This window comes from Leptidea sinapis, chromosome 14 (genome assembly GCF_905404315.1).
Source record: "Leptidea sinapis chromosome 14, ilLepSina1.1, whole genome shotgun sequence".
NCBI lineage: Eukaryota > Metazoa > Arthropoda > Insecta > Lepidoptera > Pieridae > Leptidea > Leptidea sinapis.
The window spans coordinates 5,053,649-5,125,737 of NC_066278.1; the positions used below are offsets into that span (position 1 = coordinate 5,053,649).

Below are 72,089 nucleotides of genomic sequence, written 5' to 3' on the forward strand. Positions count from 1 at the left end.
ACCATATTAAGTACTTTTTGACTCCCCTGTTTGTTTACGGTAGCTGGTCACTGAATAAGCTAGGTTGCTTTTCTTCCAAAAAAAAAGGAGGTTCCACATATAAAAATTGATTGTAATCTTAAAGTTTACTGATGGGTTCTCGTAAGTAATAATTCAATACTTAAATAGGCTATATATGATATGATATGTTTGTAGCCTACATCTCACTTAATTAAAAGACGACGAGCGATTGTTTTTGTAATGTTTTCCGAATCAGTTTAAACTTTTATCATTTGTTTAAAGAAACGAGAAAAATTTTGCTGTCATTATTGTTGTAACTTTACAGTTACTTACGTACCTACATAATAAATTATGATTATTTTAATTAAGCATTATTCTGCTGAAATCCAAACCTATCCAAAAGATATCGTGTATCGCAGTTTCAGAATTGGGCGAGTCAACATCTCCTGTGGATGCCTCGTGTAGACAAATTTAGCCGAAATCATCATCATCAGCATTTGGGTTAAAATCGATAAATTATGCATTTGGTTTGAAGATTGTCAAAATTATTCGGTATAATAACTTGTCTTAAGAAAAATAAGGGAATACGTGTGAATCATATTCAAGGTAACAACAATCTGTTTATGTAATTGTAAGCACAAGCAGTAGCTCATAACAATTTATTACTTACGTTGGCGGACGCTGCATCTCGCTTTACCTAGAGACAGAGGTAAAAGTTTATTATTAGTGTTGTTCCTCTAGTTTATCGATATTAAGTGTTATAATTAATTTCAATGGAAGATTATTTTTACAAATTAAACAAAAAGGTAACCCATTTATTATAAAATTAAAGAAATTTATTGCATAATCATATAATATATTGTATGTATAATATTAGATTATACTATAAACGCTATCGATAATTTGAATAATAGGTAAAATTAATTGACGTTAAACTTTAAAGCAATTTAATGTATATGGTGAGAGTTTTTTATGTCATCTTTTTACGTTACATGACAGCTACGTCTTATTACGTCACTTTGTTTTAGTGTGCATACGCTGCTGAAAATATAGGTTAACAGTTAACTGCTATTTTTTTCGACGTGTTCACAGCTGCACACTACTGTTTGATAGCAGAAAAGAGCGCCACTCTGATATCGACCTATGTATATATATATATATATATATATATATAGGTATGTCAGCAATATCTCTCTACAATCTGCTTAAGGGCCATGATGACTTCGCTTGTCGTGTATACTGGTGTATTTGCTAGAGTAACACGATTCTACTAACTAGGCAGGGAGACCAATCCAAACTGTGAGGTTGAATACTGATGTACATAGTAAGGGGCCCATGAGCCTACACTCAAGGTACGACTTTCGCGACCCAGGACCCGTATGGAAAACATCATGGAGGGCAAAAAAGTCTGTCTCTTACCACGCTTTAAATTTTAGTGTCACTCAAATTTCGAAGTCCTTTCGATTTTTCTTTTAAAGAGACAAGATGAGGAAGTCTTTAGCAAGGCTTATGGTTAGTGATACGGCCAGCCAATTACAATGGATTGCCGCTTAGGATTATAGAAAAACAAAATACTGAGCGACACCCCGATTGTACTTTTAATCTTCAGACATAAAAAGTGTTTGCACTCTACGTCATTGTCGACAAAAGTGCAAAGAAGTTTTCCACTAGTCTATCAGAAGTATGCAAATATCCATCCACGGTGTTCCCAGGATTATTTAACCTTCGAAAAGCATGTGAATCATTCCGAAATATCATTTATTTATATTTCATCTGATGTTGCTAAGTGATCACCGCTCTTGCTGAGGTGATCCGCAAAACCCATTTCAATCCTTGTTATTTAAGATTAACATAAGGAACATTAGGAAGAAAAATTAGATTATACTTAAAAAAAATTCAACCGCTAATCGATTTGATTCACAGAGTTTTGTAACAAAAGATTTTGTGTCGGTAATAACAACGACTTAATTATTTGATACTGTGTTTGAACTCCATTTTACGTGTAATTATAGGTATTTTACGAGTCCCAATATTTATATCCACTCACGTACCGTAGTCCCTTAAAGTTATGACCGTTCTATATTTAGAATGCCGCGACCCACCCTAACATTGACTATTTCTGTCTTAACCGAAGTGACACAGTTAATGAAAAAAAACGGTCAAGAATGAGCGCATATACATAGGCTGCACTAAAAGTATCGGGAATGGAATATTTCCACTGTTCCTGTCATATTGAAATCTTTTTAATTGAAAACTCCTTGGTTTTAAAAATCGAATACCATTTATTTATTTAAAAAAAGATTCTCGCTCTTGTCAAACTTGTTTAGTCGTTAAGAAAATGGAATTGACTCGAGAAAATTCTAGAGCGATGATTTGTTATGACTTTCGAACTGGTTTAACACAAAAACAGCGTGTTAACCGGATGATTTCTGCATTTGGTGATGAAGCCCCATCCATAACCACAATTTATCGCTGGTTTGCTGAATTTCAACGTGGACGTCGGTCCATGTTGTCTACCAACACTGCGTCTTCCGGTACGTGGTCGCAATTAGAGGACTTTTCTGCCCCACAGGCCATCTGTCTGTCAAACTATGTGCCCTGCCCTCTGCATTATGTATACGAGACTGTAAATCTTTGAATCTATATAATTATTTTTAAAAGGCTTATACTGCTGTGCGCAAATGACAACCTGGAATGAAAGATTTATACGTCTAGATAGAGTATCTTGCTATTGGTAAAAACAGGCCAGGCTTTATACTTTAGTGTGCGCGACCGGCTACGTTTTACACACGAGATTTGTATGACACTTTGTTGTAGTGTGTTAATTGCTCAAATTAGAGGTTAACAATTTACTTAATTTTTTTCGACGTTTTCACAACTGTCATAATCTATCTAGTCGCATAAATGATCTAAATAGATTATTTTAATATTTATATTTTTATCTGATCAGAATGGAAGCCTATTATTATTATACTGCTGTCATTAAAATGTACTTAGGTAACTCTGAGATTTGAGGTTTTAAATTACTAACAAGCGATTGCCACATCATAACTAACATATAAAAATATCTGTCTAAATCTTGAACCTGTATTTCATATAAATGAGACGACAAAGTGAACTTGATACTTTCCCAAAGCAACGTCTCAACTTGAGCAATTTCTCTATATCCTGTCCCACATCTGTCGAACAGGGACACAAAAAAGTATCCGTTGAAATGTATAATTATAGACTGTTACTTACCAAATATTGAAACTATTTGAAACTTTGTCAAGCAATTTAATTAAAATCGTATTCCTTAACTATAATATTCTTTATTCAATAGTCTAGTCTTTAAGACCTCTTTTCAATTGCAATTTCAGAACTCTACCAAGAAGATAACTAATTAACAGAGAATACTAAAATAGCAATAAATTTATCATATTATTTAACTGTTATACTGGAAAATAAAATAAGAAATTTTCAATAACATGTTTTATAAACCATGCATTATTTAATCTCGACTCAGAAAAGTATAATAATATTCATTGGAAGACATATATGTATAGGCTTCTAAGTAGATAAGATCTACTTATTCCACAACAGTTTTCCGTAATAACGCCACATGTTAATAACGTTCTGATCGTTTCATTAAAATCGTCTCTTTTGAATCATCAAAGCTCCATATTCATCAATTGTCTGTGACAGCTATAAAATGAAAAGAAAAATATCATTTTTGAGATATGAAGAAATTCGATATGATCTAACAAAAATGTCAAAAACTATATAATAACACTGTACGGAAAACCCATAAAAAACTACTCTTAAATAATAACTTTTAATTGTAACATTAAAAATAACGTACTCAATACGTGTGACAGCTACAAAATGAAAAGAAAAATATCATTTTTGAGATATGAAGAAATTCGATATGATCTAACAAAAATGTCAAAAATCATATAATTACACTGTACGGAAAACCCATAAAAACTACTCTTAAATAATAACTTTTAATTGTAACATTAAAAATAACGTACTTAATACATGAATATGTCCACGTAAATTGAAACAAGACTTTTGATTATATTCATAACAATTTTACTAGCTTCGTTTTTAAAAGACGCTCGAACATTTCCACCCAACCAAGTACACAACCCTTTGTCGACCTTCGCGCAGCCTAGCGGTGAGTAGCGGATAAGCCCACATACGGCTTCCATCTATCCCTTTCAATTTTCTCCCACACACCTACACGTGAAGGAGATGAACATATATCGGTCACACATCACGTTGGAAAAGCGGGAAAACTAACAACCCTGTACTTGTAGAGACGTCTCTATTTTCTCCTTGCGATTGGACTGTTTAGAAAGAGACGCTGGTATTTGATTTCTAAAGTGGACATTCGTTGACCAAAACACCCTTTTATTTGGTCATAAAAATTATAAGAGTTGCAATCGACCACCTCTTGTGAATCGTCCAATTAAAAAGACAAAATTATAACTTGCAAACATCTTCTTAAATTAATAGATTTTAATCAAACTTAACTCTACTTATTACCATTAATAAGTTCGAATTTAATGTAAACATCTACAAAATATGTTTCTACATACTTTAGTAGATTACTAGTAATAATCTTAAGCGATTCTATTTGGCTCAAAAAATTAACAACAAGCCTGGGACTGCTAATTAAATATCTATAAAAATCTTAACTAAATATAAAAATAGTACATTTTTGGAGTTACCTACTATTTCAAATTTCGACCATTAACTCAATTTAGTTTCTATTGCAAGCGCACACAAGACCTAGTTGCTACAGTAAAAAAGTTAAAATTCAATTTTTAAATAAAGAATAGAAGTTGAAGATTTCAATAATCGAACACGCAAACTTCGTGAAGTCGGTTGAGAAACAATTATGAAAAAGTTATTCGCCGTTCGCGCGGCAGTTAAGTCTCGACTGACACTCATAAAACTTATTAAAGTCAAGGACCGAGCAAGATAAGTTCCGTGGCGTCTTAAGTAAAATAACGTTGGGAAAAAATGCAGAAAGTTGGAAAGAGTGAGAGTGAATGATGACGAGCTTCTAAACGACTTGTTTACGTGTTGCGCTTCGTAATGTTAACTTATTTATCAACTGCCAATATTTGAGTAGAATTCGATGGGTGTGAAGCTACGTTCATATGTTACAATACATTAAAATAAAATGGACAAGGAATCATACGTTGATTACTTTCGAGATTATTTTAATCAAATAATTTAACGCTAAGCTAAGTTAGGGAGAAATTTATTAAAACATCTTACAAATCAATGCATCGTATAAAAGTTTAATCGTTTCGACTCTACGTTTCGTAGCAACGTAGCGCGCTACGATGACATACCAAAAAAAAAGTTAGTTTTTAAAAGACACTACTTATACTGTGCCAGTCTTTTAAATTCACTTGACTCTAATCTTAACAACACGTCTTCATGTATTTCAGAATTGTTGAAAAAATTACAAATCAGCAGAGTATGATAACAATATTGAAATTTTAATTAAGTATAGAAAAAAAAATTAATAGCCTCAATCAAAATAAAAAGAACATATTTTTATTAAAAATAAGTTACGAAACTAAAGATTTAGTAAAGATTTATACAATTTAGCAGTGTAAATCAAAGATTAACTAATAAAATATTCTAAATGTTTTATTATTATGAATGCTAACAGGTGAAGTAGGTAGGCTGACCGCACGAGTAAAGTCCATTCAATTAAAAATTCCATTTCATAATCGAGTCATGAAATATGCAAGCAAATATTATCCCTTTTCTTTTGTCGCTGCATCTTGCCCCTCCCGTACGCACACCGACGCACGGCACTCATGAATTCAGCTCATCTCATTCACACCCACGCACTCACAAGTGTATGGCGAGCGGTCTCTCTCTGTTCTCCGACCGAGTGGCGACCGCGAGTAACCCCTGGCTACTACGGACTCGCACGCGCCACAGTCGGCCGCTAGAGCGAGATAGCGATACGTGGACACGAGTACTGGAGTTAAGGGACACAGGACAGACGAACTCGGACATCGGGCGAGAGCGGGCGACCGTGCACCTGTCCGCCCGGCTTCGCACGCGACTATATCGCGATACGAAATTCACAAACTCCAATCGTACAGTACAAATATTTATTTTCACATAAAAACTTTATAGACTATTAAATCATTGTGTTTTAATTTTTAGTGAGATTCGCGAAGTGTACAAAAATAATGTAAAATAATCAGCTGTAGATGATTAGATACGATAAAAAGACGTTCATCTGAGTGTTTGATAAGATCGTGTCCAGTTTAATGTATTAACACTGTCACCATGGAAAGGAAAAAGAAAATTTCCAAGTATCAAAATGATTAGAAATAAATTTTTGGTATACTTTCGGACTTAGAAGAGTTAAAGTGAGTTTATCTAAAAGGACTTGACCGACGGCGCGTTTGTTGTGCTCTGAATTATCGTTTGATAACAGAGTCTTAAGATATTTTTTTCTGGAGATCAAGAAGTTATTGAAAATCTAAAAATAGGTGACCAAATCAAGATGAGAATCAAAATGCCTGCTACTCGTATCGCGCAAGGTTTGTACTCTTAATTGAACTTTAAAAAAAAAACTTACCTTATCACTTCCATATTACGAGAAAATATTAACTTTTCGTTTCCTTATATTAAAAAAAAATGAATCGTCCTATTTCACTTCACCCATAACAGTTTTTGACAAAATTATAATGTACAACATTAAAATTTTAGTGAAATCATTCCAATTGTAATTTCGATTTTAATATTCTTTTCTTGAAGTATGTTGTTAAGGTATTTTGATAAAAAAACAGAACAGAGCAAAAGTAGCGCTCAAATTACCCGCTCTATTCATGACGAAGAAATCCTGAAAGCGGTTACAGTAAATATTTACTCCCTGGTCATCAGCAGCTGACCAAAGGGGTTTACCTTAAGGGTTCCAGTGAATAGCACCGTAATAAAAGAATATTTACGGAAAAATATTGAAAGATATTTTATCACTGAATCATGCTGTTCATGTGATATAAATTTCCATAATGAGGTTATAATAATAATATAAACCACATTTTATAAAATAATTTTAATAAAATTTGTTATTAAAAATGTAACTCGTACATACTTTAAATACCAGATGTTTATAAGAAGGCAGCTTGGTCACATTTTTATTGTAGTTTTAATGTTATCTTTAAGCAAGGCTTTTCTTTGCGTAAAAGCCTAGCTAACAGATATCTGTTATGCTACAGACTGCATCCTGATAATATTATCAGGATGTAAGTCGATAAAAGTTTATTTAGATGTAATCAGTTCAAATTGTTTTGCAAAAATATTATGAAAACTGTACTTTATGAAACCAATAATATTTTATCGAGAAAATATGTCATTGAGTTTCTTTTTAAGTAACAACAGAGGATTTTTTTTTTGAGTTTTTTAAATAAATTATATTAGCTAAATACAACGTCAATGTTTGTTTGTTTCCTGTAAAACATTACAGGAATATGTTACAGTCATTGTCCCTATCAATTCTTTATCTTACTTTTAATAAAATATATTCCGTGATTATATGTATATGCGTCAAGCACTATCATTAAAAGTTATAACGTCAACGCATTTTATTTTAATATATAATAATATCACGACTACTGACTAATGAAAATTTAATATAAATTTTATTATTGATTCTAATATGCTAATAATACATCTAAATATATAATTCATAATGATATCTAAATTTCAGCCCATTTGAATTATTACCATTGTAACAATATTTTTTTCGGTTCGCTTATGTAAAAGACTGTTGATATTATTTGTAAGTGGACGATTTTCTAATTCGAATCATTCAAATTTCAATTCAATTAGGATATATTATCACCTATTGAAACACAAAAACTACCACCCATTTCAAAAGGTACGCCTCAGATCTGAGAAGAACGGGCGCAACAAACACAGCGGGCTTCTTTTTTTTATAAAAATATGGTTACAATCTAAATTTTATTATTTAATAGTTTCATGTAGTTTAATAGGGCGGTCGCTCCATTTCCAATCTGTGGTATCATTAAGAAAGTCATTTATGTTATAGAAACCTTATAATTTTGTAATACATTTGTTTTGAACATTTTCTACGATCTTGCTGTAAAACCATAAAGACTTATAAACTCGACTTAGCCGAGTAGTAGGCATTATAAGTTTATGTTTGTTCCTAACTAACATTATGGTTATGACAGTTTCTACATCGCGACAGCGGGATGAATATCCTTAGATCTCAATATTTCCAGTAGGTACAGTAGATATTCAGAAAAGGTTTATTTAAAAACAGAGTGTACCTAAAAGATCCTGTGATCCCTTTGATGTCACAAGGTAGCTAGCTTGTTGAACATAATGTTTTACCCATTACCTCAACCTCAATCAAATTAAATTAACTTTCATAGGGTTCTTTACACATATGGATGGCAATAGGCTTAATATTACATGGCTTTAACAGGCCTTCCGTCCGCCTATACTGGAAATTTGTTATTTTATATTATTTATATGAAAATTATATACTTTGATTCACTATATAAAAATACGGAAATAATATCATTAGTTGCTATTGTTTAATTCCGTTCCCACTAGCCAACAGCTATTTGCAATTAGGCATACATAATTAAAATTCCTATGATCTTACAACAGACTACAATTCTTAACCTCCACATCTTGAGTCTTAAATTTAGTTGAGATTAAATTTACTATTTGCAATGGTTTTAAGATTGAAACAAATGTAAGAGGCATAGATTTTGGATTTTGGATGTCGGCTAGATTATGGGTAGGTACCACAACGGCACCTTGCCTGACGTGAAGCAGTAATGGATGTTCAGCTGATGGTAATTGATACGCCCTGCCCATTACAATGCAGTGCCGCTCAGGGTTCTTTAATAGCCCAAAAATTCTGAGCAGCACTACAATTGCGCTCGTCACCTTAAGACAGAAGATGTTAAGTCTCATTTGCCCAGTAATTTCAATAACTACGTCGCCCTTCACACTGAAACACAGTAGTTTTACACATTACTGCTTCACGGCAGAAATATCTAGCATAATCTAGCCTATCCTGTGGAAAGAAGCCTCCCACTGGTAAAAGAGTACATTAGGTATGAACTTGCCTTAGTCATGGTCCAGATATGCTCTCTTCGTCTAATTTCTTCAACCATTTTATGCAGCCTCTATCTGTGGGTCTTATTACCTGGCGCTGGAATACCTGCCTCAGTCGATCTATCTCAACACTTCCATCCAATATAAAAAAAACGACTTCATACACATCCAATCGGTGTTAGTACCGACTAATTTCAGAGGTCCTTTATCCGAGAAAGAGTTAAGTTCGCGGGCACGCTCTGTCTTGCACTGTTTGAAGTGTATAATACGAAATAGTGGACAATGTCTCACGAAAGTTTTAGTCAGTTTACTTCCATCCCAATTCGATCTAAATTACTTATTGCGACGCTTATTCGCCCATCCTTCTCCACTATTGTGCTACTAGTGGTTCTCAAAGAGATTTTACCCCAGATGGACCCCATCAACTCCAGAAGAATCGGAGAATTCCTACCCCAGCGTTCAGGCCACCCGTCGTTTTCTCTAGAAGGCACTGTTCGCAATAATTTATATTGGTCACATTTATTATCTAAACATCTATATGTTTCTTTTCGCTTATACTGCAAAAACTACTGAACCGATCGGAATAATACTTATACTATAAGATGCAGCGTGTTTCGGAGAAGGTCTTAATATGTTGTTGATTACTTATCTGGAACTAAAATACTTAATATGTTTGAAGTACAAATAATTCAGTCAAGTCAATGGCAAAACAACGTTTGCTTGGTTAGTATAAACTAAGACATTTTATAATCAACGACGACCTGTATAGCCGAGTGGTTAGCGATCCTACCTACTAAGCTAGAGGTCCCGGGTTCGAATCCCGGTAGGTGCAAGCATTTATATGATGAATGTGGATGTTTGTTTCCGAGTCATGGATGTTAAAATGTATTTATGTATATTTATATGAATTTATGTATGTTTAAGTAAGTATATTGTATTAAATATACCATTGTCTTGTAACCCATAACACAGGCTATATATGCTTAACTTGGGGCAAGATAATTTGTGTAAAAATTGTGTCAATATTATAAAAAAAAATATATTTAAAAAGCACCCCACGTCATAATCACATCTATGCAAAATGTGAAACCTCTTCGGAAAATAAAAAACTGCTAATGGTTTTTGTGATATAACATAGTATAGTATGTAAAAAGAACTAATTACACTTCAGTTGCCCGCAGGTGTGTTATAGTATATTTTATTGTAATTAATGTACAAACATCAGGCTCACTTTGTGGTAACTGCTCTTGTACACAAAAGTAATAATAATTAATTAATCATGTGTTACATAAAAATACTAGAAGTTATAAGTTATTGTTTAAGGTAAGTATGAATAGCGTAGATTTCGTGGTAACTTGCGCGTACGCATAAACTCACGAACGTTATCGCACACATGGGCAATTAGTCCAAGTTGACCGGAGGCGACAAGGCGGTCTGATTGGTCGACGGCTCCGTGACGTCACCGACGTCTGTGGCCTTCGCGCCCCATTGGTCGACATGCATCATTTCGTCGATGACACGTTCGTTCTTATTTTGAACGTAAGAGGTTTTGTGGTTCATACATTGTTGTAATTTCCCCCTTCATATGCTTGATTAACTGCAAAGACTTATGAGAACAAAGGAATAATAATACAATGATTCCTACAATAAATCTGAGTTGGCATTCGTATGTTTTTAAAAATTACTGCCGGTAGATATGCATAGGGATAGGATACCAGTGGGAGGCTCCTTTGCACAGGATGCCGGCTAGATTAAGGGTACCACAACCGCGCCTATTTCTGCCGTGAAGCACTAATGTGTAAGTATTACTATGTTTCGGTCTGAAGGGCGCTGTAGCTAGTGAAATTACTGGGCGAACGAGACTTAACATCTTATGCCTCAAGGTGACGAGCGCAGTGCCATTCAGAATTTTTGGGGTTTTTTCAAGAATCCTGAGCGGCACTGCATTGTAATGGGCAGGGCGTGTCAAATACCATCAGCTGAACGTCCTGCTCGTCTTGTCCCTTATTTTTATAAAGAAAGCGTTCACTTGATAATAGGTGGTCAACCACATCACTGATTCTTTGTCAACGGAATATTTTTTTAATTTATGCGTTGAAGATATTTACTAAATATTTAATCGATAATATATCTAATAAAATATATAAAACTATAGGAGATTTGTGAAAGTTTTTAAACAGAATTTTATAGATCTTTAGCAGTGAGAGAAACTACTTATAGATATATTGAATTACACACTAAGGTACGACATTTAGTGTAGACTGAGTGACATCTGTCCCGCACTCTTTTCGCACTTAATAGCAATAAGCACACAGCTCAAGGTTCCAATTCTTCATTGTGTGTCTTCTACCGCATCTATCACGGGGAGTGTTCCGAAGAGTTGTTTAACCTGATTCCTGCCACCGAATTCCACCTTCGCACGACACGCCACAAGTTAGGATATCATCCCCACCCTCTGGATGTGTGGCGGTCCTCCAAAGTGCGGTTTTTTCCTTTCCACAGGAGCTTTCTTCCTCGTACTACGAAGCTGTCGAATGAGCTTCCTTGTGCGGTGTTTCCGGGACGATACGACATGGGTACTTTCAAAAAAAGCGCGTACACGTTCCTTAATGGCCGGCAACGCTCGTGTGATTCCTCTGGTGTTGCGGCGAACAGAGGTGAGAACACCAGGTGACCCATACGCTCGTTTGTCCTCCTATTCCATAAAAAAATCATCATAACGTAATAACGATATTAAAAAAATATAGGAGATTGAACCCACGATAGCTTCTAAAAGTCACACAATGGACTCTCGGAGCAAGTAAGGTAAAAACAAAGCAATCTAATCCCACGGAAAGTTAAAAACATCTCTAAAAAGTATCCGTTCTATTAGATTTAAAAACCCTCTTCAAAGGTGTGAATTAGGGGATCATTAAATTACTTTATCAGGTGCCAACCTAGTCGGCCACTGAGGGTACACGTTGATTGAAGTTGCTAACTTTTAAAAATCTAAGTTAACTTTAGCACGACCGAGATAAAATATTAACACGACAAATTTGTTTTTGTTTGACAAGGGTTTCACTCATTGCTTAAGCATGTTTAAACTTTTTTTCTTTTTTTTTAAATGTTGCGTCCATATAATTTTTTTTATTTAGCTTCACAGTTTCCATATTATTGGTTCTTTTTAGATTATCATTACATTTCTTTTTGCTAGTGACAATGTCAGCTAGTATATCTTTAATTGTTTAGGAAGTAGGGCAGCATAAAATCGCTCATTCTGGCACAATATATTTAGGTATTTTATTAGAATTTACGTAGGTTTTTTGGTCATTTATAAAATTCTATATTTGAAGAAAATGATTTTAGAGTGTAAGATGTATTCATAATGACAACATTGGAGTTTGTTATGTTTCTAAAGTGACAACCTTCACTTCTAGGATTAATACCAACACAAATAAAATCTGAAAACAAAATTGTATGAACGATGCGGGACTCGAACCTTTGACGTCTGGCGTTAGAGCATTGGCACCGAACGCCAGAGGTTCGAGTCCCGCATCGGTCATAAGAAATTTTGTTTTCAAATTTTAGTTGAACCTTGTAGTTATCTGCGTACTAAGGTGCAGGTTTGGTAGCCGCGCGATACCTACATTTATAGATTTTCGATGTAGCACCATACATATTTTTTATATGGAAGAGAGGGTTAGATGAGTACCTATACATTATTGCGCTTATCAACATGAGATATAAGATCTTTATTCTCAATAGGCCAGTAACTTTCACTGGTGAGACTTCATAAAGATGGAATCCTGTCCAAAAAGAGTTTGCACTGTTTAACTTATATATTTTTTCCCCAATAACATTTATAATATAAAAAATAAAAACAATAAGCTTCTGTTCTTTCAATAAAATATTCCTTAACCAAGTAGTGATACTGTGTGTAGCAAACGGAACATAATGTATTAAAAATAACTTACCTAACCTTATTGGTGCTAACGTAAACATTTAACCTGTAATTTGCCATGTCTTGTGTAAGTTACAATAAAGTTTATTCAAACAGAAATCATCACAACATGGTATTCCTTACAGATACCAGAAACAGTTCACAAAATCATGTCTCAAAATGTATAATAGTAATAATAATATTGACACACTTTTTACACAAATAATAAATTTTTCAAAATTGATTTCTTTAGAATTCTTTTTGATACTATTTAGATACTACTACCGCTTCGGAAACAAATGGCGCTCTGAGAGAGAAGAAGCGGCGCAAGAAACTCTTGCCCGCCAAAAAATCTTGCCCCAAATTAGGCATATAGCCTGTGTTATGGGTTGCAAGACAATGATATATTTAATACAATATACCTACTTAAACATATATAAATACATATCATCCATGATTCGGAAACAAAAATACATATTCATCATATAAATGATTGCACCTACCGGGATTCGAACCCGTATGATGTATATTAGAGTATTGTTTAATTTTGTTTTACGTATCACATAATGGAACGCTTGTCAATTTAAAACGTAGCTAAAGTCGACGGTTAGCGATTCAATATGTCTTCATTAAAGGAATATCGGAACATCGTATTCAGAAGCGGAACTTTCAATCTTGATCCTTGTCCAAGAATAATAACTCTGAGATGGCACCGATTTCTTGTTGCTATAGATTATATGTTTTTAATTTGTTTCATATTTGGATTTTGATCCTTGAATACTAATATTTATTATTATTTAGTAATCGATATTTGTACAGTAAGGGATTGAACCGAGTTTAAAATAATTAATTTAAAAACCATCATGTAAGTTTTATTTCTATTTATTTTTAATACTAACGTAGTACTGTAGATAAAATTGCAATATAGCAAATAAATCGTATGGGTTTTAATAAGTTTACTTATTTATAAAATTGTAATATCATTATCTTTTTAGTAGCGATCAACTTCATTCCATAACTTTTGTTGTATTTCTTATAATATGAGTTGTATATAGAAATAAAAGGAAAACGTAAAACGAAACCAGATATGTGTATAGACAAATTAAATGTGTTACCGAAATTTATGGACGGTGCGGGACTCGAATCCGCGCCTCTCAGGTTCCGTTCGAGCGCTCTTACCAACTGAGCCAACCGTCTGAGTGACGAATGGACCGTAAATCGTTTAATCTTGGTATGTCTTATTCAACTCTCAGTAATTCTCAGTGTTCTCATTTCAAAAAAATATTCGTTAAATATCTAATATTACTGTCTGTAGCAAAGAAAACATAACATAATAAAACAGTTTGAACAAACTAGCGTCAATGAATTAATGCAAACGAAAAAAAAAAACTGTCTACAAAGCAAGTCGGACACAATTAGTCGCCGTACCTCTGACTGATTACTCGTAAAATAGAACCTTATTATGGTACAAACAAGTTTTTAAAACTACGCTATTTTAATGAGGGTGATCTCTCATTACTTTTTCTTTAATAAGCTTAGCGCTTTAACAATAAAACAGAAGTCTTATTATATTATTACACTATTAGCTGAGACATAAAATGATACGCATATAGATGTGATGCAATCTATATTCATTCTAAGACTGACAAGTGCAGAGTTTTAACATTGGGGCATCGACGTCCGATATATTCGCAATGCAAACATTTCAGTTAGCCAACTGACGTAAGCGGGTACAAGTTACTGAATGCTCATTGGCCAATTACAGCGTAACGTAATTGGTAAAAATCAGATCAATTTTAAAACAATCGCCTCTGGGATCGCAGACATAGTATTTGATAATGATATGCTAATATTTTCTCACATATTGACTCAAAACATATTATATTTGCTTTGTTATGAGCAGATTATGCTCCTCCTCATCAGGTTGATTATCAAATATTTGTTTATATAATCTACGCTCGTTGATATAGGGACAAGCCGCCATGTTAATGACGTCATAGTGACGTAAGATCTAAATTAATTAAGTCAATTATTTTACTGATGTAGCCCAGACGTTATTATTACAAAATTTCATCCCTATTGCAATTCACCTAATGATTTTCATTCGGTATATATATTTCGAAGTGTTTTACATTCATTTCCGCCAAATTTATAATAAATAAATAAATAACTGAGTACTTACGATTACATGACAAATATAAACTTCAACAAGGCCAGATTAAAATACGAAATACAAAAATTTTTTAGTCATAAAGTAGAAACATGGACAATATGTATAATGTATACTATTTTAAAAGTAATATTCAAATTTTAATAACATTAGTGAAGGATTTCTAATTGTTTATCAATACAATTGCACACAGTATTAGACGCGAAAATCACTTATCATTCACCTGTGCCATGTTTTTTAATCCACATAAAACAGTCACCATCATTCAAAGCAGGACATTAATATTTAAAGTATGGGAATACTCTTAATTTAGTATTTAGAATACGATTGCACTGGCGGCCACCCGTTTGAACAGTCGTCTGTTTTTTAGACGGCCGCTTTCAATCCTCTATTTTTTCTTGATTCTTAAGATAAACTTGTATGAATTTACATATGTTATATCAAGGAGGTCTCGAATTAAATTGGATTTATTAGACCTTCAAATATCCTATACTGAAGACAATTATTTCAACATCTTTTCACTGTGTCTTGTAGAAAGGATTATATTTTTAACAATACAAATACAACTGCATGGATACAGAAGCTAATCTATTGTGAAAGGTGTTTACAAGTACAGATTAGTTATACAAAGGGTTTGTACATATCTATTACTAGTAATCTATTTATTATTATGAGCGTAAGCCCTCAATACGATTTCATTCCAAAGACTTTTTTCTATCACGAATTCAACCCTACCAAATCACTACAATTAAAAAAAAACTAATCGAATAGCGATAGTACATTTCGAACATTTTGTCCGTTATATTTGAATTTAAAAAATTCATACCGGCCGTTTTATAATAAAAATTCAAACAAAAGCATCCTTTAAGGCTCTATTCATAAGTTCAACCCGGTTTCATTAAAATCCCTTTGACCAAAGTCCGATCATTAGGCCTAGTTTTAAGCACAATAGAATAAAAAACGATTATAACAAGAATTAATTTATTGTAACGTTTAGAGTGGGTGGACACTTTTGGAAGAGTCCATCTTTATCAAGCTTTGATACTAATTTGTAAATGTCGAGGTTTCAATGAATGGGCTTATTTCAACTTGATTTGAGCCCATCTCCGGTTAGTTTAAACGTGTAATTTATTAAAGCAATGGTTTATTTAGTATAAGAACCAAACAGCTATGATTTTCCTTACTTAAATATGATAACTTAGGAGACACAAGTCCTATAGTTTCTAATTAGTCATCTGTAGCACTTATAATCAATCTTACATAAGCTTTAAATAAAGTTAACTTAAAATATTTTCATAAAAAGATAAGGGACGAGCAGGGCGTTCAGCTGATGGTAATTGATACGCCCCGCCCAATGTAGTGCTGCTCAGGATGATTGAAATACCCAAAAGTTCTGAGCGGCAGTACTACAACTGCGCTCGTCACTTTGAGACATAAGATGTCAAGTCTCATTTGCCCAGTAATTACACTAGATACATGTATTGTATTTACGATTTAACTAACAAAAACATGGGAAATTATTGAGATATTTTTTTATAACCAGCACCATGTGAATAGTAGATTTTCTTGTTATTACTTTGGCTTAGATTTCCCTGAGAGTATAAAAAGGGTTTAATAAAAGCGTCATAAAGGTGCAGATAACAAATAGATAATCATCACAGGTTTGACAATAACCCGAAAGAGCCACATGGACCAATATTTTCCCATGGTCAAACATCTATAAACACCTGAACAAAACCAAAGCCAGCCTTCATCAAACAATGTGTTTGGTCAAAGAGATTTTTTTGCAAACACACTTAGGCTGCGCCTATATTGTGAAACATAATATGACAAAGCAAAGGAGCTCTATTGCCTGTGGGCAAAATATCTATTGTTGTTCATAATATCATCCTTTCGTCAATTTATAATGAAAGGGATTAAAATATTTCGTTAATACTTTTCATTTCACTATTTTAGCCTATCAATTCATGTCCAAATATCTTGCTTAACCTTTAAAATAAATCAACTAAAAGATAATTTTTAGCGCCTTTTTATTACGTAAGTGGTAATTTTCAAGCATGAATGTTTTTTGATTTGAAGGAAGAAGTTGAATGAAATTGTGAAAAGTGCCTTATGAGACTTATAAGATGTTTTTAAGTGATGTGATGTTTGAAGTGATTTTAGCTGATGATAATTGATACACCCTGCCCATTACAATGGAGTGCCGCTAATATATAAATTAAATATTAATAATTCTGAGTGTTGCACAATAATGTTTACGCATTATTGCTTCACGGCAGAAATAGGTGCAGTTGCGGTACCCATAATCTAGTCGGAATCCTGTGCAAAGGAGCCTCCCATTGTTTTTGTTTAAATTCTTTCAATCTCGTCTTAAAAATGCATAAAAAAATGTATATCGAAGGCAAAATACCCGGAGTATTGAAGCAATATAAGCATTTTAAACGCAATATGATTGATTTTTACTCTAGCAGAATATAAACCTCGCATTGTTATAGTACTTATTTGATTGACATAAAGATTGTGGTGTATCAAATTCTACCTGAACTTAAATCGGCCATTCTCCATACGGTTGAGTTCCCGTGACCATTGTCCAAAGCTTTTGATACGAGGTTTTTTTTTTAATCATCCGCTGTGGCTACACATCAAGTTGAACGAGCTTTCATAGAGCAAGAAGGTTGTAGTGTATTGAATTACAACCTGTTTTTAGGGTGTTTGCAGCGGTAGTTTACTTTTTTTTGCATAAACAGCCTAATTTTCGTGTATCATTTGCTAAAGTTAAAATGACAGAGTGAAATTATTAGACTATTTTGGTTTTGGTTGGTACCAAAAAGTCGAAAGCAGTAGATGTTTAAATGAGGCTATCTACTGCAAAAATGTTCTGTGCCTAAGATCGATTAGCAAAGCGTTATAATTAATTTCGTATATTTAAAAAAAAAATTATATTTTTTATCCAAATGATGTGATTTTTATTAAGCGTAAATTCAGCTAAGTTTTCACTTTAAATCGACATGTGTTTCGCCTCTACACGAGACGTCCTCACGAGATGTTGACTCACCAAATTCTGGCACGAGACTCGTAGGATTTACACTCGATAAATATTACAACATTTGTACTATTATGGATTACTGGAAAATAACGCTTAATTTAATAAATAGACCACTGGCCAATAATATAGAAACAGTGTAATATTTATATATATGATGTATATGCTTCTACAATATGATCCCAGAAAATGTACAAATCAAATGTGTTACGAAATTTAAAAGAATTGTTAAAAAACGTTTGTGTGGGAAAGGTTATTATAGCATAAACGATTTTCTTAATGACACCACGGACTGGGAATAAAGCGAACACCCTCAGGCTCTTTAATTATAAATGTTTATTGTACGATATCACATTGTAATCCATATTTTATATTAAAAAAAAAGCCCGCTGAGTTTTGTTGCGCCCATTCTTCTCAGGTCTGAGGCAGTCTCTTTTAAATGGGTGGTAGTTTTTGACGTTCAATATGTGATTTTAATTCCTATTTTGAATAAAAATATTTAAATTTGAATTTGAATATCTGAAACAGTTCATTTTAACATCCATTAAAACATTAACAAGGTAACTGCTTCGTTAATAATTACAAAACTTTAAATTACACCGCTAGAGGTTTGATTGATTTCATGTTTTGATTAAGTGGGTGTTAAAAATATAAGTCATAGAGTACGATAGTTCATGTTATGATTTATGCTGTGTTGTATCGTCTGTCTGTTCATTGTTCCAGTGATCGTGGGCGTTCGCGTGATTTATATAGCCTTAGCTCTGGCTAAGTACGATATTTAGACGTATTCACAAGATTCAATGGATAATTTAAATGCAAGACAACCATGTATGATCTAAAGTAAACTAATTTATATTTTATGTTTTATTCATACATTTATACATCGAAGAATCTAAGACTAAATGACACTCTATGCTTGAGTTTTAATATTAAATGCATGTTAAATGAAATTCGACCACATAAAAACCATATTTTGTTAAACCTACTATAACCTACTTTTAATTTTTTTTTTTTGAAAAATAGATTATATTTTTTATACACAACTAATAAAAAACTACAAAATATGATGTATATAGTATTAACTATTTTTAATTGTTCAATGACCATTCTATCTAGTACATCGTCTTTTTTTATAATAATATGGGACGAGACGAGCAGGACATTCAGCTGATAGTAATTGATACGCCCTATCCATAACAATGCAGTGCCCCTCAGATTCTTGCGCTCGTCACCTTGAGACATAAGATATTGTCTCATTTGCCCAGTAATTATACTAGCTACGGCGCCCTTCAGACCGAAACATAGTAATGCTTACACATTACTGCTTCACGGCAGAAATAGGCTTCCTTGTGGTACCCATAATCTAGCCGGCATTCTGTGCAAAGGAGCCTCCCACTGGTCGTCTCAATTCTCTCTTTCCACTAAGTAGGTAATCAGTAAGTCAGATGTTAACAACTATGAGAGTTTCTCACCGCGACCACCGCGTGACCGGCGAGCGTTCTTGTTATGACCCGACTACAGATTATGCACATGTATGACTACTTAATTGAGGTCATGTGAAATGTGTAAACAAAGCGCACTTTTTTCGCAATCTCCCGTAAACAGACTGCGGTGAAATGCGTTATGCGAACGCCGCAGTTCTTTTTTGTGCTTGAATGAGTTTCTTAGTATAGCTTCCTGACTGCCTTATTTTAGCACACACAAACACATACTTCCATACACACACACACGCGCGAATTTATTTTGTACTATTATAGGGGAAGATACTGGACCTCATGACACAGGGAATCCTAGTGTGAGGCCAGAATACGTGTAAAATCAAAGTTACATACTCTGTACCAATGTATACTTTGTAACAGATATTTTGTAACAACTATGTAACTAATATGGTACCCCAATAAATTATTCTTCATTATTCTTATTCTTATTTCTATTAATATATAGGTAGACTTTAATATGATTATTGTTATATTTTATAATGCGAAAAATAAATAAATCCAATATAAAACCTTATTGGTGTACATCTATATAAAAAGGCGTCGGTGGCGCAGTTGGTAGAACAGTTGACTCTCACCACGTTTTCGTTGAAAGCTCCCAGACGGCTTATTATTTTCCGACAAATAATCTCAAACAAATATCGTTAATTTATACAAAAGCGTAGAAAAAAAATTAACAAATTGTATGCTTAAGCCTTCCTCGAGAATCACATTATCCATAGGTGAAAAGAGGTGCAGTAGTTTTGAGTGTATCGCGAACAGACAGACAGACACAGCGGAGGACTTTGTTTTTTTAATATGTAGTGACATAAATCTATTGAACCTATTTTTTGAGAAATATTATTATTATGAATCCATCAATTTACCTCCTTGGACAAAGCTTTATTAAACAAAATATTATTCATTTTAGTTTAATTTGTATAACCATACTAACTATATTTAGTGAACTATTTGGTTGAGTATAATGCATTTTAATTATAAAACTATATAACTTCCGCATTCGGACTTAACAATCCATCGTTCAATTCCCGTAGCGCATTGAAATAAACTTAAATGCACTCATATCAGCAAACCGCAAGGTAACCAAATAACTGTATATATGAATAGTACAATAAATTTGATGGTGGACTCGGCAGTGAATCTCCGATCGACAGATAACTTGGAATGACCTGAACGTGCATTGTTCCCGCGGTGGCTGGTCTAGAAATTACTGATTTCAAGAAGCTAAGGTGTATCCCACATTAAGTCAGTTCCAACTCGTTTTATACAAATTCTAATCGCTTGCCTCGACTACCTTCAGAATGAATAATTACATAAATAATTGTTACACTTCTATACGAATTACATATAGCCATAGATAAATTATTATTCATATAGATAGTGATAGACTGTGACAGCTGTGAACACGTCGAAAATAATATATTCATAACTATATAATATAGATCTGATGTTTTAAATGTTTGAGAGAAACAATTTTAAGCCTAACTGTATTTTTGTGCGACTATGAGAACAAAAGAATATATACACAACGGTACCTTATTTATATATAAATAATTGTTTCATTTCATGAAAGAAAAAATAAAAAAAGAATTATCAACATCGGTTCACCCAGTCGAAAGTTCTGAAAGTTTTATTATGTATGTTACATACATAAAAAAAACATACCGACGAATTGAGAAACTCCTCCTTTTTTAAAGTTTTATATACTTTAGATGAATATTTAAAAAATATACTTAATTAACAATACCGAAGCCAAAATAGTACTATAGAACTTTTGTCTGTTTATCCATGAATGATTATAATAACAAGAGGTCGAGACTTTACTTTTATGAAGTAACAACTTAAGAATACAGTGAAAACTAAATGAGAATGGCTTAGCTCCGTTGTGTTCCTTCTTTTCCAAGGAAGACCAATAATGATACTTAAAACCAACTTATTTTTAAATAAGTTGATCAACCATTCATCCTGTATACAGACGGCAAGACCAATGATTATTCTAATCCAGAATAAGCTAACGTTCCATAATACTTAAAAAAAAAAACAAAAAAAAACTTAAAAATGTGATTAATAGGTCCAGCCCTATTACAATTTCCTATTTTTTTCGAGTACCACCAAAATTAATGTCTACTCCCACGCTGTCAATGTTTTTGTGCTACTAAAGGTGACATCCAACCCTTTGGAATTCGGAATGGAACACAATAGTGTCCACAAAGGATTCCTTGACCAGAATCGGTACATGTGTGGAGTTTTTGCAAAGGCCCTTCCGCCTGACTCAATGTGATTTGATTTTGAATCAAATATCAGGTGTGCGGTTGATGTTATTTGGACTCCGCGGAATCTGTAAGACCCTTCTGATTTCGGTGAACAAAAAATATATAATTTAAAAATAAATTTATTCTAAGTAAGAACCTTTCTAGGTATTTGTTCGATTGCTTCAATAGTTTTCAAATCAAACTTTACTCTGGGCGAAACCTACTCTATCCTAATAATATCCGAGCAAATTTTTGAATATCATTTTTGGAAACTTACCGTAAATTAAAATTAGCTGTACCATTAATCTAAAAATTCTGATGAAAAACAGTTTTCTAATAGTACCTTATTGAAGATTGTGTATTTTTTACTGTACAGTAAACTCTTGTGTCTTCGACTTAACAATGCATTTTGGAGACAATTACGGGCTTAGTATCCGAGCAACTAATGTTACCATAAGCAATAATAAAAACGACAGAAATGAACTTCCCGTTGAACTAAAAACACATTTTTTTTAAATTTCCTTGTAAAATGATTCTCTTAAATTATAAATGTTAATAGCCGTATAACTTCTTCATTAATAATTTCGCTATGATCTAGGTGAAAGCAAACAGAAAGCAAAATATGACTTATAGTTATTACTTTACGGCGTATAATAGGTTGCAAAATAGACGAAGAGATCGCGAATTCGTCTCAAATCACGCGTCCATTGTCCATCTATAATTATCAGGTTGCTGAGGCATCGCACCTGTTTTATTTTCACACGACCCGCGTCAGGTAAGTTCCGAATGGGTCTTCCGATTATAATATAACTGTTGCTCTTTGGTGCATTTTAAAGTATACTATATATATAGGTATTTTATACTTTTGTTTATTTTAATTTCTTCTAAAGTTTAAGTTAAGTTTTTTACCAGTATTGTAATGATTATAATTTTGTTGTTAACATTTACCATAGTTGTTGTTCAATGACTGCCAATATTACCTATTGCGAGATCTTGTTTTGAAAACTGAAAGGTAATAATTATAGGTGCACGTGAATATACTAGCTTTACTAGGAAATTCTAGAAATATTTTTTTTTTAAGAAAGGTAGGATTAAAGTTAAAATATAATAAGCTATTACAGATAACAAACAAGGTAAACTAACTAATTAGCAAACAAAATTAGCAACATTTTGATGTTTCTAAAAAAATTAAAATTGTGGTAACAAACAAAAAAGAACACATGATATGATAAGTTTCTCCATCCTTTGAAATTGGCTTTCTTTTGGAAATATCAATTAAATACAAAAGAACAAATTACTTGCCGCATAAGAAATCACAGGTCGCGGTAATAACAAAAATCAACATACACTTAGCAAACGCCATGCGCAATTTGTTGCGAGCGACCGCAAGAAAATTGAATTATGGTATTGTTTAACACATCCCCTATTATTTGCGCCAGGTCACCAGATGTACGTCTGTTTCAATCTTTCTGGTTTTATTTACGTAGAAATAGTAAACATTGCTTGCGATGGGGTCACTGCGGATAGCCCATTTGTTAGTCATAATTTTGTTATACCTCAACTGCCAGGATAAAATTTCGAAAAAAATAATATTGCTTATGGTATTTTCTTTGACTAACGCGAGTGTTACACATTTAAATAAAACACCTTTAAAGGATTAAAACGCGTGTAATTGTAACTGTGTTTTTACAGTACCCCTGAAACGATATCTGGAAAGGTCTTGAAACATCGGGTTAACTAAAATAAAAATAAAAAAGTATTCTTTCTTTTCCGCAAATATCTAATGTAAAAACACAGTTACAATTACACGTGTTTTAATTCTTTAAAAGTGTTTTATATAAATTATTTCTCATGTACATATTTTTGCTCTACTTCAAGAGTCAACACTCAAGGTCTGACTTCTTGTGGCATAGATGGAAAAATAGTATGCTACTTAGAGTATGGTAAATGAATTAGGACATACAATACATGAATAAGGTTTCGAATCATTTAACATATTTTATTCAAGTAGGTACCATTTCATATGAATAATAAACTTAAAATTTAACAAGTTATTAATCCTATTTTGCCAGTTGGATTTCTCAACTGAACTGCGATACAGTACTGTTATTATTTCGTAGTGGATTCATAAACGCCACATAAAACCAATAATTCATGCTAGATAACACGACACAATTACAAGGCAACCATCCATTTACGCAGATCCGTATTCACTAATGCCATATTCGGAGTGACGTGCACTTTTTGCTATTCAAATAGGTAGGGGACAGTTGTATTTTTTCTTTATGAACCATTTCGCCGCGCAAACCGTGGGTGACGTATAACGCATATTCGCTCACACATTTGGGGTTGTGTGAAAAAAATTATAAATAAAATGTGAACAATGAGATGCGAGTGATCGGGGTCACTAGGAAACGGGATTTTTTTACCTGGGGGTCTTTTTTATAACAATTCTGGGTCTCAAATTTGATCGCTCGCCAGTCAGTCTGTGTTGATCTCCCAAGATGATCACATGTTGACTTTAAGTAGATGAGATCTTATATGCGTGTGTCCAGTGTTTAGACTTTCTGTGTTTTGAAAAAATGGATTTGTCTTCTCGGAGTAAGTCAAGATTTTTTGACTCTGGCATCGACTTAAGACGAAAAGGTACTATTCAGTCTTTGAGTTTCAATATCTACAACTTGTTTTTAAATTTTTGCTTATTTATTTTTGTTCGCATATGCTTTCGAAACTTAAAGTTAAATATTGAGTATGTCAAGAAAATAGTAGTACTATTTAATACTATTTCTCAAGATCATTTAAAACAGTCTCCCTGAAGATATGATTCTATTATCTGGAAATAAATTTAGGATTTTTTTTTAAATATGTAAATATGATCTAAGAAATACAACATTAATCCTTGTACAAGATTTTGTTGGTAGAAAATAGCCTGATACTGATAAAATGTTTTTGTGATCGAACTTAATTCTATTTTTAAATTTCTAACATTCTATCTGCTTCGATTAAAGTATTGACTTTTATCATCATAAAACATATTGTTGTGATAGTTATGCAATTCAAGTAATCTTATCTTAATATATATAAATCCAGTGTCCCGATGTTTGTTTCCAGTCTCATAAACTAATGAACGGAATTTAATTTCATAGAGTGCAGTTTAGTCCAACTTGAGAGATAGGATAGTTTTTATTTCGATTTGGGACCCATAGTTATTTTTATTTCCAATATTTGCTTCTTATATTTTCGGTGAGAGAATTGATTGATGCACGCTTTGACAGTTCTGCTGCAAATCAATTTCAGTATAACAACAGGGAGCATATTTTGCGAAATAATTCTTGATGTTATGTAGTTCATATTAATGACAAATTCATATAAAACAGTATTTTTAATTATGTACAGAACAATCTGTCAGTAATATATAAAATCTTACATCAAAGACGTATATTAAGGAATCCATATTAGTTTCTTATTAGGTTCAGTTTTGATTGTTCTGATATTTATTTATATCTGTATTCATCGTTAATGTAGATTGAGGGTTGCCATAAACGAGACAATAACCAATGTAGAAGATAAATTGGAAAGTAATAAGGCTGTGAAAATGATATCTGGCCCCAAAGATATCTTTATATGAATCTACGAATCAGAAGCCATTTACATTAACATATAAATGAGTGAGTTAGTGGACTGTTCTACTGTTTATATGGTGAATTGAATTAACTACAATTGATGAGTTTATGAAGTCAAACTCTGCTTTTTTAAACATTTATAAATTCTGTTGCGCAATCGAATATTCCATATTTTCTTTTAATTTAGTTTTGTCTGATGATAAGGATAAAAGCAAATTGATTAGGAGTTCAAAAAGCACTCAAGCGTGTGTCGTGACCAAAATTATTTCTTGCTGAAATTAATTAACATCTCATACCATAATAAATAAATAAATTAATTAACACCTCATACCATATTAAACTGTCAATAAATTACAATATAATATTAAAAATAAGAATACAGAATAATATAAGACCCATTGCAGTTAAAATTAACAAAAAATATATTTGCCTAATTTAAAAACATTTTTGGTGATAATTTTAATTAGTGTGAATGAATTGATTTTATAATTTTTCGCAGATTAAAACTTTCTCATTTAAAAATAGACACACTTAAATAAAACACTTTCACAGGATTAAAACGCGTGTAATTGTAACTGTTTTTACATTACATTTTTGCGTAAAAGTTACATTTTTATTTTAGTTAACCCGACGTTTCAAGACTGCAGATGAAATGAGTCAAAGATAGTATTTGTCATAGTTGTCATTATGAAGTTTAACGCCATTTATTGCCTGGGTGGTATTTGCTGTAGACAGATGGTTTTTGGAAAAATTTACTGACAGTTTCCTTTTCTTTTTTGGTATGTGTATATGGGTTATGATTTAGAGACTATTGAATCCCGGGTGTTGGATTATTTTTTTCATCTGCAGTCCCCCTGAAAACTAGATCTGGAAAGGCCTTGAAACGTTGGGTTAACTCAAATAAAAATGTAACATTTACGCAAAAATCTAATGTAAAAACAGTTACAATTACACGCGTTTTAATCCTTTAAAAGTGTTTTATTTAAATGTGTAACACTCGCGTTAATAAAAGAACATACTAAATAGGCACACACCAAATATTTCTCCCTGATCAATAGACACGATAGAAATAATGCTAAATCAAATGTTTACTGGCCAAATAGCCAAAAGTTTCGCCAAGAAATTTTACTGAACGTTGTGGCAATAAAACTATATTTAAACAGTTATTTTATTTTATTTGTAAGTTGACCGCTTGAACGTACTTTAATACTCTATTGTCTACAAAGAATGTTATAATTTGCATAAAATATCAATAATAAAACTTGGTACACTTATGAAGATAACGCGAACGTGTTTTTAACTTATTTGTGTAACAATAATTACTAATGGTTTTTTTATAAATATAAAAATAACTATCCTAACAAATATAATTTTTAAGATAAATTGTTACTAACATACAATTACTAATACTACCACTAACATTACTAATCTTAGACTAATCTAAGAAAAATTGTTACTAACTTATACTACTAATACTTAGGGATGTAAAGTGTCCGAAATAAAAATGAAATGATTATTATTTATAGTCGTGGACATAAGTTGAAGACTAAAATTGTTTTAGGAGAATCTGTTGGTAATGCTTGATTGTATAGATTACTATGCTGTTAGTAATCGTGAGTACAGTTTTTACTTAGCTCTGGTATTTCCGAAAACTCTGTACTTATGAGTTTAATGTGAATTAAATACACAAATTATTATCAATAAGTAGCTTAAGTAAAAACCATAAAAAAATTATTCATCATAATATTATGCTATGGTACTAGGTATATTTTTTATGTCAAAATAAGTATTTATATTATGTGCTTATATTGATTTGAAAATAACTGTTTAAATAGCTTTTTGTATCCAGATAAGACCACCCAATGTGTACCTATACATTTGTGTAATAAGCTTAAAAATATATATAAAATAGTTATAAATTTTATTTTTATGTCGCTTTGTACGCTATAATGTATCTATCTATCATCTTTTTAGTTGATTGCATCTACCAGTGGGAGGCTCCTTTGCAAAGGATGCCGGAAAGATTATGAGTGGTAACTATTTCTGCCGTGAAGTATTATGTGTTTTGGTCTGAAGGGCGCCGTAGCTAGTGAATTACTGGGCAAATGAGACTTAACATCTCAAGGTGACGTGCGCAGTTGTAGTGCAGCTCAGAATTTTTGGGTCTTTTAAGAATCCTGAGCGGCACTGCATTGTAATGGGCAGGACGTATCAAATACCATCCACTGAACGTCTGGCTTGTCTCGTCCCTTATTTTTATAAAAATAATGGGCAGGGCTTATTAACTACCATCAGCTGAACGTCCTGCTCATCTCGTCCCTTACTGTCATAAAATAAATATTTTTAAAATTTTAATTCTAAGTTATTAAAATCGGATGTAACATCAAAAATGCATTGCAATGAGAAACCATATTCGAAAATTTCTTCATATTACCCTCATTTATTAAACGAACATGCGTCTGCTAATTATGTCAGTTTTATAGCAGCTTCATTCATCCAAATCTCATTATAATCGCTAGAATGATACGTTAAAACTTAAAAACGTGGACGAGCCAAGAAAATCTGCAACTCGTATATTATTTATGCCAGTTTTCAGTGTAAGGGTTGCCAGAACTCCGACCGGACGTAGTTTTATGACCCCAGTTTTATTGCACAGGGAACACTATATCTTGGGTGTAGGAAAATATAGACGCTTGTGGAAGAGGATCTGAATTATGTCATGCGTGGTCAGAACTGAATAGTTTTAAAAGATGTGCTAAAATTATTTGTAAATTAAGTCTTAACTCTTACTTCCTCTTACTTCCATAAGGAAAAACATTTAAATTTATTTAATAATTCTACACTTTGAAGTGAAATTAGAAATTTAAATAAATTATGAAATTAAGAAATGAAATTTATATTTAAATACTGACGTAATCAATGACGTTTTGTAGAACGTCATTGGACGTAATGCAGTGTCAGTAGAGCATTGTGGAATCCTAAATGAATCTTTTTTTAATTTATTTTATTTTAACTGAAACAGCAACATTTTATGTAAGATATGAGGAAAGTAAAAAATGTTATGAATCGAAAAAAAAAAAGAATTTTGAATGTATCCTCTTTTAATTTTTTTTCTAAGTATCTGATAAAGAGTGGTACTTAAGTTAAGCTTGTATTATCTTTAAATTGACATTAAATATATAAGATTTTTTCATATTGCAAAAAAATATTCAAAAAATTACCATAAATGTATAGCACCATAGATAAGTAATAATAAGACACTTCAACTGTATGAGTATCGCAATAAGTTAATATTAAATACTTAAAAAAATATGTCAGTAATTAATGTGTTTATAGATTATTACTCATATTTATCGCGACGACTAATACGGCCCTCGATGTAATAGAAACAATTGCTTCCAATAATTAGAGTCGGGCAGTTAACGGCAGCACCAGAATTAAGATTTTTGCCATAAACTTGGAGGAAAGTGCTGAGGATTAGGGGTTAAGTGTCCGCTCTAACGGGTATAGTGGTGTGACATGTTGGGTATCGATGTCGATATTCATGTAAGCCATTTGTTTCGGAAAACAAAACAACATAGTGTATAATATAAGTAAAATATATATATTTTGTATAAAAATCAACTACTATGGCGGCTGTGATTTTCTGATTGTTGTTTATTAACACTTTCTTAAGAATAAAGTAAGTAAGTAAGGGTAAAGGTAACTGCAATGTAACTGCTGACTTTCTGATACATGTGAAAAGAGTGACCACCCTCAGGCTATTTAATATTATTATTTTATATTATTTAATTATATTGTGACGAAATTTTATTGATAAAAGAAGAAACCCATTGTCTTCCTTGCGCTCGTTGGTCTCAGGGCTAAGACATTAATAATTTATTGACATCAAAAAGAATTCTAAAGGTATCAATTTTGAGAAAATAAATACATGCCCTTTTAAATGGGTAGTAGTTTTTGACGATCAATGAGTGATATTAATTTTTTTTTACATAAAATTTTAGAATTTTGGATTGAATCACTTATGCACATAAAATTCAAATTTGTATCACATTGATTGGCACCTAACCATTAACCCTTCCTTCCTTACTTGATATTTTTAGTTGGTAAATAGCAATAATATTTACGCATATAAGAATCATAAAAATAACATGGACTGTATGGCTTTAATGAGGTGTAAATAGATGGGAGTAATTGTTTCATCGACAAGGGCACACCACTACGTCTCACAGCGTTGTGCACACCGTCCGGTGTCGTTTTTATTGACACTCGTACCGTGACAAATACCCAACGAATAAAAGCCTATAGTTCTTTCCTACAGAATATTTTCTCACACAATATAACGTAGCATTTAGTAATCTGTATATTATGTAGTGCTGGAATAAGGTCGAGTGAGATTTGTTCTATGTTTGGAATCGACAAATGACAGTTGGAACTGAATTTTCTTGCTAAAAGCTAAATAATGCCATTAATATAATAATACATATATAATTTGTTTTTTACTAAAATAATTGGATCAGAAAAGCGCAAAGATTTCTTAATGCTGTATTAACTATTTTTAATTTCAAATAAAAATAGTATTTAACTATTACTGTCTCACAGTAACCTTAACCCAAAGTTATAATTATTATACAGAATAAACTAATCTACCGGGTTGAGCTTTGACCTATTCATTCAAACAAAGCCAAAAGTAACAAATTTTACACAGTCACTTAAAAACTAATATTAAGGACAGTTTCGAGTCAAAGTCAAAAATGTCTCACTGTCAAAAATTTTAATGCAAAAATTAAAACTGCTAAGGACAAAAATTCAAATTTTTGTTGCATTTTTAAGTCCACTCTCAAATTTCACCCTAAATACAATTCCGTGTCCCATAGAGTGACCAAAAACAATTTTCAATAAATATCATCTTACGTAAAAATTACGAGAGCCTAATCCACCTAAAAAAAGAAATTTACAATTTCATATCCAATTCTATTAAGGGTTGTCCATTTCCCCAGGCGCAGTATCAACTTACACCTAAAGCGAAAAAAGAGAAAAAATTCAAATCAGTCTAACGAAGAGGCCAATACTCTGGAGGGCACTGTTTTTCTTACGTTGTGGTCTAATGTATATCTCTGTAGTATTTGATCTTAAATTTTAGGTCTTAAATCTCAGAAAAGAAGATTTAAGCTTAAGCCACACGACATAAGCAATTACTTCATCAAGGCAAAGGTTATACGAAAAACAACTAAATTTTTTTATTGTTCATTCGTAAGGTAGCATTACTTTTTCTTCTTACAGTGCTACGTTGATAGGAATATCCAGATATTTGGATATCTGATCCGAACATCTCTTCGGACGGCCTCTCGGTATTTTCCCTTCTACCTTCGAGACTGTAATTAGTAGTAGACTAAAGTAACATTTACAATACATATTGAGTATAAACTAATCTATAAGATGTTGCTCTCACTGATCGGAACGAGAGTTACATAGGCGTGTGTGACAGCTCAGTGTTATTCAATACCCACATCAGTGCTCAGTGCGCTTAAAGATGTCTTCACACAAAAAACCGTTTTACTACAACTTTAAAAATCTTTTTCGATGCGATATTAAGGTGTGAGTTGTGCAACCCTGGCTTTTACATCAAGGTTTGATTCTAATTGTTTTAAGACGTCTTGTATTTAAACTTTTGATTAAAATTCAAATATTTTTATTAAAGATAGAATCGAACGTCAATAACTACCACTCATTTGAAAATATATGTGAAGAACAGGCGCAAATTATATATTTATATTTTTTATGCTCGATTTAGCAGTAGAAGATCATCGTAACACTTCAGTAGACTCCCCGTGTTTTCTTTGCCAATATCATAGATATCAATAACACGATTAGTGTGACCCGACCTTAATTTGATTTGCGGTCGCAAATTTTTTCTCTAGCAGGTAAAACGTGGCAAACTGGTAATTCGGTTATCGTGATCCAATCGTAATAAGCTTGTCCGTTAGCCTGTCTATTGTGTGGGCCCTCTAAATTAGGTTTGCTCCCGGTAATAGAATTACCTACACTTTTTATACGACATATCGCTACTATGCTTTGCAGTGAATATATTATTGTTGCTATATACCTAGCGGTAAGGTTAAAGCGATGGATGGTCTGCTCGATCAATAATTCCTCTCTTATTAGTAATAGTGCGACTCTTACTTAGTGTGTACTCTTGTGTGTCGTCTACCACATTTATCATGGGGAGTGTTCCGAAGAGCTGTTTAACCTGATTCCTAATTCCGCCGAATTCCACCTTCGCACGACACGCCACAAGTTAGGACATCATCCCCACCATCTGGATGTGTAGCGGTCCTCCACAGTTCGGTTTTCAAGGAGCTTTCTTCCACGTAGTACAAAGCTGTGGAGTGAGCTTCCTTGTGCGGTGTTTCAGGGACGATACGACATGGGTACCTTCACAAAAGCGCGTACACCTCCTTAAAGGCCGGCAACGCTCCTTTGATTCCTCTGGTGTTGCAAAAGATTGTGGGCGGAGGTGATCACTAAACAACAGGTGATCCGTACGCTTTTGTCCTCCTATTCCATAAAATAATAAAGTTAATTATTTACACTGAGTTAATGTAGAACGAGTAAGAGTAAAGATGTATCTTAATACATCTACAGCTGCGCCCAGAATACACGGTTTTAAATCAATTTAAACAGCTTTAAGAGTGGTCAATAGTTTCTTTAAAGTTCTTCTCATTCAAGATCAACTTTTTCGAAGTCGTGATGAATTAATGTATGTCTTAAAACTTTGAGTTTCATATGTGTGATTTATAGACATAAATTAATAAATATTTATTTTAATGTTGACGAAAGAGTTAAGGGACGATTAGGAAAAAAATGCTATAAATTTAAATATTAGTTATAAATTTTATAACAAAATTATACATTCAAAATAATATTTAAATTTCATGAAATATAGAACTACTATGTCTAGACTTCTAGTTTTAAGTCTTGCAAGAATATTATATCTATTTAAAAGAACAATATCTAAAAGATTCTAAGAAATTTATCTTTTGTCTTAACAGAATGAATCCCAACATAGAATGATGACTTACCTTTGTTTTTATAATATTGTATTGTCATTTTCTCAACATGAAATAAGTACAAGCAAATGCAATTATTCAAACTGCCAATACTTTCCCATAAAATCGATGGGCAATCAAAGTTTAAAATGGCGTCTTAAAACTTACAATAGCACAGCCTCGCCCCATCCACGCACATCGATTATATACTAAAATAAACTTGTATATAGCCTGTAATTATTGGAACAGGGGTAGGTAACAGTGACGTCATTAGAAACTTGTTGACACAGTCCGCCTTTCGCTTGAATAGCCAAATGTACGGGGCGTGGTGTTTACCGTGCTTGTATTACTTGTCAACAATTGCTTTTAAAACAGCGTGCTTTATAAATCTTAACGGTGCCAGGAAGAATCCATTATGTACCGAAATATTATTCATGTATATACACTGATTTATTAGTACATACATACTTTTTATGCCGCAAGATTTTTGTCTCCATGGCTGTATACCTCTTTTACTTCACATTACTCTCTAGTGTTGATAGTTCTACAAAACACAAGAGTCGTTTTTTTTTAATGCAGTGCCGCTCAGGATTATTGAAAAGCCCAAAAAATCTGAGCGGCACAACAATTGCGCGCGTCACCTTGAGACATAAGATGTCAAGTCTCATTTGCCCAGTAATTTCATTAGCTACGGCGATAGAAATAGGCGCCGTTGTGGTTCCCAAAATCTAACCGGCATCCAGTGCCATTGCTCCTTTGAGCCTCCACTCGTTTAGTGAGATTGGAAACACTCTTGTGGTTCCTGTGGTGATGCAAGAGAGTGTGGGCGGAGGTGATCACTTCATTTTTTGATGAAAAATAAACCCGTTCCAATAAAATACAAAATAAAAACATCAAATACTCGTTTATGCTGCAAACTTTATCAATATATATTTTTTTTAATTTGACTTAATATAAATAAACACACTTATACTTACTATAACATTATTTAAGAAATATTGTTATAGTTGTCTTATAAGATAAGACTAACATCTTACCAAATGTAATTTGAATTTGGTGCTGATAAGGCAGACCTATATCACCGCATATGCTCGTGTGTGACGCCTTAATGAATACAAAAAAAATAGTATCGCAACAATTATACCAAAACAGCTCATAAAAAGGTACAAAACGTCGTTTGTACTTCATCGGAATTCGCCGACATAAGGCTTTATTCGTGAAGCCCTTTGAACTCAATGTCCATTTCCGACAACTTAGCCCATTCAAATACTTATCAAAGAATATGATGGAATTGTCGCTTTCAATGAAAACAAACAAGGACGACTTGAAATTTGAATATCCAAGCTTGTATTAATACTAAAATGCTAATTCAGTTATAAAACAATATTATTAATAGTTCGATTTTCAATGTTCTGATTGATTTCGGCTGTAATATCAACCCCCGCATAATTTTCATTGTTATTACTTTTGCTTGGTGCTAAAATGTATTCGCATGGAAGCTACAATAGGGCTGAGATCCCCTGCCAATTAATATTGGCTACGGTGGTCACGATTGTGTCAAAATTAGACATATTTTTTTTTGTTTGATGCTGAATTGTAAGCGGATAGGTTACATTGAATGCTCTCAGAACTTTGTATTTTTTTTATTTCATTTAATATGTATTGTATCCAGAATTCTACATTCTGGACTTTCTTACGTTCCCTTACGGTATTATAGGTTCTGTCAAAACTGATCTTATATAAGGTGTTTAAAAAACAGTGATGTCTCAACTTCTCGCGAGAGGTCGTGGGTTCGAGTCCCGCATCGAACATAAAATTTTGTTTTCAAAATTTTGTTTTCAAAATTTTATTTGTGTATAAATCCTAGTAGTGAGGGTAATCACTTTAAAAACATAACAAATTGTTTAGATTAACAATGATCTCGCAATTACTTTGGTATTATAACTTCTAACCGTATAGTGATTCATTAATTAATAATTTGAATACTAAGCAAGCTCTTTGCACGAGTATTACGTAAATGTATGTCTGTCCAAAATTATAACGTATCTGCATATGTATTTCATTTTTCAGGCTTTTAAATGAATTCTGATGTACAAATAATTGACCTAATCGAGTAAACGAAAATAAAGGCGATAAAATGCGAATATCATATTTAGTTAAATAACTAACTAACTAACATCTAGTTATATTTAATCGCATATTACATTAATTATAAAGTACTCCATGTAGTTCGCTAGTCGCAAATATAATTCAAATTTGTACAATGTGAGAGTGTCTCTACAATCATACAAGTCGTACAGAGTTGACCTTTTCTGCGGTGTAAAAAACAATGCACAGATTTAACTGGCACGACGCGGTAACGAGCTAATTTAAACTTTTTGGTGACTTCGAGGGGTGACTCCCTACGTCACCTGAGGCGGTGACGGCTCCGGCTAGACTGAACTTACAATAAATCACAGATAGTGTATAGACAGACGACGCTTTGAACATTTTCGGGGACACATTAAAATAATGCATAGATAATCGGGTGTTCAGATTTAGTTCTTTTTTAATTAGTTCGTTGACGAAATATAAAATCACAAAATCAAGTTTTTTTTGTATTTTTTTTATGAAAATAAAGGACGAGGCGAGCTGGACGTTTAGGTGATGGTAATTGACACTCCCTTCCCATTACAATGCAGTGCCCCTTAGGAATATTGAAAAATTCCAAAGTTCTGAGTGGCACTACAATTGCGCTCGTCACCTTGAGACATAAGAAGTTAAGTCTCATTTGACCAGTTATTTTACTAGCTACGGTACTAGATTTAGAAGTTCAAAAAAAGTAGCCAGTACTTTATTGTTGATTGAACCGATTAAGGATGGTTTCCCAGTACCGTGTCATTTATCAGAGCACAGTTTAAATTTCATTTAAATTTTCATTCAAAGGAAAATCAGTGCGTTTTTTGCTGTACGATATAGTGCTCACCTGAAATGGACCATCATTTATTGTTGGTAACTCCTAGACAATCATAAAACATAAAATAGATTTCTATGTAGGTGAAACTTATGTAAAGAAAACAAACTAAAACTACCCTCACGAAATACCAATCGCATTTAAGAACCGAATCAAGTTCTAACATTGAAAGTTCCCCAAATGTAGAGCAATATCTATAGTGTAAACGCCGATAAATCACTGGTCAATCCAATACGTGGGAGTGAAGTGTAGAGCGCATGTGTCGATTTGACCACTGTCCATTTAGGGGTGTGGCTAGGTGAACCCGAACGAGTGGTGATAGGGTTGATCAGATAAAGTGATAACTCGTAAATTCCAATATTAGTTTATTTATTTATTTATTTGGGCAACTAACAAATTACACTCCTTACATGCTTAAACTTAAAGTATAATAATAATTTGGATAAGAGTTAATTCACTACAGCATCCAAAAATTTTACTACGCTTATAAGACAGTAATTTTAACAATTTAAAAGCGAAAATTTATAAATATTATAATATATAATCGAAAAATAAAAATGAAATATGAAAACAAGTTTTCTAAGTCACGTGTGTAAATTAAGTATTTTTTTTTTATATTCAGCAAGCGAAATGATACAATCAATGTTCTGCGATTTGGCCAGTGAGTTATATGATCTACAGAGCCTAGAAATAGTTGCGTTTTGACCCAGATTAGTCCTAGATTGTGGTACTACAAGCAACGAATAGGCATTTTTCTTTTATTAATTTTAGAGGAACGTTTATTTTGATAGCAAGTAAGGAGAATCTATTTCACCGCTAAAAATATTGTGTAAAAAAAAAGATCTAACACTATTCTTCTATCCGCCAGTGGCATCACACCGTAATGTTTTAGATTTGACAGCTCTTAGATTGATTCTCTAGACCCTGCCATTTTCTACTAAAAAGCATATTCATAATTTTCATTATAGAGTCAATTAACATAAGGGATAGTTCACAACGAAATTTAAACAACGGAAGCGCTAAAAAATTTAACACGCGCCAGACCGTACGCCTGAGTAAATCCTAAAAAACTGCAATCACATATTTACATAAGCCCCCCTAAGCAAATCTAGGTAACATTGTAAACAGAGAGTGTACCATGTAGTTTTTACACCATATTAATTTAGTTCTCTGGTTACAATCGACCCCTTGTATATATTAAGAAAGTACCGGCCTACTTCTACACAAAGAGATTGAAGGAGAAATAATAATAAAAAGGAATGTTAGGGAGACTGCATAGTACTTATGTAAAATTAGCTCGAGCTTCTTTGATGTGCCGACCAATTGTGCGAGTCTTGAATGTGAAAACGCCTTTATAATTTCGTAGCGTCGAAACCAATGTCGGCTTATTTATTAGGCAATTAAATTCTTTGCTAAGTATCTGCTTAAGTCCCCGCATGTACTGGGGATGTCAAATCTAGGGCTGCGAAAGAGTTTGCCGCAATTTTTAGTCAAAACATTTATTTATTGTTTTATTAAATCAATTCTAATGAATCTGTAAAGTTAATATTTATACATTTATTAGCATAAAATGTAATTTTCTTTAAAATGTATCAATATCGACTTTCTTACAAAAATACCAGATTTATTTTATATAGTAATAATCATTTTTGTAAAGATTAGCTTTACCCTATTTCATGGGTGATTTAGACCCCGGTTTCATTGGCTGCATTATTTCCTGATTAAGATATTCAAGCACTTGTTTGTAATTTAATTCGTTACTAAGAAATGTTCATAATATAAATTGTTGGACATGGGCACCCAAGTAAATATGTCACGCGGTCAAATAGAACAATTTTTTGTCAGTCGGAATTAATTTTATTTTTCTTGGTAAAATGTCTCCAATGTGTATTGTACCCCTGATAATGTGTTGACTAGTTTAGGTGTAAAATCATAACAAACACACAAACAAACTCACATTCGTATTATAAGAAGAGTTAGAATATATAGAAGCACCGGAGGCGCAATAAAAAGGTAGAACCGTTAACTATCTCCACGTTCCCCGGTTCGATCCTCGCCCGCCAACGTAGGTATTGATAACAAATGTAATTGACAATTACAAAGTGTTTTTATGAGCCTTTTTGAATAACGATTACTTCAATTTCACTTTGACATATTTGCATCGACTAAAGAACCATAAAAAACTAATCGCGAAACATCGATTAAACTCAAACAGTTAATTTTTGCACAAAAATTCATTCAAACGTTGAAATATTTAGGTAACACCGAAAAGTAAATTACAGATAATTTTAATCTTTCAATTTTACCACCGGAAATTACATGTTGCATTACGCATTCAATTTGAAGTCAAAACACTGTCGCATCTGTTCAAGGCGTTTAACTTTCATATGAAAAGACCCTAAAGGCGTACCATAAGATTTAAAACAGTTATTATAGCCATTGTCCTATTCAGAGATAAGTGGTCAATCTCACAACTGACACCTTCGAAGCCGTGACTCAAATTACATATAATTTAGTCTCGTCCATATGTCACTTGAGTAATTTTGGTGAGCAATTTGATGTACAGCTTTCATGGCATATTTTTACGGTTTTTAGTCAAATCACTGCTTTATTTGTTCCTAAAGTTACATTTACGACTCGGTAGTTTATATTTAAATATCTTTTGTTGCTTATAGCCCGACCTTTTGTCTCTATAAATACAATAATATCGCGTAAGTAATTTTGTAGGATCTCATTAATTTGATAAAATCAGTCTAATTCAACTCATTCGCTTAGATTGCTGGTGTGGTAGATACAGGATTTTTTTTTCAATTAACATTTTAATATTAAAAATACTTTTCAATACGTTTACGTATATAACTGTTTATTTAAATCTAAGAATATTTTACATAACTATTTAAATATGTACATAATTACAAAAAAAAAACATTAAAAAAAAGCGCGTAACCTTTTCTAAAGGGCTGGCAACTCCTCTGGTGTTATAAAACCAGGGTGACCAGTTCGCCCTTTCTGACATAAGTCTTCTCAAGTAATTTAATTCTCCAAAATAAAAATTGTTTTTCATTTGTCGCTTTTTGTGTGCCAAATTACATTCATATCTTTCGAGCCGTTTCTGTGTTAAATTTTATCCTATTACAAGATATTCTGTGCGTGGAGCTGTGGAGTAGTAGGACTTACGACACAGCCATTTCTTAATAAAACATTTAAATATATTTATAGATAATTCCTGAACAGTGGCTGGGACTTTATTATAAAAGTGATTACCCTTAAAGCTATTATGTATCTTATAAGTTCTATTGACACCGACAAAATCAAGTCTCAGAGCTTATGTGACTAATATATGTTTGGACATGGAGTTCTAATGTAGTGTATTTTCAGCGGATGCGGACAGCGCGGCAGAAGGCGGTGGGTCACCAACACCTGGTACGCCAGCGGACACGCTCACGTGTGGAGCGTGTCGAAGAGCGTTCGCACTCTCAGACATCGTCCGCTTCATCCAGCACAAAGTATCCTCCTGTGATAAAGACCTCACCTCCTACCATTGCTACAGTACAGGTAACAACCTACTACATATTAAGTATTTAACAGTGTAACTATATTAGTAGGTGTTCAATATACACAAAGTAATCATCATTGCTGAGACAGCGTTCGTGAGAAAAGTTTTCGTTCGAACTTTTTTTGTCTGATTTACTTTGCAAATCTGACTACCACCAAAAAGTCTTTTCAGTTTTCCTCACTCACGAATAATTTGCCTTTCTCTTGGTAACAGACAGTTGCAGTACATCCATACTAGTGGGAGAATACCGGCTAGATTATGGTTACCACAACCGCTCCTTTTTCTGCCTTGTTTCATTCTAAACGACACCGTAGCTAGTGAAATTGAAGTGACGTTCGAATTTTTGGGTTTTTCATTGTAATGGGCAGGGCGTATCAATTACCATCAGTTGAACGTCCTGCTCGTCTCGTCCTTGTTGTCATATAAAACTGGTGTTACTGACGTCTATGTGCAGCTATGTTCACTTATTATTATGCGGGAAATTCCCCGATTGCCTCTTCTTGTGTAAAGAGAATGTAGTGGGCAACGCTCTTCTGCTTGAATACAAACAAATATTACTGTAACTTAAAAGTTAGCCATTTGCTATCCCGTTCCATTTTGTGAAATAAAACAAAACAGTAAATTATTTATATGCAACTGTACCTATGCAATTTAGATGTTTCTAGAGGCAATGGTTTACATTTATTTATATGTATGTAAGTTTAACGTATTTACATAATTTTATTGCTTTTTCTATTATGAAAGACTTTATCATTAAGATACGAAGATCATAGTGAAATTCCACACATTTAAAAATATACTAATAATCAGTTAATGTTTACCTCATGTGTTATTAATTTAGTATCTCCAATAATGATGACATATATTTGTTTAGTTAAATAAATAATAAATATTTGTTCCAGTTGACCAAAACCCAACGTAATTCTTACATACGTTATTATCTATAATTACCAACAAAAAAGTCAATTAAAACGTTGAAAAATCCAACACAAATTCAACACAAAATTTTATCAAAAACTAATTTCCTCCACTGACCTTCGCGAACCAAAAGTAATTGCATACTGAATTGTCATTTAAACATTTCGATTACTAACCGGATACATTTTAACTCGTTTTTAGGTCCAAACTCTGATCCTGAAGACGGTTCCAGGCCAGGGCAACTTGGTAATGTCAATTCAAGTGGACGGAGACCATCGTTGCTGACAGCGAGAAGACCTCCTAATAGTCGGATTCATACTCCACCTTTGGCAAGCCCATCGATAGCACCTCCAGATTTATTGGAAGATGGCGGTGCCTCAAGTACTCCTAAAAGATTGTTAGATGGTAAGTTTTCAATAAGTGTATTACAATTTGTTGTTTTAAACCCTCACTTCTGTGATTAATTACACAAAATAAAATTTGAAAAGAAAATTTATGAAAAATGCGGGACTCGAACCCGCGACCTCTCGCGTTCCGTGCGACCGCTTTTCGAACTGAGCCATCCGTTCGAGTGACGTAGAAGAAGAACTCGGAAAAGTTTTGTTTTCAAATTTTATTTTGTGTAACGTTAAAGTAGTAGTATACGGACGGACTCCCTTCCCTAAAATATGGTCGAGGGAGGCGATGGCTGGTCCATGCGTCATGCTCGTGAACGGGTGCTACTCGTGGTGGCTGGATGGTCTTGTTACCGGGAGGTCTGCTTGATGTGTTTTTTTATTATTATTATTTTCTTTAAAGTTAAAGTTATTATTTATTTTATTTTATGAAATGCTCACATAATGCCTCTATTTATTTACGGTATGTGTTGATTGATGCAACTACTATACTCAATAACTCTTAAGTATTAATTTACTTTTTTTTTTCTTTTTTGACTTACTCGTGTAAGCCTTTAAGTTTTTGACATTTGAGTATTTTTGTTGCGTCACTTTGCATATATTGTAATTGAAATGATTTGTAAAACAATTAAAATGTAAATTGACTTAAAAAAGTGGCAATGAGTTTCTTGCTACTTCTTCTCATTAGCTCAACCCTTTACGAAGTAGCGGTAAATTCAATAAGAAACAATACAGAATTATAAAGCATAGTGTACGTTTCACTTTTTATGTAGTACTTTTAGTCTAATTTTAAAAATAAAGATTAAAAAATGATCTTTATTTTTTTTAATAGACGCAGACGCTGGAGCATCTACTCCAAAGAGGAGAGCATCAACGTCCCCGATGCCTTCCAGCTCACCTGATGAAGATATCAAACCCAAGATCAAACAAGAGCATATGGATACGTCAGGGTCTCCGGACGACCATAAGAAATCTAGGACAGAAGTTGCTGACGCGGAGTCCAACACTATGCATAGTGGTAAGAACATGTTAAATTACTCACATTCTTATGTTTAATAGATACTTTTACGGCCTTACAAATAAACTTGGTATAAAATTAAACCTGAGAATACACCAAGAATATGCAAAATGTTGACTATATTCCTGACAAAACTGTCAATACAATGATAATTATCCGAATGTCAAGTCGCCTTGTAAATAAACGCGGGAAACGTTATACGTCCGAATAAACCAATCACAAGCAAAATCTCTATTTGAAACCTACTATTGGTATATATATATATAGCTCGTCGACGTGAATTTCAGTTTTTCACAAATGCCGCAGAAATCATGGATTTTTCCAGGATAAAATGTAGCCTATGTCCTTTCCTAAGCTCTATTCCATCGCTGTACCAAATGTCATCAACATCGGTTCAGTAGCTCCGGCGTAAAAGCGTAAGAAACAAACTTACATTCACATTTATATTGTATTTGTATTCCCGCGACTTCGTGCGCGTGCAATAGTTACTTTTGAGCAGCATTTTTTTTTAAATATACTTACTTTACAAATAATACACTTAAAACTGCTGTGGTTAGTATATTTTTATAAGCTACCAACTATAGAACTTTCATCCCCCTTTTTCATCCAATAGGTCTTAATTAAAAAAAAGTTAGAACAAATATTTATTTATTTATTTCTTATCAAGTGCCTAAATACAAATTTTCATAATGACGAACTTTGATACGAATTTCCACCCTCTATTTCAACCCCGCCAAGCCTTTTATTCGCGTAAAAGGCTATAGCTAAGGCAGCCTATGTCCTTTCCCTAGCTCTTGTGTATCTCTGTACTAAATTTCATGAAAATCGGTGCAGTGGTTTAGGCGCGAAAGCCTAACAACCTAACTTACATTCACGTTTATAATATTAGTAAAAAGGCATAAACGGCATATATTTTCTCAAAATTGATTCCTGTAGAATTCTTTTTGATGTAATTTCTAATAACTACTAGATACTACTACCGCTTCGGAAACAAATGGCGCTCTGAGAGAGAAGAAGCGGCGCAAGAAATTCTCCCAGCATTCTTTTTTTGCGCTCTTTTCAATAAAAATATACAATATTGTACAGTCATTTCTATCGCTATAAAATAATCACAATGGGACTAGCCCAGGCTGTCCGATCATTTAGATATTCAGCAGTGGAGTAATAGGATTTACGAAAGAGCCATTTTTTAATAAAACATTTAAATTTATTTATAGATAATGCCTGAACAATGGTTGGGACTTTATTATAGAAGTGTAGGTATACATTTATCCTTAAAGCTACTATGTATCTTATGAAGCCTACTAGAATTAGTTACAAGCAATCCCTTATTTCTAGTGTTATAATAATGAAAATCACTATTAAGAGCAAAAAGGTGACGATTTTTGTGTAATGATATGTAGTACGGATAAAACCACTATTGATGGGATAATTACTAATATTAAAAATTAAACAGTTATTAAGCTTAGTATTAATAAATGAGTAGCTTCCAAGCTTTTATCTTTCGAAGACAAATCTCTGTCGTTTGTAAACTTCTCTAGTTTAGTTGTTATTAATGATTCTTTCGTATTGCTGTCAACTTCAAAAGATATTATTGTATATGGAGACAATTTTATCGTTACGCTTAATCCTTTTAACTTAACACAAGACGTGCAAGATGTTGCACAACAACAATGTTGGTCACCAATTGAAAATGCTTACGTCACTGGACTGTCATATATTTCGGATCGGAGTTAATCTTTCGGTGTCTGTACAGGGTGTTCTTTATCCGGCTGTCAAATATAACATATTATATATTTTTTAATTGTTAAGATGGTCATGGATTTCAAAACGTGAAGATAGTTTTTTTTAAATGAAAATTATTGTTGTTTGCGCATGTGCTGCTTCAGAATTTATAATGTATGTATGTATATGATAACATTATACGATCCAAAAAAATTTGGTGAAAAAGAATTATCCAAGTCATCGAGAAATACATATTTCTCGCAAGTTGAAATCCATCATAATGATAAAATAAATTAATTATTGTTTGCTAACTAAATTATTTAGATCCTTTTAAGCAACTACTACCAGTACCAGTGGGAGGCTCCTTTGCACAGGATGCCGGCTAGATTATGGGTACCACAACGGCGCCTATTACTGCCGTGAAGCAGTAATGTGTAAACAATACTGTGTTTTTGTCTTAAGGGCTAGTGAAATTACTAGGCAATTTAGACATCTCATCTTATGACTCAAGTTGAAGAGCGCAATTGTAGTGCCGCTCAGAATTTTTGGGTTTTTCAAGAATCCTGAGCGGCTGATCAGCTGAACGTCCTACTCGTCTTGTCCCTTATTGTCATAAAAAAAACCAAAATTAAATCTTCCCTTTCATAATGGTGATGAACGTCGCTTAACGTTAAATTTCATGTGATCATGTCAATCTCTTATAATATTATGTCTTAATCTCTCAACAATATCAACAAATAAACAAAAATAGAACCTGGAACATCTGTATACGCGAGCAATCTTGCGGGGGTGGATCGAAAAATAATCTATCCAAGCATAACCCTTTGTGCTAGCAGATGTGCCGTCATTTGACACTTTTGTATTAAACCGTTGCACAACAAAAGCCTCCTTAAACCCGAAAAGTGTGTACCGTTCAAAATTTTCAACCCGCATTGAGTCAACTGCTTTAACAAAGACTGCAAAATGTTGCTTTAAATACAGCACGATCGGCAGATACTCAACAATCATTTACAAAAAATTTTAACTGACACATATTTTTAGCAGATTGGACTGTAAAATCTGCAGAAGAGCTAGAAATACTTAGCTAGTTTTCATATCAAACGCAGGCTTAGCATTAACTAGACAATTAACGAAAATAATTTTGTCATCCAAGTTTCCGAGACTAACTAAAAATGTAAAACTATAACCCATATATTTTATAATGTTCCCCAGTAATTTTTTTGAGTACGATAAAACTCTTTAACTTTAATTCAATTAAAAAGCAATTAAATGACTTAATTGAAAAATAGATAGATAAGTTGAGTGTTTTTGGAAATAACTATTTATTGTTTATTCACGTACCGACCTATTGATGTAATGTTGTAAATATTTTAATAAATATATATATTCAAAGTTAAGTCAAGTAATATTCTTAATGCATGTATTTAATCATCAATTTTCATTTCAATATTGTTAATTACATTATTCATATCATCTCTTTGTAAGATTTGAAGTTCAGAATAAAATTCATACTAAGAATTATTATAAACAATAACCTATCTAATAGCCTTCAAAAATATAGGATGACTTTCACCACAATTCGCCGTGTCACGTCAGTTGCAGATTTCGTTCCAACACCAGTTGTTTCTGCTTATTGAGTTTATATCTCCAATATTAACCCTTTCAAGTGAGCTGTCAAACCAGCTATATTCAATAACGTTTGTCCAATTATTATAAAATAAATTGGTATTATTATATCGCACAGTCGTATTTTCTACGGTTGTTCGGAAACAAAGCAATTTTGGCTATAAATTAACAAAAATAGAAAGGTCATTGTCAAAATATATGCATATCTCTAATAGTGACAGTAAAATTTAAACTCGTGCCCTTCTAAAGAGAACCTTTATTTTAATCGTATTATTTTTTACATATTAATTAACCCCATCGTTTTATAAACAGATAAAGGGGACGATTCCGAAAAAAAAATTATTTGCATGAGCACACGATTGACGTGCGCGCATTGTTATCTATGGCCTTTTGTGATGACCCTTATGTTAACCATGAATATGTTAGACGTAAAAGAGTTTACATTATACGAAACACCGATTGAATAACGCTTTTAAAGATATCAACAATAAGGTTGAAAATTGTAGAGACTGCCAGTGATTTATGTCGTTTCTTTGATTGTAACGTATGATATTATAATTGTCAAAGATGCTACTGAGGCTCCATTGTCGGAGCAGTCTTTTATAGTTTTTCAAAGATAAAAAATGTTTAGCATGCTTCTGACACGTACACACTACTGCCGTAACCTACGGAACTGACTTGTTTGGCGGTGTCACAATGGCCGAAGATATATTTAGTTTTTGTACAAACGGGAAGGTAACTAAGTGGTTGGTTTCGAATAAGTGGGGTTTAATTTTAGAATGTCTTTCTGTGTTAAAGGTGAGGGGAAGACTGTCTCGTGCCTATCGCGTGTCCTTTGGCCATGCTCATAGCTAAATTTGGAACCAGTTCCCATTCGAATATTTATACTAACAAAGGACGATGAAGTAATGATAATTCTTATAGTAATGATGCTTTCGAACGAGTATTTCCATATTTACAGATGTGTAACAAAAGAACTTGTACTCACGTGAACGTTGTGTCCACAAAGTGCCTTTGCAATCATTAACATCACAATGCGGCGTGGAGCCGATGGCCGACGCTTATATGTATCAAAATAAATATTGAATCAAGTGCATCAGTAGCGTCCAGTGTTTCGCTCGTCTGTTTGGTCATGTTAATGAACATTTGTTGGACTTGAATATTTTTACGTATTACTCATTAGACTATTATTATTAGATTATTAGTGGTTGCTAACTATTTGCACTATAAGGAAGCTCATGGTCGCTCAGAGAGCAATGGAGAGATACGTAGGAGAACTAAAGTCATCGACATATAGCCCAGCTGGTTGCGAAACTAAAATGGCATAGCTCGACGGACATATGGCTGTTGGGGCAGTAAAGTCCTCGAATGGTGACCAGGTACCGGTAGACGTAGTTGGACTGGTTGAGATCGCCGGAATAGGTTGGACGAGGGCAGCGCAGGACCGATCGTCATTGCGATCTTTGGGGGAGGCCTTTATCCAGCGCCTTTGCCGTGCAAAAGAACAGAAGTGTTTTCCGATTCAGCTGTTAACAAATAAATATTACATGAGTCAAATTTAAATAAGAATACAGTGCGATTAGGTTTATTTTATATCCGCGAAAAAGAGATTATGAGGTACTACTACACATAGATGAGCAATAACTCTTTTTATCAAATACTTAGACCTCCCGACAACCTGGAATCTGGTGAATTTCGACTTACCAAGTACTTAACCCTCAAACCGCTGTGTAGATGTATGTCTAACGAGATTGTACGATAGACCCATAAATAATCCATATACATAAATAACCCATTTCGGTTAATGAAGAGCTTAATAATTTATCAGAAAGTCATTTTAACGCCTGTTCATAGTAAGTATTTAGTGTACTTTTTCGCACTGATCAGTTTCATTCTCTCGATCCGTCCAAGATATTTCCATATCAAGGCATATTTTCTTAAGGGTCGACCACAAAAGGGCATCTTCACTTCCAATCTTTAATCCTATCTCGGGACCTTTGCGGGCAAATTTAAATTTCTTTAGAAATATCGTCTCTATTATGTATGTGCGGGTTGCTATTCCTCGTGACGTGGGCGAGATAACACAAGTTAAGTCCGAGAGATTGTTGAGAAAAAACTTCAGCTAACTTCAAGTTGATATCATCTTCAAAATCACGCATTGAAATTTGATCTTTATTGCTAGGTATTAAAATATGGTCTTGCGTATTATCTAGAATTAGACGTACCTTATTTTGTATATGAGGTGATAAGTCTTTATGAAGGGTCAACCGTTTCTATAGAGAGTACCCTTTTAGTGAAAAGAGTTCGTTGATAGCTGATTTAGGATTGGTGATAATGCATTCACTGTGTATAAGTATATCATAGATTTACTCTATGATAGATTGCTTTGAGAGGAGCAGTTTTTAGAATTGATTTAGGTCGTAACAATGGACTTCACGAATTGTGTTTGATTATAACAAGTCCCCCAGCTTGGACATTTTTAAAGTATTGTTAGTCGCATCGATTGCAATGCTCGGGGTGAATTGAATGGCTATCATAGTCGCTTTGTGGTTTGGACACGAGGGAGATAAGTGAAAAATTTTAGCAGACTGAATTAAAACCGTTTAGTGCGTGTTCCCTTCTTCCTTCATCTGTTTTTAAAAGCCACAAATCACCAATACTCTTGTGGTTCTTTTTGTGTTACAAAGATTAACAAGTAATCAGCCACCAGGTAATCTGGTGAAGAAACGAGTCATTTAAAAAACAAAATAATTTATCAATTTAAATCAAATATTGAGCATGTTATACTGTATATAACTGTTATAAGAAGTGTTAAAACACAAGTATTTTCTTTGATTAACGCGAGTGTTACACATTTAAATAAAACACTGTTTAAAGAATTAAACGCGTGTAATGTAATTATTTAGTCCCCTTGAAAAGGTGTTTTGGAAAGGTCACGAAACGTCGTCTTAACTAAAATTAACTTAACTTATATAATAAAATGTAACTTTACACAATAACACAATGTGACATACAAATTGCGAGTGTAAGACGTAGCTTGCTTGTCACACTTAAATAATAAACCTGGCCTGTTTTCATCGATTGTCTATCACCAAGAAGCTCCATCTGGATGAATAAATTATCTAAGCTGACATAATATGAATTCGAGTCCCGAATACACATTAAGCACGTGGTGGCAAGGACAAGGATTCTTCCTATTCCAACATGATACGAAAACACTCGATGAAAAGTTAGAAAGTGTGGCTTTTTTAATTCCTTTGTCATTTTATCAATCTGTACCTCAATTTTGCGTAAACTCCCAAAAAAAGGACTAATTTTAATGCATTAATGACCAAATAACATGGTCAATTTAATTTTCGGGCCTACAACATTAAATTACGCACTGTTAGACATGATATAAATTCAAAAGACCATTTACAAGGAGCGTTAAGTTCCAAACATTCTAAAACTGAAATAATATTCTGTAGATTTTATCTTCGTCAAAATTAATTTTAAAAGCGTCTATGTTCCCTATCCCTTTTATTGTTTTTTCTCCATTTTTTGTAATATGTGGTAATGGTCGTTCCACACGTGTCGACAACGGCTATTACGAGTTTAAAATAGCCTACACATCTGGCCACAGAGTATTGCGATCCAATTTAGGAGATCACAATATCTGTGACATAAAGGTTCTGTTTCACTTTACATTTATATTTTTTGACTATTGCTACTTTCTTATTGTTTCGACAATCGAAATGTTATTTTTTTATGAAAATACCTAAGGAACGAGACGAACAGGACGTTCAGCTGATGGTAATTGATACGCCCTGCCTATATAAATGCAGTGCCGCTCAAGATTATTGAAAAACGCAAAAAAAAACTGAGCGGCACTACAACTGCGCTCGTCACTTATTATTATTAGTGAATTCAAATTCAAATAATTTTATTCAAAATAGGATATAAAATCACTTATTGAAAATCAAAAACTACCACAAGGTAGGCCTCAGACCTGAGAAGAACGGGCGCAACAAACTCAAAGGCGGAATAAACTCGAAAACGTAAGGGTCTGCTGATAGTAAGTGATCACCGCAGTCCATGCTCTCTAACACCAGAGAAATCACAACAGTGTTACCGACTTTATAAAGTGTAGCATAAACGTACATAATATGAATTAGAAAACCGAAAACACGTGGCTCTACCCTCTGACGCATTTGTAATGATGAAATATTTTATGTTATATAAATGAAAAATTATAAAGAAACTTTAAGAAGAAAAGTTAAGGAGCAATTCTGATAGTTAATTATTCTAAGCGATATCAAATTGAAATTCAAACATTTTTATTCGAAATAGGATTTAAAATCACTTATTGAAAGTCAAAAACTACCACACATTCCAAAAGGTATGCCTCAGATCTGAGAAGAATGGGCGCAACAAACTCAGGATCTTCTATATAAACCTTGTATTCGTAGCTATTATTAAAAATTGTGTTATAAATTATTAATTGTTAATTAAATGTGCCAAACCTACACTCATTTCTCCTACAAGTATTTCCATTTATACACTTGGATCATTTCTTAACATATCTTCAGTAAAGGGTCACAATTTTCTGTGGGGGGTGAAAACTCCCCCCTGCTTGGGCTGGAAGGGGTCGGAAAGGGAAGGCGGTCATTCACAGCAGCAGTGCACCGGACGTCCGCCGCATAACAAGTCGATGGTCTATCCCGAGCGCTAAAAATCACGCAAATCTTTTTATAGTTTATTATTCTATTAGACATGCTTTCGCCTTTTTTGTCTGCGAGAACCTGAATACCTTGTTTTATATCTATTTAGTAGTATACCTATCGTGGCTTATGTACTAGAAATAGATATTTGGTATCGGGGACGTTTTTCTAATAATAATTTTGACACACTTTTACACAAATCATACTTCCGTAGAGTCGGTTTGTTTGCTTATTAGTATGTTTGAACATGCTAATTTGTAGACCAACCTGTTGAATTTTAATATTTTATTTTTGTATAGGTTTATGAAAAATAGTATAAGTTATATCTCTTGGCGCTGCCTCACCCTATAAAAATAATCTTATGCAAACTAACTCTAAATTAACATTACATAGTTCCGGTCCCTACCCAATGTCAGTTAAAATTTATAATAAGTTACCAGAACACTTAAAAGCTGAAACAAATATTAAAAAATTCATAACCTTTTTGAAAAAGTTACTTTTGGAAAAATGTTACTATTCTATTAATGAATACCTAGAGGAAAAATATATTTGAATGTCTGCCCCTCTGTCGTTCATTGCTATGCCTTATTACGAGGTGCACGTGATAATTATTTAGTACTACAATTTTGTTTAGTAACTAAGTCGCATGAAACGCAATTTAAATAAATAAATAAATAAAGTATCAATTATAGAAATAATATTTTGTGAAATTGGAAGAAAAAGCGGCCAATAACTGCATTATTCTCATGCGCCGGCGTGATGGGTGATGATGATGAAGATGCGTAGGTACTAAGTTTCAGAAATATTAATCCTTAGTTCATTTAACGACAGCCCATATAGACTAGTGGTTAGTGACCCTGCCTACTGAACTAGAGGTCCCGGGTTCGAACCCCGGTAGGTGCAAACATTTATATGATGAATATGGATGTTTGTTTCAGAGTCATGGTCATATGTATTTATGTATGTTTAAGTAAGTATATTGTATTAAATATATCGTTGTCTTGCAACCCATAGCACAGGCCAGATAATTTGTGCCAAAGTGTGTCAATATTACAAAAAAAATCTTTAAGTTAGTTATTACATGTCGAACTCTCGCTTGCCAAGTTATATACATACAACCACGTTAATCTCCCAGGGGGGTAGGGATTATAGGCTTCATTTTGCCGTAGACCTGACAACTTGCCAGGCTTCTTGCAATGTCTACCCACAACGAAACTATCAACCTAGTCTTTAGCACCAAAAGATGTTCCGCGACGTTTTGTATGATATTTTAAAACCTCAATCACAGTTTCAATGCGTAAAGCATCATAAAGAATATTTAACGAGAACCCCTGCGTTACGCTAGATCTCAATTTTACATCCTTACACTAAAAGACGAACATTAAAGAAAGATACAGACCTTATCGTCTACATAATATTTAGTATGTTAGTATATCTTAGTCTAGCCAATACGATATACACATGTAAAAGTCTAAGTTTTGTCTGAATAGCTTGTGCTGGCGAGTTTGCGTTCAATTCGGTTATCGCGCCATCTCTCGTGCTATTTCGCAAATACAAATCTTTTTTCGTACCTTGGTTGAGTAGTTAAGACAAACTAGAACTCATATATATATTGACGACCCATATAGCCGAATGGTTAGTGACCCTGACTACTAAGCTAGAGGTCATGGGTTCGAATCCCGGTAGGTGCAATCATTTATATAATGAATATGGATGTTTGTTTCCGAGTCATGGATGTTTATATGTATTTATGTATGTTTAAGTACCAAATATATCGTTGTCTTGTACACATAGTACCATAGCACAGGCTATGCTTAGTTTGGGGCAAGATAATTTGTGTAAAAGTGTATCAGTATTATTAATACGTATTTTAAATATAAGTTACGATTGTATTGCTAAATATTTACTTCTGTACCAGAAGCTTTCTTGACAATTGCAAAAAGTTTAAAAAAAAAAGCCGATCATTTCAATATTAATTCTAACCCTCAGATGGATGATTTTAAGTAATTTGTGAATGGTGGTTTATACAAGTATAATAATATAATTACTATTGTTAGACATGGAAAAATATGAACTGCTTAAAATGGATATGGAACCGCTTACTCTATAGAACATTATTAAACACTTAACATTCGGGCAAGCATATGCGTCAGTAGCGATGTTTCCCTGCTTCGATCCGGTCCGCTAAGTACCAAAGTGTTTTCAATTTTACAATTCATATATACGTTAATATAAGGAAGGCAAATCTCTTGCGATTATTTTGGTTTCACAAGAAAATATCGCCAGCACTGGCCGTACTAACAGTTGACACGTATGTGTGTCCTCTGTGTGTCCTCTTAAGCAAAACATTAGGTAATCTATACGAGAATTTATTTTAATAAAACATTGGTAAAATTTAATTACTTTAGATAAAACAGGCCAGGTTTGTTACTTTAGTGTGTTTCAAGCTACGTCTTACACTCGCGATTTGTATTGTGCATTGTTCAAAATAGAGGTTAACTGTCAACCTAATTTTTTTTGAAGTTTTCACTGCTGTCACAGTCTATCTAGACGTAAAAAAGACATCATGCAATCCATGCTTGGACTTAACATTAAAAAAGTTGTTTATATATTGTTCTAGTACTTCTTTGCCGCATTAAATATTGTAGGTAAATTTTTACTACTTTAGGCAAATATGTATCAAATGCTTAATAAACGAGTATTAATCAATTCGTACAATACTTTTTCATACACATATTCATTCTAATGTACATATAGATGTATATTTTCAAGGATTGTTCACATGAGTTCCTAAGTTTTCACTTCCAGAGCGTCCACAAGAGGCGTTTCTGTGAACAAGTACTGTCAGGAAGTAGCGCCGACAGTTTCCCGTCTACGAGCGCTAGAATATGTTAGTGGGATTTCTATTTTCATGCGAAAAATTTCTTTTAAGACTTACGTCTTTTGTTTCTTATGTTTTTTCTTAATTTCATCGGTATGTATTCTTTATTACGCATAACTTTTGGACAAAGACATTGTAATGATCTTAATGTTGATGTGTAGAATAATATATTCTACACATGTTCATCATATAAATGTTTGCACCAACCGGCATTCGAACCCGGGAATCGCTTCATCATCAGCTGGAAGACGTCCACTGCTGGGCAAAGGCCTCCGCCAAAGATCTCCACGACGATCCGTGTTTGAAGATATTTAAAGTTGAAGTGAATTTAAATGAAATTACGTAATGTGCTTGAGCATTTGAATTTAGAAATTTATACAAATGATTTAAGTTTTCTTTAGTGTTACTTCCGCCAATATTTGTTTTTACGAGACTCATGCCAGATTTTGGCGAGACAACACGTCCTGAGGATGCTTCGTGTAGAGGCGAAACACGTGTCGAATTGTTTAAAAACAAATATTGGCGGAATTAACACTAAAGAAAACTTAAATCATTTGTATAATTATGGATTTCCGCAAAGTAACGTATACATTGTTTTAATCATAATGTAGTTTAGAAAAGTTTTACCCTGGACTTTTACCTTTTGAAACCATCTTTTGATCTTTGAACCGGGTTCAGGGTTTTAATTTATCAGTAGAATCCAGACGAGTAAAATTACAAATTACTGGTATCTTTGTTAGACCACGACAATCACTGGGCCGAGTTAAACTGCTCGCCATTATGTTAGGGGGCGTCCAGACGGGTGGCGTTTAAAAATTTCACCCCCACTGATTTTTCGCCCGTAGTCACAATGCCCCATAATCAACAATTGCCTTTTGAAATTGAAACGGTTTTTAGACCTGGTTTCAACTTATGTCCATCTATGGCGTCAAACTTTTATTATATTTGTATAAAGTATATTAGTACATTTATGAAAATTTAATATACGTTCACAAAAATCGTCACCTTTTTGCTCTTAATAGTGATTTTCATTATTATAACACTAGAAATAAGGGATTGCTTGTAACTAATTCTAGTAGGCTTCATAAGATACATAATAGCTTTAATGGTAAATGTATACACTTCTATAATAAAGTCCCAGCCACTGTTCAGGCATTACCTATAAATAAATTTAAATGTTTTATAAAAAAATGGCTCTGCCGTAAATCCTATTACTCCACTGCTGATTATCTAAATGATCGGACAGCCTGGGACTAGATAATGATTTCATTATAGCGATAGAAATGACTGTACAATATTGTATATTTTTTATTGAAAACAGCGCAAAAAAAAGAATGCTGGGAGAGTTTCTTGCGCCGCTTCTTCTCTCTCAGAGCGCCATTTGTTTCCGAAGCGGTAGTAGTATCTAGTAGTTATTAGAAATGACATCAAAAATAATTCTAAAGGAATCAATTTTGAGAAAATAAATGTCTTTTATGCCTTTATAAAACTATTCGATTCTTACTATTATTATTCCTGTAATTCCTCTGGTGTTTCATGGGACTATGGGTAGCGGTAATCACTTATATTTTTCTCCTACTCCATTATTAAAATAATTCAACTTATTATTCTTCTGCTTATAAAATGTTTATCTTTTTTATTTAAACATGCACACTATCAATATTAGATAGCAAAAAACTTTTGGCTCAAAAACCGTCACTTTTAACATAACATTAGAGATATATTTACAATAGTTTCCATCGTTATCAATATGGGACACCTATAGTACAGTCTATGCTAAGTTTGGCGCCAAATAATATGCGAGAAATGTGAACTGTGACAGCTTGAACACATCGAAAATAATAGGGGCGAAGTGGTAACCTCTATTTCTAGCAACGCACGCACGATCAAATTAAGTGACTGACGTATCGCGAGTGTAAGACGTAGCTTGTCACGCACACTAAAAGTAATAAGCCTGGTCTGTTATCATGCGTTGCCTAAAGCAAGACCCTCTATATAGGTGAATAAATTATATAAGGTTATATTTTATTTATGAATTGTGAAAACAAATTAATGTAAATTTGTAGCTTATTAGGACACCCTCACAGAGGCATTCTTTACTGACGAAGAGATAGATTGAATACGAATCTATGATCGGGCGTAGAACATCAAGTCACCCACAAGTTATTGTTTAATTATCGTACCTTAAACGGCTTAGTCCTCCTGATAGTATCTAACAATGACTATTTTAATCGGATGCTGTCGGATTAAGCTACTGTGTAGATGTTTCTAAAAAAAAGTGTGTGTGTACTTATGTATGCACGCAAGAAGTTATACTTCTTTGGCCTAACGAAGCAAAAATCATTAAAATGATTTATTCCTCGTGCTATTCTACGTTTTTAGAACGAACAATTTTGTAGAAATCTTGCTAAGATGGCTTTGACAATTAATTATTAAATAATGAATACGGCTGTATGGGCTTGAACCCTTTGCCTGTCCTAAAAATGGACGAAGAAACCAAAAAAAAAATAACGAATGACGTAAACGTCAGAAAATTTTAATAACCAACTTCAATCTGTTACTTTTGTGGTGCAGTGATGCGCGCGCATCTTAAAATTTCACTCTCAAATTTTTTTCATTACGCGCCTAAATAAGTACATATAACTTCAAAATCTTACATGTAACAACGATACATCGTTATGTGATTAGTGTGTACATAACAACATAATTTAAATAATAAGTCAGTTTTCCAATAGGAATTTCTCAGAGCAATTTCGTACTCGTCAAAAATATATTATTTTTTATTATTAACAGAACCCTCTTACTAGGAATTCGCTGTTAGTTCTGTCTGTCTGTCTGCCCGTCTGTCACCATGCTGTATTTCATGAACCGTGATACTTAGGCAGTTGAAATTTTCACAGATGATGTATTTATATTGCCGGTATAGTAACAAATACTAAAAAAGAATAAAATAAAAATTCAAATAGGCTCCCATACAATAAACCTAATTTTTGCTCGTTTTTGCTCGGTATTGATAACTGCAACTGATAGATGCTTGAAATATTCACAGAATATTGTGTTATATGTTCACTTTAAAATAAATAATTAAATAAAATTATAGCAGATATTTAATTTCCTATACGACAAATGTGAAGTTTTGCCGTTTTTATAGGTATAATAAAAATGTAATTTTTACGCAAAATCTAATGTAAAAACACAGTTACAATTTTAATCCTCCAAAAAGTGTTTTATTTAAATATATGTGTTTATGTATGTCAGTGTGAGTAAATTTTTAAGTCTTCAGAGCCTGACATGTCTGGTATCAGATTAACTGTGCTGTAGCGACTTACGAGATATCTAGCGGTGACCAAAACACAATGGACAATACTTTAGATAAAAGCCAAAATATTAACGCCTATCTCATGTACCGTAGCACAGTGTGTTCTAAAATAATACGCAGAACTCTACTTAAATTTATTTTTTGAAGTTATGCGCCAAAAATGATGAGAGTGAAATTTTAAGATGCGCGCGCATCACTGTAACACAAAAGTAGCAGGGTGAAGTTGGTCCCTAAAATTTTCTGTCGTTTGCGACATTCGTTATTTTTTTTTTGGTTTCGTCGTCCATTATTAGGGCAGGCACAGGGTTCAAGTCCATACAGCCGTATTCATTATTTAATAATTAATTGTCAAAGCCATCTTTGCAAGATTTTTACATAATTGTTCTTTCTAAAAACGTAGAATAGCTCGAGGAGTAAATCATTTTAATGATTTTTGTTTCGTTAGGCCAAAGAAATTTAATTTCTTGCGTGCATACATAAGTACACACACACACTTTTTTTTCTTTTCATGTGACTCTGATAGTGACCTTTTAATTTGAGAAATAACTAGATATGAACAGCGAACCAGCTCTTTTCTAGGCTTTACTTAAACCAATTTTAGGTGACAAATAATTGAAATTCAATAACATCTAAGTATCAGAATTTTTTCAGTTTTGTTTTTGACATTAGAATATATTCAATTTTTGTATTCATAAGTAGTGCTTGCCTATTAAGGCATGCCAAGATCTCCACGACGATTGGTCCTGTGCTGCCCTCACCTAACATATACCAGCGATCTTGACCAGAACGTCGGTCCATCTTGAGGGGGGCCTACTAACACTGCGTCTTCCGGTACGTGGTCGTCATTGGAGGACTTTTCTGCCCCACCGGCCTTTTGTCCGTCGAACTATGTGTCCTGCCCACTGCCACTTCAGTTTTGCAATCATATCGGCTATGTCAGTGAATTTGGTTCTCCTGCGAATCTCCCCATTTCTGATCCAATCTCACAAATAATTAATTAATAAAATTCCTATTGGAATAAATTAATAAAAATATTCAAATACTTCTTCAGACAATATATTTACATCTAAGTACTCCTTAGTTAGTATACATTTAGACCACACCTTAGAAATAAATAAAATTAAAATTGATACATCCTGTATTCTTTCCGGTCGGTCACAATCTGACCGTTACAATTCAATAATCGTCTTAACAGTCGCGATTGCTTATCGGGCCGCGCCTTCCATTCTTAGCGATGCTCTTATTTTGTCATATTTTTATACTTACAGTAATATTATGCAGGAATTCGTAATACAAGACGTGATGTACTTATTTTTTGATTTGACGTATCATTTCGCGTAGAGTTGCTTCTGATGTATCAACTTTATTAAATTCAAGGTATACATTTTGTAAATAACGAATAATTGAACAAGACATTTATTTATCTTTATTATTATATAATTAATTAATTGATGTATTGTTTCAACCCAACATTGATTTGTCTTTATTGTATTTTGTGATAAGATATGCAGAAAAAAGAATGCGACCCAAAAGATCCATCCATTTTGTTAAAGATAACGTTCTGTCATATAGATTTCAATATCAACAGCCCTAACCCGGCAGTTGTACGTGATTCCTGTCCGCATATATTTCATAAGATTTTAGAGGTGTATGAATCACGCGGAACACGAAGGGGCTATCCGTCACGCCCGCCGTCGTACCGGCTCTCGGACTACTCTTTAACATTCCATTCACGAGCCCTCCCTAGGCCTACACTACGATATGTGAGAGCTATTACTAGAAACTTTGCCCCCGTTAATATTGCTGTAAATTTCCCTATCGAAGAACGATTCCAACACATATATTTCACGCAGGCTAACCTATTTTTTATTTGTCCACAGAACCGAGTAACTACGTATGCTCGACTTGTAAGGCTCGCGTGCATTCGGCCTGGAGACTTGTGCAACACGTTCAACACGTCCATGGCGTGAAGATTTACTTAGAATCCATGCCACAGCAACATTCTAACAAACAAAACCATTCGTCATCAAGCACCTCCTCCACTAGTTCAGGATGTTCGACAGGCGCTCCATTGCCACCTCCATCGTTACGTCATCATCCATTATTACCACCTCCGGATATGCATTCTCCATTTGGCGTTGGTGGACTTTTAAGAATGCCTCTACCTGGTAGCTTACCACCTCTTGCTCATCCCTCGGTACCAACAGCGCCGTTGTTTGCACGACCGAACCACCACGATCATAGGTTTAGAATGGAGCAGCTGGTATCCGAGCAATTTCGTCACCATGGTCTCAATTTGGCTGCAGCGGCTGCTGCCGTAGCTGCTAATTCTCTTCCACCACACCAAGCTTTTCCATCGCCAGCAGATCGACCACCGGTAATACCTACATCGTTATCGGGACGTGAAAGATCATCAACAGTTTCACAACCACTTTCATTAGAACCCCAGCTGGATTTTTACTCGCAGCGCTTGCGGCAACTGGCCGGTACGACCAGTCCAGGGGCGGCCACAGGCAATTCGAGCTCTCCTAGCCCCAGGAAGCATTCTCCCCCGTTCGCTTCCCCGTCGCCCTCCCGAGTCGGCCAGACTCCACCGGCGGGCGCCGGACCCGGAACGGTGGACACGCCTAGAGAAGCTACGCGACCTCATAACTCTACGCCTGAGCGAAGAGTTGAACCACAAACCGCAGACGCTCCTCCACCCGAGCGTTCTTCATCTTCTCCAACAGGAAAGCGAAACAGTGATGAAGCTAATCATACATGCGAATTTTGTGGCAAAAAATTCAAATTTGAAAACAGCCTAATGAATCATCGAAGAACTCACACTGGTGAAAAACCTTACAAATGTTCTGAATGTGACGAAGCCTTCGAGAAATCCTCAAAATTAAAACGACACATGAAAGTTCACCGAGGTGTAGAGGCTAATACTGAAGATGGTGAGTCAGTTGGTGATACAGGAGATGATGAATCTGAAGATGAATTAGAGGATGAAGAACTCGATGGTGAGGAAGAAGAAGAAAATGAAGATGGTGAAGAAGTAGAGGAAGCTGAAGATTTAACTGTATCTAATAGTAGTGCTCCATCTGCACCAACTCGAAAACACACCCCAGCATTGCCCGCTCACCCTCCATCAGCATCAGTCGTAGGCGAACTCATGGATAAATTCGGTCTTTCAAATATTGCTCAATATAGTGAGGCTTTTAAACAAGCTTTACAAGAATCTAATAATTCATTAAAATGGCAATTAGCTAAGGATCGGGACAATAATAACGGACCTCCTGAGAAACCTAACGGTATGCACCAAACAGCCTCTTTACGATTAAAAGAAGAATTTGCAAAGATGCCACCTCAGCCACACCCTTTATTTAATCCATTTGAAAACCCATTTGAAGCATCTAAACGTATGAAGTTAGAAATGGATAGGAGTGAAGGATGGTGGCTTCCCACTTTACATGCGCAAAGGCCACCCGACAACATTTTTGATGGGCTCAAAAACAGCACTAATGGTCTGCTACAAAATCCATTATTGAAGTCGAAAGATAGCCGACGGAACGACACTTGTGAATTTTGTGGGAAAGTATTTAAAAACTGTTCAAATCTTACTGTACATCGGCGATCTCATACTGGGGAGAAACCATATAAATGTGAATTATGTTCTTATGCTTGTGCACAGAGCTCAAAACTAACAAGGCATATGAAAACCCACGGCCGACTAGGGAAAGACGTATATCGGTGCCGATTTTGTGAAATGCCATTCTCTGTTCCATCTACGCTTGAGAAGCACATGCGAAAGTGTGTGGTGAATCAAAGTAATGGAACATCTCTTGCTCTTTCTGATGACTCCAATGCTTGCCGGGACGAGGCCTCGTGACTCTTCCCTTGGGGTGGCCTCCGTCTTCCTCCTCCAGCGCCACCCAGCCAGATATTTTAGGCCAAACGTCGTCAAGAACAAATTTTACCACGTTGATATATTAATAAGGAGATTTGTTCAATGTCTAGTCTTAAGGAATATTGATGTGACAACAATTTACCTAATCCTAAGAATTTTAGGGCATTATTTAAAAGCAATGAACTGTAAGTGACATATCTTTTGTCTGTTGAAAGAGTTTCCGTTACGTTGTTACTGTTACTTTGAAGTTTTTAAGTTATTTCTTTTGGAGGCTGTACAGGACTTTTACGTTACATTTCAACTTTGTTTTGTCGTGTTTTTATTGTATAGACCTAGAAATCAATGCCAAAGTTAGCTACGTTGATAAAATAGCATTAAGTTGTATAGTGTCAATTAAATATTTTTTCCAGTATTCTAAGATCTTCACTAGAACCAATAAGTTGTTTAATAATTTTAGGGTGTACAATAAGCAAATGTTTCCTATAATAGATAAAACTGTATATAATTAATAAATGTACATGCTAGGTTACTTATATATTATTGATGTTCATATTAGAAATGTTTGGTCAATCTATTTAAAATACAATTTCTTGACAAATTCGGTAAGAGTCCTGTAATTAAAGTAGAAATCAAAATTGCTAGGTGTTAATGACAAGTAATTAATTAGTGTTAAAGTCTATTAAATCACTTAGCGAAGTTTATGATCTTTAATTATTGATTCCAGCATTTGGAATGTTCTTTTGTTAAGACTGAAAATATTCCAGATTTTTTTTTGTGATTGTGAATTCACTCGTACCTACATAAATCTTAGTCCAAGTGTGAAATCATTCAGTATACGTACTTAATGTAATATATAGAATTTATATTAGTTAATTATAAGTAAATTATAACGAAAACCTGTTTGTCTTCAATAAGCCAAATTTTCTGATTTGCTGTCTACTAAACTTCATTTTAGGCTCTCTTTGTATGGCGTTCAAATCATAAATATGAATGCCATTCCGACAGATCCTAGATACTTCAAAAGATCATATTGAACATTTCAAAATGGTCTTTTGATACTTAACTGACATTTATTTTGGGTATATTAGAAAATACATATTGATTTTAGGAAAACTATTGCAATTTATGGAAGTTAGTAGATGGAGACAAATTGAAATAAATAAATGAATTAAAACAAATTTTATTCTGATTGTAATATGAACTGTTTATTATTTTTCATTTTTATTATTTTTATTTCAATAAATATCCACGATTTGTTAATCAGACTTTTTGTTTAATTTCCCTGCATTTTAGTTCGACCTGTAAGTTATTGAGCACAAAATATATTTTGCAATTTGTGGATAGTTGTTCGTACGACACGCCATAAATTAGGATAAAATCCCCACCAACTGGATGTCTGGCGATCCTCCATAGTGCGGTTTTCATGTAGCTTTCTTACACGTACTACAAAGCTGTGGAATTAGATTCCTTGTGCGGTGTTTCCGGGACGATACGACATCAAAAACACCTTCAAAGGGTACCTTCAAAAACAGCGCGTACACCTTCCTTTAAGGCCGGCAACGGTTCTGCGATCTCTCAGGTGCTGCAAGATAATGTGGGCGGCGGTGATCACTTAACACCACGACCCTTACGCTCGTTTGTCCTCCTTTTCCATGAAAAAAAATAGGTCTGTCTTGATGTTTTCCCTTGTCAATAAAACTGAAGATTTGAATGATTGCTTTTAAAATATCGCCAATATAAGCGTTGTCTTATCATTTGGCTAATATTTAGATAGCAGACGACGGTAATTTACTAAGTAATAGTAATATTAACCGACTAGAAACAAACGAATACTAACCCTTCAATGTGCTTAAATGAATGACTAAGGCGTTCTACACAAGTCTGTTGTAACTAGTAGTTGATGTAGATTTATTATTAGCTGTTTGAAAAATAAGTTTGTTTTCATTATTGATTGAAATATTTAACCTTACTACTCTCCCAAATGGTCAGTTCATGCTTAGAAGAAATGATAGTAGGGTTCTCGATAGCTATTTACTCCACCAATACTGCCTTGATACATGACATATGAATGCTGAATACAAATGCGTAACTAGCCTTGGATAACTTATACGTCTAGATAGAGTCTTTTGCTGTTAGACAACCGATAAAAACAGGCCAAGAACTTTAGATTCATGTGCGTGACAAGCTACGTCTTACACTCGCGATTTGTGACACTTTGTGTTTGTGTGCGTCAATTGCTCAAAATAGAGGTTAGTTCTATCCTCAATTTATTTCGACGTTTTCATAGCTGTCATATTCTATCTAGACGTATAAATGATCTAAGTTACTGGCCTTAAGACTGTACTGTACAATGTACCTACAGCAGCTGGGAGCATCGAATGTCGTATCGACCTAAAGACACGACTGAAGGAAATTTCTTTCAAAGTTCCATGAGAAGTAACCGGTGGATAAACCCAAGTCATCCAGATGGTGAAGATGGTAATAAAATGCTCATCGTGTCGTAAGTAAGTAAGGCGTAAGTAGGTAAGTGAAGCCCCTTAACAACACCATGTTCAATTACCAAGAATATTCATTGAATAAGGGCTATAAACGCTCAGTCTACGCAATCTTGGTTTGAAACGAACGTTTCGGACTTCATCAGAGCTGAAGACTGGCTGACCTCTAGTCCCGATCTTAATCAGTTGGATTATGATTTATGGTCAGTTTTAGAGAGCACGGCTTACTCTACACGCCATGATGATTTAGAGTCCCTAAAACAATCCGTACGAATGGCAGTGACGAATTTTCCGATGGAAAGAGTGCGTGCTTCTATTGATAACTGGCCTTAAAAGGACTGTATTGCAGCCAATAGAGACCAATTCTAATAGGCTTTTCATATTTGAAATTGTTTTGTATTTATGTATATAAACTAACACACTGTAAAAGTATTAAATGTTATTTGCAATAGAATTTTTTTATTTCAATCTTAATGGTAAGACTAAGTTTATAGGTTCTGCAGTAAGATTCAGATGGTACGGTAGAAGATATTCTATGATGAAGGACGCATCGCCAAGGAGTTTGTTCACATAGGTTTCACAGAGGTAGAGGTTTCATAGAGATGAACCTTGGAGGGCTTGAACCCCGACGATTTAAGCGACTCAGAGTCAGTTTGATACTGCCGTGCACCAGACTAGTGAATCAATGCATTCTCTTTCAAGCATTCGAATACTCTCAGAGAATTAATCTCACATAATATGAACATTAGTGTTTTTTTCTAAGATTATCCAACTAGATACCGCTGGGGTAGTCGCAAAGTGCGAATATTACGCCCAAGTAGGCGTACAAAATCCAGTCTCCTTACCGTGCCACATGTTCTGTTAAACTTTGCGAATAATTGAAATTAAAATGCTGGGTTGCGCACTAAAATTTTGCAATAATAATACTACAAGAAATAAAAAACGACAATGGAATCACATATCATCAGCAGGTATTTTGTATTTTATTAATTTCAATGTAGAATAATATATGTTGCAAAATTTTAAAGATACCATTGAGTATCAAGATGCCACACACAGCATCTAATAGTTGCCGTAATAAAAAAGCTATTGTTCTTAGGTTAGGCGTTATCTTGTTGGAGCGCAACGGAGACCAATCCTTAATCTAAGGTTTTTTTATTATTGTTATTGTTATGCTATTAAAATATGCTTAAATATTTTGGGTATATTATAAGTGCGTATTAAATTTTCAATTATCAATTATTTCATTTTAATATAGGTTGATATAATGAAACTTATTGTTGAGAAAATAATCTTGACCAATTTTGCAGTTTAGCAATTATTCTCGATAGCACGTTCTTGATTTTAAGCGCTTGAAACTTAAAAAATCTTCCATGGCTTACGAGCAATACATGTGGCTGAACAGTGGTAGTTTTTACCTCACTCTATTTATTAAAATTTTCTAATAAGAATTCAAGACCCCGTGTTAAGATACTTGCTAAGGTTAGTTAGGGTGGGTGTTGTCTTCTTGGAGAGCAATGGTGAATTAACTATTTTAGAACACGTGGTATATAGTTATAGGTTCGATAATATTTTGGCCATTATTTCTTTTAATGGCTTATCCCTCTTACAACGCAACAACCTTTCTAAGTTTTGTTTTGACATGAAAACAGCGCAAGACTGTTTATTCTCATTGAAAATCAAACAGTCTACATAATTAGTATTTTTTTATCAAAATAAGGGAAGAGACGAGCAGGACGTTCAGCTTATGGTAATTGATACGCCCTACCCATTACAATGCAGTGCCGCTCAGGATTCTTGAAAAACGAAAAAATTCTCAGTGGCACTAATTGCGCTTGTCACCTTGAGATATAAGATGTTAAGTCTCATTTGCCCAGTAATTTCACTAGCTACGACACCCTTCAGACCGAAACACAGTAATGCTTACACATTAATGCTTCACGGCAGAAAGAGACGCCGTTGTGATACCCATAATCTAGCCGGCATCCGGTGCAAAGGAGCCTCCCACTGGTGAATCATCTGCATCTATTCACATCTCAGTTTGTGGCGTGTCTAATGATGTTGGAGTCAAGGAGAGTTAAGGATCGTGTAGCAGGAATCAGCTGAATTGCGGTAGAAGTGCGAATAATAAAATATATAAATAACAATAGGTACGTGCCGGTACACCATGTTCCAGAGAATGAATTGAAAGCATGAAAGACTACTTTATAGGCTACTTTACCCCAAAATTTTTATTATATCCTCAGGGACGAAGTCTCGTAGGTTATATTATATGTCGTTATATAAATAATTTTCATAGCATTTAGTCCGAAACAACAGTAGCCCAAACCCTACGGTATTTGCCATTTTTATATGTATTCTGACCATAAGTGGTTACCTACCCTCACACTCTCGTGCCACGCCAGAAGAATCACAAGAATTTTTGAGGCCTTTTCAGATAAGAGTACGTGGTTTCATCCCACAGTCCAGTTGTCTAATTCGCCATAATTTTCTCCTGTTCCAGAAGAACTTTCATTTAATTGAATATTTATTACAAGTAAAATCTTATGGCGAACGGCCTTTTCGATCTTGCGATAACACACCGCTTAGTCGCTGATATAAATATCATCGGAACCTTTATCATTTAAATGTTTTCCGATGATTCTAATGAATTTCACAACATTTTTGTAGTTCTAATTACCAAGCTAATAAAGACTAGCCCAAAATAACACAGAAATCAGTTAGAGCATCAACTTGATAGGAAGTTCCAATTTACTCAAGCATTCAATGTTTGGTGTTAGTTATGAAACATATGCCTGCTATGAGCAAGGGTTCAGGTCCGATACTCGCTGAGAACATTGCCTTTTTCCGCTGCGTATCTGTAAAACGAATAACTCTTGTAAGTAAAATCTTATCCATATCGAAACTGTTTTAAGCATTTTGATTCGATTCACTACTGAAATCTATTGAGGCGAAATAAAGCAAAAAAATTGGGGTTAAGTAGCAAAACTTACGTACCTCTGCGTACCTCTGACAGAGGTACGAACCAGACCTTGGGCCACCTCGTAATCGATAAGGTGTCTGGTAATTAATAAATTAACTGAAAAAAAGTAATGATGTCTAATCAGAAACATAACATGAAAATATTATGTGGCCAAGTTTAATATTATGAAAATAATGATTGGCTGTCGACTTCAACGACTAAAGACTTGAGATCTATAACCAAGTTAAATGTTGAGGTTCAATAGACAATAAACAATTTGATTTGTTTAAATAATTTGAATATTCAAATTTTGAAGGTTATATTTTTAAATATCAATCATTTTTGTAGCAGAAAAACTTAAGACTATTTATTATACGTTCTCATAAATAAATTTCAGGATGGTCTGCACAACTTAGCATACATTTACGGCTGTTCCCAATATTCACTCTATCTCTTAATTAGATAAAAATCGTGACTATCGTTGACTTTTCTGTCCCAATAAACTTATCGACGGTAACTCACCTTATCCGTACACGCTGCCTGTCAATGGGACAACGTATACGCTTACCAGCGATAGAAGTTTGTATGGAAATTGCAATTCACGCGTCCCAATATAAGGCGATAAGAATGACTTATCGGGTATATTGGGACAGCTTCAGATTATTGACAGCTAATTACTGACAGTAGAAGGTAGTAATTTATCTCTATCTGTAGATAGTATATGGGGAACGGCGTTTAGATGTCAAGTCGTTTGTCAGTGAAGTGGACATCCACACCATAATTATTATCATACTTAAATATATAACTTGGTTCCCATTTAAGTTTGTGATGGGATTTTTGATGGGGTGGGACTTTGGAGCAATCAGCTAATTTTAGTGTTAAGTTATGAATGCTTTCTATTTTTTGATAATTCGAAGGCTATCCTACTATAATAATAATTGGTTTCGTGCTAATAAAATACTTCCCTTGAACCCATATGTTATGAGATACGATAGCGCCATCTATTGGCGTACATATAAACTAATTTTATCGAGAAGATTACAATTATTATAATAATTATTTAAGTTTTTAGTAAATTAAATAAAAAACTATTTTCTTCATGATTCAAAGTAATGATACTTTATTATTATTACCGTGAAATAAATGCTTACTAAGAATATTCTAACAAGAAATCCAATTCTTATAAGTAATATAGGTAGACGGAGCAAGTTTTGAATAAAAAGTTTAAAAAGAGGAAGAAAAATTAAGAAATACGATATAACAGATCTCCAATAAATTCATCTATTTATTGTATTTTAAAATTAAAGAAAAAACCTTACTTTCCTACCTAACCTTTGCATTATCGTATTTAAGACAGCTATAGCGCCATCTATTATCGAATAGCTTACTTAACGCGCACTTATGTTACAAATACAAGAATTCTTATCTCTTTATTTTCTTCTATGTAGGTTGTTCTACTATACCTAGTACCCAGGGTGTGGGGTTTACTTGATGGTTTTGTGCTCGGTATATTAAGCTTGAAGCTTCGAATACATTTCTACTTGCTTCCATTGCAAACATTCAATAAAATCCCATCTAGGTAAGAATCGCACAATATAAACTATTCCTAAATAACACTTTGTATGTTACTTAGATTATTTGAAATACTTTGTAAAATGTTTTTTTTTTGCATTACGACCATTTTGGAATTGGAATTCCAGAAGGGTGGCCAGCACAGTCATCGCAAGGCTTTCGTTGTTTATACGTCAGGGACCTATAAAACCCTAGAAATTGTGAGCTAACTAAAGAACTTTTTATGGTCTTCTATATAGGTACATTTATTAAATCATTCGGGATACTACAGCGGGAATGGAACACGACAACAGTTCCATTAAAGTATTGTAATATTGCATTGCATCTTAATTTTGCCGCTTTATTTTTCAAGTAGGGTTAGCCGTTAGATCTTGAAAGACAATCAATGTTGTATTGGGATAATTGAAAACATTCTGTACTTTTCCGTAAGATGGCTCTGTTACTGAAAAGCTCACATCTTTCTTAATAATGCGTATATCCTATTTCTTTTCTATTTACTTAAATAAGATAGATACCTTGAAACTTAATACCTATTTTAATTTCAATAAAAAACTTGATAATAAATTACATAGGTATATATGGAGTAAGTAGCTGCATAATATTTAAGCTGTATATTGTAGAATTTGTATAATGGTGTAGGTAATTAGCAGGTAATTTTAAATAAGTTACTTTAACAAGCTTAAAACAAAATATTATCGCACGGAACATAATTATTTATATTATGTTACATTACGAACTTTTTACTTTTCAATAGTTTTCATTAGTCTAAACCTATCTTTGACGTATTCGAATAAATAGGTAGGAGTTAATTTTTTTTATGGTGTGCCGTATAAATAATAAATCTTTCAATATTTATAAGATAAACCTCTTAATACACACAACCTGTATCTGATTAAATATACTATATAAAAAATGTACCAACCATTTGGAATAATAATAAGTAGTGTACTTACTTATAATGTTAAAGGCTCGGGAGGAATAGTTACGGGGTTGTGATGACCAATGGGCAGTGTTAGCCACACCCCTATTGGACCTTTTCTATGAAGGGACGACCAATATTATGATTGTTTTAGATTGATGGGATCTTTTGATTTTTCACAATAATTGTACCAATACTTTCTACTATCGTTCAGCTGATGGTAATTGATACGCCCTGCCCATTACAATTCAGTGCCGCTCATGATTCTTGAAATTGCACTCCTCAATTTGAGACATAAGATGTTAATTATCATTTGCCCTGTAATTTCACTAGCTACTACGGCGCCGTTCAGGTCAAAGCACAACAATGCTTACACAATAGTGTTTCACGGCTGTAAAAGGCGCTATTATATTACGTATTATCTTGCCGGCATAATAATAATAATATAAAATTCCCTATCAACTGAACGTCATCAATTGCCTTATAGGCTTAGTATAACAACATATTAAATTTATAAACTAAGGATAGTTTTTTGCCGGTAATATGGTTGGTAAACTAACTAAAACCAAAAAAAGTTTTTAAATACATTAGGAATATACAGTATTATAGGTAAGAACCAACTAAATTATGAATCACATCAAACCGCTCGTGGTGGCGTCGTGGGATTGCTTTATTTATTTATTACCTCCTCTAAGATATGTGCGAGGGAAGCGATGACTGGTCCAATAGTCATGCCTGTGAAAGGGCGCTGCTTGTGGTGCCTGTTTGGTCCTCTCTTTTTTTATGGAAAAAGAGGACAAACGAGCGTACGGGTCACCTGGTGTTTAGTGATCACCGCCGCCCACATTCTCTTGCAACACCAGAGGAATCACAGGAGCGTTGCCGGCCTTTAAGGAAGGTGTACGCGCTTTTAATAATTTTGCACCATTTTTTAAATAATTCCCTCTGCGGGTAGGTATTTAATTTTTAATTTTTATGTTGTTAATATAATCCATAATAATAAATCTTACAGACATTGTAAGAAATAAAATGTAAAATGCTGAAACTGTAAATGGTGATTGAAAAGCGTGGCAATGAGTTTCTTGCTACTTCTTCTCAGTGAAGCTCAACATTTCCGAAATCGTCGTAAATTTTTTAACTTTCATATGTGTCATTTTGACGTTATTGGGGAAATTATTTTTATTTATTTCTTTCTTTTATCTAAATTTTACAAACAAAAAACATCAAAACCAGTTCATTATTGTTAGTTCGGAGTTCACTTTTTAAGTTAGGGGTTAAGAATGTAACACAAAACACCCTAAAACAAAAACGACCATTTATATTTAGTATAAGTATTTTTTAACCAGACTAACACCTACCTCCACAGAATAAAATCAAATCAAAAACACTTAATTAATGTAGGTCAAGGAAATGACAGTTACCTATGAATGGCAAAAGTTTTCTTTATCATTTACATTTCACACCACTTTGGAAAAGGAGAGAAGTACTTTAATGAGAACAAGTGTCAAGAAACTCATTGTCACTCTTTTAAATCAATATTTACACCTTCATGATTATATTATTTTATTCAAATAAACAGTTCTTATGATGAAAGAATATAAAATCTCATTATTAAACTTTCTTTTTTTGTAACTTAAATATACACATCACAAATAAATCAAAAGTTATCGTCTATTTCCTAACGCCCATGTTTATTTATTAAAGCACACCACATCATATACAATACAATTTTCTAGATCTTATGTTACAATTAGTTTTTCTAAAGTAAAGGACAATTATGGTGAACATGAAAATTATAAAAAAAAATACTCCCTAATTACTATATATAGAACTAATACTATCGCTACAGTAGAAACAAAATTAGAAATTAAAGTTAAAAAGGTCATAAATTAAGTACAATTGAAGGAGAATTATTTCAATTTATAAGTCTTTTCTTAGGATGCCGTAACCAAAGGGTACGCAGCCCTATTACTAAGAGTCCGTTCTGTCTGTCTGTCTGTCACCAATATCTCAGGAATCGTGATAGTTTGACAGTAAAAGTTTACACTGATAATATATTTATATTGCCGCTATAACAGCATATATTAAGCCCAAAAAATTAATATTTAAGGGGGCTGCCATACAACAAATATGATTTTATTTGCTCATTTCTACTCGATATCGAAACCGCCAGCAGGTATTGATATTGATAACTTGAAATATTCACAGAATATTTAGTATATGTTCGCTTTAAAAATAAATAATTAAATAAAAATAAAACAAATATTTAAGGGGCTGCCATAGTACAACAAAAGTATATTTTTCGCTCGTTTTTGCTTGATATTGATAGCGGCAACAACACTTGAAATGTTCACAGAATTTTTATTTGTGTATTAAATTTCAAAATAAATAATTACTTAAATAAAAACAAAACAAATATTTAATGGGGGCAATCCTATACAACAAACGTGATTTGCCGTTTTTATATAGATTGTAGAAAAAAATAATACGAAACCCATCGTGCACAAGTCCGACTCGCACTTGGCCGGTTTTTTTTAATAATTTACACGTTACCTAAGTACAATAATACTGGCATTCGAAAGAGCTGCAGCTGCCCTCTAGCGAATGCAGTAAACACTCTTTGCTATGTGACGTTCTAGACATATTGGCAAATCACGTCGCATAAAAACAAAGTCGAAATATGGAACATACCACAAATTACTAGAAGACTGGTGTACATTGCCGTATTTACTCCAGTTGCTTAAAATATTCTTGGTTAATAAGCAGCAATGTTAAACATTTATTCAGTTCAAGTTAGATTCGGACTGACAAATGACACGACAAACGGCTAAGAATAGTGTGCTTACATTGTTAAGCACACTTTTGCCTTACCGCTATCAGACTGCGAATGATGTCTTTATATATGTATAGAACGTTATTGGCCTGAACACATGGTTGGATTTGAGACGAACCATCGGACGCGGTCTGGTAGAGAACCATATTCGATAATATGTCGCTTTGTTCATCGCACAATATTATTATTATTATAATCATTGCATTAATAACTGTTTCCTTTTAACAATATATCGTTTAATTTAATCCCTTTGCTGTTCTCCGCATTTCATTGAATAATACGTCTATTTATATATATAAACCAGATCTTCGGTCCATCTTGTCCTACCAACACTGCATCTTCCGGTACGTGGTCGCTTTTCGAGGACTTTACTGCTCCAACGGCCATCTGTCCGTCGAACTATGTGCCCTTCCCACTGCCACTTCAGTTTCGAAATCGTTTGGTATTCGCCAATATGTGAGCATATAAATATTTGATTGTGAATATTGGATTTTATTCTATTTATACATCATTAATATATATTTCATAGCTTTAATTAAATAATATAAAATAAAATAAACATTAGTTGGTAGGTACCACTCTCAAATAAAAACTCTTAAATACCATTATTTTTGGGTAAAGAATTCTCGTAAGCTATGGAATCATTTATCTATTATCCATTTTTTTTTACATAATAAGAGATACAACAGCTACCAAAAATAATGGGGCTTAAAATATGTTTATAATGAAAGTAATAATATGTAAAAATCTACCATAATTTATACGTCTAGATAGTCTCTTGCTGTTTGACAACCGATAAAAACAAGCCAGGAATATTAGTTTAGTGTGCGTGACAAGCTACGTCTTACACTCGCGATTTGTGTGACACTAAGTGTTAGTGTGCGTGAATCGCTCAAAATAGAGGTTAATTCTAAACTTAATTGTTTTCGACATTTTCACAGTTGTCACAGTCTATCTACGGCCATTTTCAATAACGTATCTCTAGTTACGGATAGATTGCTATCAACGTTTAATGACAAGATCTTATCCATAGTTATGTCCAATATAGTTTGTTTTTAGTTATAGTCCAATGCTATCTGTCGATAGGTTATTGAAATGTAATAAAGCGTAAAAGAATAGATTTGTCTACATCTAGTATGTTAAACGTAGGATAGATAGGTTATTGAAAACGGCCGCTAGCCGTATAAATGATCTAAGGTAACAACAAAGTTTAAAATAGTGTTATGAAATAGTAATAATAACTTTATTCCACATACAACCAAACATTGAAATAAACTTCATTAACCTACCAGGCGATAAGGCATAGACCTTAAAAAAAAAGGGTGGAAGGGAAAAGAACAAGAGGACGCTCACCCACGCAATAGACACATCTCATCAAAGTAGAGACTCAGACAACTGTGGTGGAAGAGTTACAGTCCCGTAAGGCCTCAAACCGCCCAAAGTGAAGGAGTATCGCGTGGGAGGCAGTGTGACCCAAAACTAAGGAGACGAACAACGACTAACGTTGCTTCATCTTAGCGACCAATACCACTGTGACTAGAGTGACCCATTGAGAAGAAGACCCTTAAAAAAACACACACTTCTCTAAATGGCCGGTAACACACACTCACTCATGTGATTCCTCTATTGTTGCAGAAGAATGTGGGCGGAGGT

General features: G+C 33.7%; 1 protein-coding gene across 1 annotated transcript; it reads left to right on the top strand.

Annotated features, from left to right (window-relative positions):
- Positions 1-6,004: 6,004 nt before the first annotated feature.
- LOC126967880 (B-cell lymphoma/leukemia 11B) lies at positions 6,005-59,784 on the top strand. The gene is made up of 5 exons (XM_050812575.1): positions 6,005-6,566; positions 39,007-39,183; positions 40,304-40,507; positions 41,330-41,515; positions 57,647-59,784. Exons 1-5 carry the CDS (start codon positions 6,530-6,532, stop codon positions 59,635-59,637), a joined length of 2,595 nt encoding a protein of 864 aa, XP_050668532.1. The 5' UTR covers positions 6,005-6,529; the 3' UTR covers positions 59,638-59,784.
- Positions 59,785-72,089: the final 12,305 nt, after the last annotated feature.

What these genes read in the sequence shown, in the direction of transcription:
- LOC126967880 (XM_050812575.1), top strand. Translation starts at nt 6,530, where the DNA reads ATGAGAATCAAAATGCCTGCTACTCGTATCGCGCAAG. An exon ending in TGCTACTCGTATCGCGCAAG is followed by an intron (nt 6,567 to 39,006) that starts GTTTGTACTCTT and finishes GTGTATTTTCAG; the next exon opens with CGGATGCGGACAGCGCGGCA. An exon ending in CTACCATTGCTACAGTACAG is followed by an intron (nt 39,184 to 40,303) that starts GTAACAACCTAC and finishes ACTCGTTTTTAG; the next exon opens with GTCCAAACTCTGATCCTGAA.